At 35.1% G+C, this 71,843-nt stretch overlaps 8 protein-coding genes, 1 long non-coding RNA gene, 2 other non-coding genes and 2 pseudogenes across 11 annotated transcripts in view; 6 read left to right on the forward strand and 7 right to left on the reverse strand.

The window, feature by feature from the left end:
- The window catches only part of LOC108859073 (zinc finger protein WIP6), a 1,582-nt gene extending 67 nt beyond the window's left edge, over window positions 1–1,515 (forward strand). Inside the window, exons 1-2 of the mRNA XM_018632924.2 lie at window positions 1–333; window positions 816–1,515. The exon at window positions 1–333 is cut by the window's left edge and continues 67 nt beyond it. Of these exons, the coding sequence (XP_018488426.2) occupies window positions 1–333; window positions 816–1,391 (909 nt within the window). The 3' untranslated portion in view covers window positions 1,392–1,515. The remainder of the gene's footprint in view (window positions 334–815) is intronic.
- Window positions 1,516–6,696: 5,181 nt separating this feature from the next.
- On the reverse strand, window positions 6,697–8,024 carry LOC108814490 (AP2/ERF and B3 domain-containing transcription factor RAV1). Its single transcript, XM_018587080.2, has one exon. The coding sequence runs from the start codon at window positions 7,896–7,898 to the stop codon at window positions 6,861–6,863; it is 1,038 nt and encodes a 345-aa protein (XP_018442582.2). The 5' UTR covers window positions 7,899–8,024; the 3' UTR covers window positions 6,697–6,860.
- Window positions 8,025–10,215: 2,191 nt separating this feature from the next.
- Window positions 10,216–11,489, reverse strand: LOC130497848 (VQ motif-containing protein 9-like; annotated as a pseudogene).
- A 2,856-nt stretch (window positions 11,490–14,345) lies between these two features.
- Window positions 14,346–17,035, reverse strand: LOC130510899 (homeobox-DDT domain protein RLT1-like). The gene is made up of 4 exons (XM_057007615.1): window positions 16,742–17,035; window positions 16,648–16,677; window positions 16,344–16,570; window positions 14,346–16,168 (listed from the first exon to the last, which is right to left on the reverse strand). The coding sequence occupies exons 1-4, from the start codon at window positions 16,772–16,774 to the stop codon at window positions 16,150–16,152; spliced, it is 309 nt and encodes a 102-aa protein (XP_056863595.1). The 5' UTR covers window positions 16,775–17,035; the 3' UTR covers window positions 14,346–16,149.
- A 515-nt stretch (window positions 17,036–17,550) lies between these two features.
- Window positions 17,551–19,407, forward strand: LOC130495914 (uncharacterized). Its single transcript, XM_056987525.1, has one exon. The coding sequence runs from the start codon at window positions 17,551–17,553 to the stop codon at window positions 19,405–19,407; it is 1,857 nt and encodes a 618-aa protein (XP_056843505.1).
- Window positions 19,408–44,394: 24,987 nt separating this feature from the next.
- Window positions 44,395–45,693, forward strand: LOC108846211 (probable galacturonosyltransferase-like 3). Its single transcript, XM_018619467.2, has one exon. It carries the CDS (start codon window positions 44,565–44,567, stop codon window positions 45,600–45,602), a length of 1,038 nt encoding a protein of 345 aa, XP_018474969.1. The 5' UTR covers window positions 44,395–44,564; the 3' UTR covers window positions 45,603–45,693.
- Window positions 45,694–47,647: 1,954 nt separating this feature from the next.
- LOC108853492 (small polypeptide DEVIL 4) lies at window positions 47,648–48,295 on the forward strand. The gene has a single exon (XM_018626907.2). The coding sequence runs from the start codon at window positions 47,775–47,777 to the stop codon at window positions 47,916–47,918; it is 144 nt and encodes a 47-aa protein (XP_018482409.1). The 5' UTR covers window positions 47,648–47,774; the 3' UTR covers window positions 47,919–48,295.
- A 2,534-nt stretch (window positions 48,296–50,829) lies between these two features.
- Window positions 50,830–50,903, forward strand: TRNAI-AAU (transfer RNA isoleucine (anticodon AAU)). The gene has a single exon. It is a non-coding gene; the product is annotated as a tRNA-Ile (tRNA).
- A 98-nt stretch (window positions 50,904–51,001) lies between these two features.
- On the reverse strand, window positions 51,002–53,641 carry LOC108854838 (uncharacterized; annotated as a pseudogene).
- TRNAI-AAU (transfer RNA isoleucine (anticodon AAU)) lies at window positions 51,494–51,567 on the forward strand. Its single transcript has one exon. It is a non-coding gene; the product is annotated as a tRNA-Ile (tRNA).
- A 3,415-nt stretch (window positions 53,642–57,056) lies between the features above and the next one.
- On the reverse strand, window positions 57,057–59,366 carry LOC108856316 (uncharacterized). Its single transcript, XR_001950187.2, has 4 exons — window positions 58,730–59,366; window positions 57,856–58,187; window positions 57,714–57,758; window positions 57,057–57,592 (listed from the first exon to the last, which is right to left on the reverse strand). It is a non-coding gene; the product is annotated as an uncharacterized LOC108856316 (long non-coding RNA).
- A 6,404-nt stretch (window positions 59,367–65,770) lies between these two features.
- On the reverse strand, window positions 65,771–67,785 carry LOC108852649 (piriformospora indica-insensitive protein 2). The gene is made up of 2 exons (XM_057006868.1): window positions 67,455–67,785; window positions 65,771–66,992 (listed from the first exon to the last, which is right to left on the reverse strand). Exons 1-2 carry the CDS (start codon window positions 67,665–67,667, stop codon window positions 65,940–65,942), a joined length of 1,266 nt encoding a protein of 421 aa, XP_056862848.1. The 5' UTR covers window positions 67,668–67,785; the 3' UTR covers window positions 65,771–65,939.
- Window positions 67,786–68,112: 327 nt separating this feature from the next.
- The window catches only part of LOC108806851 (protein CROWDED NUCLEI 2), a 4,825-nt gene continuing 1,094 nt past the window's right edge, over window positions 68,113–71,843 (reverse strand). The window contains exons 3-8 of the mRNA XM_018579057.2: window positions 71,784–71,843; window positions 71,434–71,704; window positions 71,263–71,346; window positions 69,189–71,089; window positions 68,801–68,978; window positions 68,113–68,651 (exon numbers count right to left, since the gene is read on the reverse strand). The exon at window positions 71,784–71,843 is cut by the window's right edge and continues 194 nt beyond it. Of these exons, the coding sequence (XP_018434559.1) occupies window positions 68,376–68,651; window positions 68,801–68,978; window positions 69,189–71,089; window positions 71,263–71,346; window positions 71,434–71,704; window positions 71,784–71,843 (2,770 nt within the window). The 3' untranslated portion in view covers window positions 68,113–68,375. The remainder of the gene's footprint in view (window positions 68,652–68,800; window positions 68,979–69,188; window positions 71,090–71,262; window positions 71,347–71,433; window positions 71,705–71,783) is intronic.

Genomic DNA, 71,843 nt, shown 5'->3' on the forward strand with positions numbered 1-71,843 from the left:
TATTGCATCTCCGGCGACGAAGACTCCGTAGTCCTCCGCCTTGGACCTCCTGGTCAACAATACCCTAACCATCACAAACCCACCAGCACTAAACCTTCTTCGAATCATGAAAGCTATCATGATCTCCCTTTAACAAACCCTAATGAAGTCACCGTAGCTCTTCATATCGGACCTCCGGTTTCCGAAAAAGATACCAGCGGGGACACCCACGAGGGTTTGACGGCGAGGCAGGGACAGTATTGGATTCCTTCTCTTTCTCAGATCCTTGTTGGTCCCACTCAGTTCTCTTGTTCTGTCTGTAACAAAACTTTCAACCGCTTCAATAACATGCAGGTTTGAATATCATTATATACTATTCATACTACAAAACTTATGTAATTATCATTACGGGAAATTTTCTTGATCTGACTCCCATTTATATCCCTAGTTCCTTTTAGTTCCACGTTTATTACTATCTAAATAAATAATCTGTTATGTGTTGCTAGCTGATTTAAAATCGTTATAAAAAGCATTCTAAAAATAAATAAATTATCAACTTTTTTGTTGAACAACTTCGAATCTATACCTCTCTGCCTTTCAAGGATATCAGCTAGACAAAATTTTATCTCATATTATCTTCATAAATACTAGTTATGTTAAGTTGTTAACCATATATGTGTATATAATTATCATGTTTTCCTAGATATTTCTATAATCGTCAAGATGATTTATAATCGACGAAGTAAATGTTCATGATAGATGAACTTGACGTGAAACATGAAATAACCAAATTACTATTTTATTTAAGTTACATCTTTCGTTTTTTCTTTCTGAAGATGCATATGTGGGGTCATGGTTCGCAATACCGAAAGGGTCCAGAGTCTCTGAGAGGGACGAAATCATCATCTTCGATACTAAGGCTGCCATGCTACTGTTGCGCAGAAGGTTGTAAAAATAACATAGACCATCCAAGAGCAAAGCCTCTCAAAGACTTTAGAACGCTCCAAACGCATTACAAGCGAAAGCACGGAGCGAAACCTTTTCGCTGCCGCAAAAAGTGCGAGAAGACGTTTGCGGTGAGAGGCGATTGGAGAACGCACGAGAAGAACTGTGGGAAGGTGTGGTTTTGCGTTTGCGGATCGGATTTTAAGCATAAGAGGTCTCTCAAAGATCACGTTAGGGCTTTTGGCGATGGTCATGCGGCTCACACTGTAGGTGATCGTGTTGTATCACTTGGAGATGGAGAAGAAGAAGATGATGATGACGATTATATGGAGGACGAAGATGAACGAGGCGATGATGATGAAGAAGAAGAAAATGGTAATGGAGAAAGTGGTCGTGGAGAGAAGAACTGTGGGATTAGATATGAACAATTTCGCCGTTATGGTCAAATCTCTAATGATAATTACTAATTAAGTGGCCAATTTAATTATGATCGATGGGTTTTATGTAGGGCTTATTTTAAGTTAGGAGTGGTAGTATATTATATACCTCTTCATTACGTTAGCGAACTTAAAAGTACCTTTTTATTATGAGTTCCCGAAATATCTGTGGCGTTGGATTATAAGTGCTTCTAACCTTGTCAATGTTGTCATAGCTCCATCAGACAGTTAATCTGTCTTCTTAGCTCAGAAGTTTTCCTACGTACCTTAAAAAAGCAATGGGTTAGATACATTAATTAGTACTCGGGTTGATTCAACCTAGCAAGAAACTTATCTCTTGAAAACATTTGCGATAACATATATACATAAAGGTTTTTTTTTTCATTGCTATACAGTATAATGTGTACATGCTAAGCAATCTATGGACATAAAAGCTGGTATTTACGAGCAATCCCCAATACGCATATGTCCTTAGTGTTGTCCTAAGTTAGAATTCCGATTGTAGTAGTTAACGTTCGGTAAACGGATAGATCAAGCATATTCTTGGACTACAAAATGATGATTTATATAAATGACATCTACAACGTAAATTAAAATGAAAATATGCTGTAGTGAAAATAAAAGAGCGCACCTCTGTGATAAATAATGGAGGTAAGATATAATGGTAATTACATCGTCGAAAGTGGCAGTTCGAATTATCCAAACACAGAAACTGTCTGTTGTCACTTTATGTAGTGATGTCTAACGTTACACACATTTGTCTATGTTACATTTGGAGAGAGAAATTTCACGACTCTTAAGGTTACTTCAGTTTCTCTGTCACTCTCCCTCCCTCTATCATTTTCTTTATTTTATCTAATCATTTCTCTATAGCATCATGCTATATGTGATTTTTGTCAAAAGAAAATAAATACAAGTGATTATTTTTACAACACACTGTTATAACAGAAAAACTACGTAAGCTGGTTAAACTGTCAGACTACTTGTCATAAATAACTTGATTCGAATATAAATAAAATGTTGTGTAGAACTTTTGGTTTCAAACTTTGAGTAAACTGATCCTACAAGGTACGGAGTATTAAATGTTGTTTTGGAAATTATAAACTGATAGTAGATACTCCATCTATTTCATTTTAATTTTCGTTTTAGATTTATGCACACATATTAATAAAACATATAATTTTATATATTTTCAAGATAAAAACATAATTACCTATACACCTAACCATATTTTGACCAATAGAAAAATAGACAGAAAAATCTTATTAATAAATTTTGCATTGAAATTCGAAAACGATACTTATTTTGAAACAAAACTTTTTCTCTAGAACGACAACTAATCTGAAACGGAAGGAATACTATTTTTTAAAAAGAAATCTGATAAATATTCTCTCCGTTTCTTGGTCACTTTGATATTTTTTACAAAGATTAAAAAATTGTATAATAGACTAATATATATATATATTTATATATAATTAATTACATGAAAATGATTTAAATAAGAATCTATTTGATTTTAAAAAAATAAAAAATAGATTTAATGTACAAAATTACATTAGAAATATAAAATAAAATTAATGTTGAAATAAAATAAAAATTTTAAAATAATGTTTATTATAAAACAGAGGAAGTATTGAAAGAGTACATGATATTCCATCTAATATAATTCCATAGAAGTGTACAATAAATACAATTTATATTTTTTAAAAGTTAGTACATAGGAAAAAAGGAAAATACTAATATCTCGTCTATCAAAATATTATTTATTGGAAATATATTATTCATTTTGTTGTGGGGAACTAATTTTCTTGTGAAATAAATTGGTGTATCAGTATATAAGTTACGTTATAATTCTTCAAAATATTATTTTTATGAGTTTGAGGCTCTGAGCTCGAAATGGCCACGCCCCTAACAAGCCAAACTTTCCATACATGGAAGTTTTACATTAAGGTTGGCTCAAAAATCTAAACCCGAAAAACTCAAAACTAAAATTAATTAAATATCTGATTGGATTAAAATTTTGATATCTAAATAATTGTTCCAAATTCGGTTCGAACTAAAATATTTCAGTTATCCAAATCATTTTTATATACTTGAATATATTAGTTATTTTTAGATTTAATATCCAAAATATTTAAAATGTACAAGATATTTTAAAATTGTCTAAAATACTTTAAAATATATTAAAATAGTCAAAAATAAATATCTAAAATAGTTAAAAATACTAAAAATATTAAAAATACTTTAAATATCTATTGATTCTCGAACCAAATATTCAAGCCATACCAATTTTTATGTTAAGTTTAAGAATTTTGGCTTACATTATTTAAATTTATATTTTAAAAAATAATTTTTATCTTGAAATTTTGAGAATTTAAATGTTTTATGAACTTTAAAAATTTCAAATAATTTAAATGGATTATTCAACCTGGACCGAACCTGTAAAGATTTAAATTGAACCCGAAGCGAAATTCCTAAATATTTAAATGAGGCTAAAATCTTTGAAAATTTGAAACTCGAATATAACTAAAATGAATGGGTGCCCATCCTCTTTTACATGGTAACTAGATTATGACCCGCGCTTTGGAAGCGCGGAATATTTTACGATGAAATTTTTTATTAATAACTTAACAAATATTTTGGTAACTTTTAAAGAGCGTATTTAAAATATTTTTGCATTTAAATCAGTGTTTCTAAATTCAACCCGATTGTGATTATACCGGTTAATCTGGAGATCTGACAATTCAATTTAGGTTTTTAAAATATTCATATTAACAAAAATCACTAAAATTCGAGACTTACCGATTGAATTGATGGATGGCCAATATGTAATCTCGTTTGATTTAAATTGTAATAGTTTCATAATTTGTAATCTTATAATCCAAATTTTAAAGTTCATTATTTTGTAATTTATGAAATTATGATGTTTTTACAAAATTTTAAAGAGAAAATGATAGATATAAAATATTAAGATTAATTATTGTATTGTTTGGAAACATTGATAGTAGTATAAAATATATTGTTTGTAAACATTGATAGTAGTAAAAAATAAGTATATTGTTTGGAAACATGGATAGTAGTATAAAGAAAAGAACATTAGTGATTTAATGTAGGTTTAACTATAAAGAATAAATGTGTATTTAATTCAAAAACTTACAAAATAAATGTTAGGTCCAACATAATGTTTCTGTTTTAATAAGATAGATACCACGATAAAAATCTACAAAATATAATAGTCTTGGTCACATAACGAGAAGCGGCTCTATAATACCCATTTTAAGCTCAATATGAAACCTTCTAACTAAAAGCCCAACAATTAAGCGCATTATGCTATAAATTGTTATAGCAGTGTTAAAATAATGGATATATACATAGGCCCAATATGGTCTCATAGCTAAATGGACATTAGGTGTATGAGAAAGAGTTCTAAAATGCCAATAAAACATAGGCCCCTTAAGTAAATAAGATCCAAAGAGATCAACTGAGACGGTTAACAGTAACATTTTGAACTGTGCCACCGGGCTGAGCGGTCGCCTTCACATCCTGTGACGGCTCAACATGTTTTCCGGTGAGCTTTATCAGCTTCCCAAAAGTGAGGTCAGGACCGGCTGTGTGCGTGGCCATGTTACACGTTTTTGTGGTTCCAATAACTTTGATAGTCGGTTTTGCAAAACCTTTATGGATTTATTATTATTCAGTAATCGTATATAAAAAACAAATGAACACCATGACATGTAAGAGTTTAAATGGCTAACTAGTTGTGAAAGTTTGTCCCTCGACTATATGCACATGCTCATTGTTTCCCTGCAGATTGATTGAAAAATGAACACCATGACATGTAAGAGTTTAAATTGCTAACTAGTTGTGAAAGTTTGTCCCTCGACCATATATGCACATGCTCATCGTTTCCCTGCAAATTCATCAAAAAAAAGCAATCAAATGATAACTTTTTTTGGGTTTCCAATTTAAAATCAATTGATAATAGTGCTAATAACCATTAATTTCACACAATCCATCATACATCTATGAAATTGATCGGACAATTGTCTGAACCAGATTAATGAGTCAGGACGTTGGTCTAAATTTTTTTGCGCTGTCAACTTAAAATCAATTGACAATAAGTGAAATAACCAAAATCTCTTATATATTACTCAAATTTCATATATATTTTTAACGTAGGATCTTCTCTCTAACACCAAAGACAAATATACAATCAAGCTGGAATCATAGCCTTTTATATGTATTATGTATATTACTTTTCTTTTTCGGTAAAATATGTATATTACATTCGATTACTTTATCTTATATATGCCTCAAAGGACAAATTAGGGTGATCATTACCAAACGTTAATTGGCGAACATGTATATTCTACCATCTGACCGGTGAATCGTACAAAAATGAATATATATAGTTTGATATCAAACTATAAGAATGAATTAGTATTGCGTTTAAAAAAAAAGTGTTTCAGAAAAAGAAGAAGAATGAATTAGTATTAGATTATGTTGTTGCTTGGGACTTATCGTCTTGTAATTTTAACCTATTCCCCTGATGTATTATTACTCGAATTCAACTTTATATATATGTGGATGTGTTCTCGAATTGTGTGGGCATCAGTTAATTGTTTGATACAAAATTTATTCTATACTCGAATAATGTTGCCGTTCATGAACTGAAGAAAACCCATATAGATGAAACATTCCTAAGATCAAATACATATCTACGTACTAATACGCACATTCCATACCATTAACAAACAAACAAACTCAGTTCATTCCCTAAATCATTTTGTAAGAAACATTATTCAACAAAAATTGAAATGTGAGTCGTTTTGATCATTCAATTTTCGTTCAAAAATCATTTATAAATTGTTTATCTCTTTTGCTATGTGAATCGGAGTACGATATATCATAATTATATGTATTCAGAATCAGCACAGTGGTCATGTCGCAGCTATGAAAAAATAATTCGTTGGAAACTTATGTTCTAATAACGCTTCAAAACTTGGCTTATATCAATAAGACAGCATTTTCTAAATTACTACTCGACTCATTGCTAGAACATCGGTTATATTATTAGTCATGGAATCTTTCGTATGAACGTCACTAATTAACATAAGCAGTTGATACAAGACAACATTTTCTAATTTACTACTCGACTCATTGCTAGAACATCGGTTATATTATTAGTCATGGTATCTTTCGTATGAACGTCACCAATTAACATAAGCAGTAGTAGCTATTGCATACATATGTGTTCTACATACACATGAAATAGAAAGAAACGAAGCGAGATAAGGTAGTTAAAAACATTCTCATGTTAGTAAAACTCTCGAGAGATCTAAATAACCCTTTATTCTATATAATATAATATACAGTTCATCATTACAAGAAAAAGAACTCACGAACCTTTGGTAATAAGTAGAAACTGATGCAACTGAAAAAGAGATCGAAAGTGGAATTAAAGAAAAAAACTATTGAAACAAAATGAAAGAGGAGTTGTTACGAGGCGTGAAAGATGCGTTGTTTCTTGCTACACACCAACGATAACATCTCAGTATCGTTCACTCTCTTGTTCCCTACGACGTCGTTTCTTGAACTCTCCGGTGAAATATTGACTCCGAATAGTCTCAAAACCCGACCCGTTTCTACATCCGGTCCGGATCTCGACTTCCACCCAATATATAGCTGTTGATCTTGACCGTCGGATCTGCTGAAACTAACCACATCACCAGCACGTAGATTCTTCTCCTTAACGAACCGGCTCCAACCTTTGGTCAACACATAGCTTTGGCTACTGTTCCAATACGAGTAACGGAACCTCCACACTTTCCCCGTCACGTCCTCGAAGTTCAGCAGCACTCCTTTAACGGAAACGTTGCTCGGCGGTAACGGAAAGTGTTTCTCCGCGTGGTGTTTCGGTATAACAAGACGGTTTAGCTTCCCAACGTCGCTTGGCGTTACCGCTTTCTCAAAGAGAGCCTCCGCTGATCTGAACTCCGTCGTGGAAACACCGTCGCCGTTAACCGACGACGTCAACGTCCTACCCGTGTTTCCGTTACCGTTTCTTCGCCGTTTACTCTGCTCGAGCTCCTCGCTATACGTATGCTTCCTCAGCATATCGACGATCTCGGCTTTCGAATGAGAATTCAAGAATTCGACCTCTCCCTCGTCGAGCCTCGCCTCTTTGAAGTTCGTGACGGCGTCTCGTCCTCGGAACCGGTAAACCGCCACGTCGTAAGAACGCGCCGCCTCGTCTTCCTCGTTGAAAGTACCGAGCCACACGCGCTGGTGCTTCTCGTAAATCTGAGCTCCCCACCGTCCGTTAGGCTGAGGAACCACGCCTTTGTACTTGGACGACGGAAGCTTCCTCGACTCCGCCTCAGCTCCGTTCTCCGAATCTAGCACCACGCTAGATCCGCTTCCCATCCTGTGCAGATTCACCGACGACTTTACCGACGTCACCGCCGGAGTTATCGCCGGGGTTTCGCATATGGAACCTGTACTCGTTGTACTCTCGTCTACGCTACTCACTTCCATTGACTTCTTGAAATTTTTTGTTCTGTTTCTTGAAACTTTCTTATGGAAAAAATGGAGAGACAAGAAAATGTATTTTTGAGAGATAGTCTGATGTTGTGTTTGTAGTGTGTGTATGTATGTGTGTGTGCATATATAGAAAGAAGGAGAGAGAGTGAAGGGAGGGAAATAAGAAACAGCAAGTGTCACATATGATATTATTTTATTGTCACTTTTTATTTGGGTAACACATAAAAATAATATCTGTAGAATGCGTGTTTCAGGGGAGTAATTATAATATATGGGCAGGTGTATGGGAAGTAACATGGGTTGTGTGTATGGGTCAACTTAACACACAATGACCCCAAAGGCAGCTTCGTGGGAGCATATTGAAATAGCTAATACTACAAATATACTATGATGATTCGCATTTACTTTGGTTACTATATTAGGTCAATGCATGGCTCATTGCGCTGTTAAAATATTATACGTTGTTTTAGCTAGTTGAATGACAAAATAAATATTATGAGTATATGAACAAATTTAGAAATGAATATGTTGTGGGCTGTGTGCATGGGAAAGTGGGTCCGACGTGTGGACCAGGATTAGATAAAGGGTCCACGTGAAAAATTGACATCCTTTTACCAAAGTTCATCCCCCCTGAGTTTTGATGCTTCTTTATAAATAATAAAGATAATAATATAAAGAAAAAAACAATAACCAAAATAGTATTGGATTTGATTATCGTGTTGAGATTTTGTTGCTGCTAATGTAGTCTCTTTTTCAAAAATTTCATACTCCAAATCTGATCTTTATTCTTCAATCTTCAATGATGTTTTCTTTTATTATTACAAATAGTTGCCTAGTTAATGACATAAGTATGGCAAAGGTATATATATGTGCATCTTTATTCATGACTTGTGATCTATTTTACATTTGTAGACGTTTCATTCTTCTTCTTTCTTTCTTCGGTCTTATCCTACGTTTCTTTTTATAGAAAAACGTATATTGCTATCATGACGACCATCCGTGTATGCACTCAAAAATCCAAAATCAGAAAATATACTTTATTTTGTTCTCTATATTTTGTTTTTAGTTAACCAATCTCATTGATCAGAAAAAAAAACTAACCCATCTCATAACATTGTATGGAAGACGATTTTTATTGGAAATTATTATCGATAATATACGACCGACAACATCAGAAATATGCATATACTGGTAAAATCAAAAGCAATTACATTCCATGCTTTCATTGTGTTTTTACTCTTATCGAAAATAACTACTTTTGGTATAATACCATAATTCGTATGCATTATAATATGGTTTGCAAACAAAAACTAGTGATGTGGATAGCTTACAATCTTATCTGATCTATTTGTTGCTTTACCAAAGCATTATTCTAGCGTTAGTTAGGTTTCGTTTTTATGCAAAGAACCAATTAGAGCTCTGCGAAATATCGTGAGATCCACATTTGATTGGTTCTCCCTTCCTCCAATAAAAATATTGTTGACATTTTTGTATCTTTGATTTACATGTTTCTATTTGATTTGTATTTTTGTTATTATATTCAATTTGATCCACTAGGATGGGAGGTGGGCCAATGACAAATCACTATGAGGCATGGTCGTACGTGTTTTGTGTGGATGAATAAATATGGGCGCTTCTTGGCAGCAGCAGCACTACTTTTTTTTCCATTTTAATCCGTGTTTCCATTTTTTCTTTTCAACCTAGGGTTTTTACGGGACAATTATTTTTAGTGTTATTGAACAATCAAATTTTTTTCTCAAAATTATACTTGATGGTGCAATGTAGTATAGGACCGGTATACAAACGAGGTTTCATAATTCTGGTTATTGGTGTCACACTTGTGGTCAAACTTCAAATTCGTAGATCGTCTAGACGTTGTTAGTTTTAGATTCTTGTATTTTCGAAAACTTTATATATTTTGTTTGATATTCTGTTCAATAAGATAAGATTTAGTTATCATATAAAGTGAGATTTAAACTAATTAAGCTTTCTAGACTGTGTCATCTAAACGTTTTATTCGATTACTGTTTTTGGTTTAAAAACAGATGACAGATTATACTTTTGGCTGCACAGACCCATATACAAAAAATAAAATAAACATCACAACAACCTGATTTCCAAATTCGACCTAATATTTCTAGGCGTTTAAATTCGAATGGTCCTAAATGAGTATGCGGCCACAAAAGAAAGGAAAAATATGCGATGGTTGAATTTTCTGTAGAACTATGTGATTATTCTCTCACGTGGCTGTTGGCACCTCATCCTCACTTACCTTTCTTCTCTTATAGAATTTGTCTCTGTAATAGAGATCGGGCTCATAAGTGTTTCTTGTTATGATTCAAGTATTTGAGATCTAGTTTTGTTTAGAAAGTGATAGACCCTTCATTTTAGTTATGAAAACTGTAAAAACGTTATAATTATCGAATAAATGCACTTTCACCAGCACGATTTTCATAGTTATGTATACTATTCTTAGTTTATCATTTTATAATAAAGGTGGATTCCCTGCCTGTTTGCAATTTTTCGTTGGAATTTATATTTCATATATTTGAATATTAGGAGGGGGTTACTTGAGGTTTTTTCTTTTTGAAAATAGTGAAAGGACTTACTTGAAAAATAAACACAGTACTTAAAGGAAGTACAGTAATAGCATATGATTTATGATGCTAAAATAAACAGCAAAAATGAAACAACCAAACATAGGTATAAATGACATTATTTGTACGGACGATCTGTTATTGGTCCGAAGGTGGAACCCATATTTTCGCAACTTGGTCCTTTAGTTTCACTAGCTTGTCAATTTGTTAATATATTCTTGAGTAATTGCATCCTTTATACATGATCTAAAGATTATTTAGGTATATGGAAAATCACTGTGCAATTTTTCTAAACCCCTGAAATGTCCCTATTGCTATACGGTATAGCCTATACCTATTCCAAATCTTACGTTTCTCTTTAGTTAACCACACGACATATATTCTGACAACACGGCAATATCTCCGGTGACATGGGATGCACCACCGGCGGGTCACCACTGAAGGTAATGTGGATCGGTGATGGTGGAACATTTTCCTGCTGCTGCTGGTACCACCGAGGCGACACCAGAGGGGCCAGAGGAACATCGAGTTCTGAAAAAACCGCATGTAGGACGACACCAGAGATCCCGCCGCCGCGTGAACCGGAGGAATGGCGGGAGAGGAGAGAGCGGTGCTGTCGGTCTGGGAATGTATCCGCCGTTCCAGTTAGAGATGAGAGCGTCGTCTCCGCCACCGCCGTTTAGCAGACCGGGAGGAGGGCGGTTGATGACGTGAGCCAGGAGAGAAAGGCGGATCCTGTGGAGGTGCGAGCTCCGATGAACCTTGGAGTGGTGAACTGCTGCGACGGCGAAGCGGAAATCCGCTCGTGAGCGAGAGAGCCGGTGAGTTTCTGGATGACATTTTTGAAATCGTTCTTGTTGATGTTGTAAACAGGAGGAGGCTGGTGCTGGTGGAGATTCTCGTGGTTGATTTATTGCTGTGGTTGCGGCGGAAGAGGAAGAAAAAGGGGTTGGTGATCAGTTTCTTGGTTTACGGTAGCAGAGATGGAAGTTGAAAGAGTAAAGAAGATGAGGAGAATTAAGTAATTTTATCTATTCTTCTCTCTCTAACTACCTAAATATCTTTTGTTTTGTATGATTTGCTAATAAACTTTTCTTTTGTGTATTTCCACCCAATTTGCTCTATATTCTTTTGTCGTTTAAATAAATTTCTCATCAGTCCCTTCCTTTAGTTTTGTCAAGTTTTAAACAGACGGTATATCGATTAGTGGAAGAAACAAAATGCGAATTTGGGAAATATCTGATTCGCACAAGAGATGTACTTCAAAAACTCCAGCTGTTGTATATAATTAAGTAGCTTTATTGAACATGGATCTTCTGAACTTCATAGCTTTCACACTCAATATGCTGATTAGCTTTTTAAGATTTCGTATTTACTTAGGTTTGAAAACTTTATGTCGTAAAATCAGACACTCATTAACCAAAAATAAAATTGTTGTTTTGGTTTGTTTATAGTATAAGATACAAAATTCCATAGCAAATAGATGAAACTCTTAAAGCTAGAACGAAAGCAAAAAAAGTTTACTTTCATAAGTATATGTTAATATTTCATTGCAAATAATAATCTAAATTTCATTAACCGTAAAGCACACTGCAAATTAAAATATTAAAGCTAAATCCTAGTTGAAGGACTGGTAAACCTATGGCAGTGCAATTGTCAAATTAGTTCTGAACATTTTATCCGGATCCGAAGACCCGAACCGAAATCAACCTAAAAATACATGTTCGGGTTCGGATCCGGATCCATGCTAAAGTATTTACTTGGTCTTTTTCATGGATTTACGGGTTTCGGTTCGGGTCCGAGTCCTCTCCGAAACCCAATCGGGTACACGAAGTACCCAAAAATTATTGAATACATTAGGTATATTTAGGTAATTGGTTATATTTTTGGTATTTCAGATATTTTTTTAAGTTTTTGGTTTCATGTATAATTTTAGGTTTCAGGTAAATTTTAGATTTTCAGAAAATATAATTCGGTTATTCAAGTATAATTTTGGATATCTTTTGGGTTTTCGAGTCTGACTTTAAATAAATTTTTGGGTATATTTGTGGTTTTCGGGTCCAATTCAGGTATTTTGGGTCATTTTCGGGTCCTAGATACATACCTGAATCGACCGGACCCGAAATATACACAAAATAATGGGTATTTCGTGGGCATTAAAATTATAGATCTGAATCGACCCGAGCAGATAAAACTCATCCCCTAACCAACCTCGAAATTATAAATACCTATATAGGTCCAAATTTACAAGATTCAAAGCACCCGGAACAGATAAGATACGATCCGAACCAGACCCGAAGATCTGGATGTCCGGCCTAGGTCAAAAAACTTGCTAATCATCCCTCTTCCCAACGCCTTGCGAGTTCAATGGTATTTAGTACAACTAGATTTTGATCCGCACGGTCGCGCAGATATATGTTAATAAAATATATTGCTATTTTTTTAATGTCAATATTAGGGTTGGGCCAAAAACATGAATCCAAAAAAAACTGAACCGATCTTGTTCGTAAAAAGCAGTACCAAACCCGAACAGGAAATTGATTAAATATCCAAAAGAAACTAAAATTTTGGTATTTAGAGAACCGAAACCGAATCCGATCTGAACAGAAGTATTCCGAATACTCGAATATATCCGAAATAGATTTATACACTTATATAAATTAATTATTTTTAGATTTAATGTATATTAAAACATTTATAATATACATATGGTACTTTTAAGTTGGTTTAAATACTTGAAAATATATACAAATAGTCAAAAGTAAATATCTAAATAGTTAAAATATATTCAGAATACCAAAAATATTTAAAATAATTATTGATTCTAGATCCAAATATTTAAACCAAATCAATTTATATGTTAAGTTTAGGTATTCTGACATATGTTATTCAAATTTATATGTGATGTATTACTTTGTTTATAGATTTTGAAAAATTTAAAGTATATAATGAATTTTAAAATTTAAAAAATAATTTAAATAAGTTATTTGAACCCGAACAGAACCCGCAAAGATCTGAATCGAATCCAAACCAAAATTTATAAGTATCTGAATGGGGTTGAAATCGTTGATCTCGGAAATCTGTAAACCAAACAAACCTGAATCGAACCCGAATAGGTACCCAAACACCCACCCCTAGTCAATATTATATATTATATTTTTATCATCATATAATTAATCGTATTTTATACCTTCATATAAGTAATCATATAATTAATAGTTTTAATACGTACCATCATATAAATAATCACATATTATATTTTAAAAACTTAATGTGAAATATAAAAACCAAATTTAAGTTGGTATATAAATTTGGACTTTGTATAGTATTTTCTTATATCTACTGAAAACAATTTTTAATAATGGTTATTGGAAAATATTTTAGTAAAAATAAAATTTTGAATATATGTATATTTTTGAATCAATTTTTGATATAAATCAACTTGAAAATATTATTTGATTTGAAATATGTATACAAAGTTTAAATTTTATTTATGATTATTTCATACATAAAATATTTTTAGATAATTAGATTAGCTCATTTTCGCAAATTTCAAAACTAGTCCAAATAGATAGTTTTTTATAATATACTAGACTTTCATTTTTTTAATAGCATAAGTTTACTACTTTTTTAATATACTGCTATCAATATTTTCAAACAATATTATATTCTTTTTAATATTATTTTTTAAAATGCTATTTGTGTTTCCAAACAAACTTATTTTTTAAAATTGTTATCTATGTTTCCAAATAAACTTTTTAAAAAATTAATATCTATGTTTCTAAACAAACATAGATTATATTTTAGTTTTAATAACTAGATTCTGACCCGTCCTTAAAAGGACGGGTATATTTTTTTGCTTTAAATTTAGTTTTCATATTTATGTTTTCTTTGTGATTGTATTCGTATTTTTTTGTAATAATATTTGTGTGTAAATCTTAATCAATATATATTTAATTAAATAATGGCAATTTAAAAATTGATCTGGTATATATACGTTTGGTTAGGGATGGGTCGTGGGTCGAACCCGGCCCGCTGACCCGTCAACCCGCAGGTTTCAGTTTTGTTTTGGTCAAAAATTTGACCCGTACAACCCGCAAACAAATAATTTTGTACCCGTTCTACTTAATTTTGCGGTTATCCGCGGGTTATATTTTTTAAACCATAATTCTTTAATTTAGTTATGATAAAAATATATAAAATATATTTATAATAAACTTTTTATATATTATCAAAATTCATATACAGTTATATATTTTAATTTGAATCAAATAATATTTGAAACTTAAATAAAATATATGGTTTGAAAGTTGAGGTAGGATTATAATTTTAATTTGTTATTTTTCATTTTAGTCAAAACAAACCAATAATTTAAATATGTAATTTCAGTGCCAATCAAAAATATTTATCATAATTATCAAAATTATATTAAATTAAATTAATATTAAAATAATATGTTTACAAAAAACTTCATATATAAAAATTAAATTCTTCAAAATAGTAATTTAAACAAAAATTATTACTACCTTTTAAAGGACGGGTCAAAATCTTTAATTAGTCGATTATTATCAATTAATTATAATAGCATAATTAATCGATAATAATCGATTCAGACGTTCAAAAAAAAAAGACGGGTCAAAATCTATAAGATACCATGTAAAGTAAAGATACCAAAATCGTTTGAAAATTCTATAAGAAATTATAAAAGATATTAGTATACCAAGTATGATACCAATCTCGTTTGAAAACATTGGGTACCAAATTTAAAACTTTTATCTACGGTAATAATTATTGAATACACATCATATATATACGTTGATAATCTTTACATAAAATATATAGACGAACATTAACTATTTCTAATTTATTAAAAAGTAAAATATTTTAAGATACTTTATAGTTTGATATGGATACTTTAATATATTGTGTTTCTATTATATTAACTGTTAAAAGTAATTTCCACACAATATATTCGGATATGATTAGAATAGCATAGAATAAAAATTATGCAAACAGCTATAGAGCCAACAAATCAATAAGAAAATTAAGGGATAGTTCAAATATGATATTTCGTTATGGATTTGCGGTACATAAAAAGATAATTTTGTTGCTTTTTGAAATTTTTATTTTTCTGCAAACAGTTAGAAAACCAACAAATCAATACTAAAATTAAGAGTTAGTTCAAATATGAGAATCTTTTGTTGTAGATTTGCAACCAGAAACATAATTCTGTTGTTTTTTTTAAAAAACTATTATTTTACTTATTACGTCAATATATTTTCACCAAAAATAGACATATTTGTAATGCTGAAAAATGAAAGTGGAATTTTATTTAACTTGATGATAGAAATTCAGAAAACTAATTTTGCTGCTTGAGAAAAAAAAACTTTGTTGCTTGAGACCGTGTATGAACTTTTGTAGGTTACGCTGAAAATTACATCAGTTGCCATGGTTATTACGATTATTTATATATATTAAAAGCTTTATATAACTAAAGTTATGTCATGAGAGTTGTGAAGGTATGTAAAAAGAAAACTTACATATATGGTCTGGGGAAGATCAAAGGGGGCACAGTAAAAAACCATCAAGCATATCGTTGCTAGAGCCAAAACCAATCGTAGCTAAAGAGGTCTCGAACCCACTCTGTATCAAGTTTCATCTTTTAACCTAACCCACCATAAGCATTGAAAGCTCTTAATTGAAACTAAAAAAAAAGCTAATCTATCATGAGATCAATCAAAACCAGTTGTCAATAAAAAAGCTTTACTCTCAAAAACTCATCAAATATAACTGAGATATGCACACTGCGTTTGTATGAACACAGACAACCGTTTAGACACACCTTCCCCATCCTCTCCTCTCGTATTCATCCAATTCAGCTCGAGAGCTACCACTGCCACTCTCAAAGTTCCTAGCTCCTTGACTCCAAATAAGGGCTGCATCCTGAGCAGAATGTGAACCAGACCTATCATCAGCAACCGGTAACTCGTTAACCGATGACAACGCAGCAGAAGGAGCAGCCAGTTGGACTGGTTTCTTGGCCTGACCATCGTTCTTGCCTTTAACCTCCTGTGGAAAAACCACATCAGTGACTGACGTTCTTGAAAAACCACATCAGTGACTGACGATCTTCTCAGACAACTCACCCCTAGTCGCCTCCGAGGGATACTTTTCCTCTGTTTGAAACAGAAACAAAATCAAAATCATATTCTAACAACAAAGAAACAAACAAAACTAAACCTGCATAAACTTCCGTAGAGCTGTTGCCTGCATTGATCTACGCTTTAATAGCAATTTAATTGGTCAAATTGAAATATTTAGATACTGTTTTTGTTATAACAAAATCGCAGAAATGCCTCCAAAGAATCAGCAGGCGAGATTTTTTTTGTTAACTATAGATTTTTTGAGAGGTTTTGCGGAAAATAAAAAAATATTTAATCAAAAGCTTAGTCTAAAAATAATTCAGTGGCATAAAATAGTAATTACTATTGAAACAGAAGGGCACCTCAAAAAAGGGCCTTCTGTTTTAATAGTATAGATATAGATCTAAGAAAAAGAAACTGAAAAGAAATAGTTGGTTTTTTTGCTGGAGGAGTTATTATCAATGGTGGAGAGGGAGAGGGTTTAATGGGGCAGCTGCCCCCTATGAAATTCTGATTTTTTTATTTTTGTTGATTATCCAATTTTTTTTAGTTTCAATGTGTAAATTTTTTTCTACTGCCTCCTATGAATTGAAATTATAATTTTGTTTTGCCCCCTACAAAACTTTTGTCTCAGCTCCGCCACTGGTTAGTATCTAAGATATATATCAAATTTCTACCTCATGCTTATACGTTTCAAACCCAATTATTTATTCGGATTCCTACCTGTATCCAACTCAACGATTCCATTTCTTATGATGTCTTCGTTGTCTTTCTTTCTTTATAGTATTTCGCTGGTATTAAATATTTACGTAACTTTGGAAAGAAGACAAGAGTCCTGATTCTCATTCTAAAAACAATGCTCTTTCCCCAAAAAAAAAAGTCAAATTCTCTCTGGCTCTTTCCCCAATGCAGAACCCATGGAAAACGTTGAACACCGCTTCCGCCGCATCTCCTCCGCCGTTCTCTACCGGAGAACCGCTCCCCCCATCTCCAATCCCTCCTGACCCACCAGATCCATCATCCCCCCTAGCCCCTCAGCAATTTCCACCCTTGTCTGTCAACTCCAAAACTACTCCTTTGACTTCAGCAACTATGAAGAAAACTCAAAAGGGTCGCAGAAGCTCTGCTACTACAGGTGACCTGCAACACCAAACAACTGTCTCGGAAGGATCCACTTCAATGGTACCTGAAACAGAAAAAACTGGCGTCAATGACCTAAACAACACTGTTCTGATTTCTGGATCTGAGAACACTACAGTATCACAAGCTCTTCCTCTTACTCTTGGGGAAGGTAGCGATACTTACACTATCCTAAACCGAACCACTACCTCACCTCTCATCACAAACACAGCCTCAGGAAACTTCCCACCCACACTCCCAGCCCAAAATTTCCCGGTTTTACCGCCAAACCCTAACCAAACTAACCTACCCCCTACTGAAAACTCGTCAGTCAACCCGCAACCACCCATAGGTCCCCTGCTCCCCACTCCAGAAACCAGACCCCTTCCACCAAAGCCAACCTCAGCTCCAACTTTAGTAGAAAAAATCAGAGCCTCTGAGGATAAAACCCTTGAGAGGCTCGCGCCAGTCACTATCTCCCAATCAGGCAGGCCGAGGGTACTCATCCCTGATTCAGTCTTCCAAGAAGGAGCAGAACTACATAAAGATTTTATAGTTTGCTACTTTAATGGAAAGTCGCCACCTTTTTTGCAAATCCAGAGTGTCTTGAATCACATGTGGGGCAAAGGTAAACGACTTGAGATCCACAACAATCCGATTAACCACTCCTGTTTGGTTCGGATACAGAGTGAGTTCTTGAGATCAAAAATCCTGGATAAAAACATATGGTATGTTGGCGACTCTATGTTTCATACTGCTCAGTGGTCCTCAGAGCACTCCAAATCTACCCCTCCCCTTAAGGCGATCAAAATATGGGCTCACCTCACTGGGGTACCATTGGATCTAAGGCATAAAAAAGGCCTCAGTCTGGTGGCAGGATTGATAGGGCATCCAAAGGAAACCGATGACTTCACAAAAGACCTGATAAGCATAACTGTCTCCCATGTTAAAGTAGAAGTGGACTTGACACAGCCTCTCCCTGATGTGGTTGAGTTTGAGCGGCAAAGTGGAGAGGTGGTTGAAGTCCTAGTTCACTACCCTTGGTTGCCACCTACTTGCGCCCATTGTCAAGAGCTTGGGCATATCATGCGTAATTGCCTAACTGCTCCGCCTCAAAAAGATCCTCCCCCTCCTCCTAAAAAACCTGTCCCCCCTATGCCTCAAAAGCAAACTCAGAAAAATCCTGCCTCCTCCAGGAAGCCTGTTTATGTTAAGAAACCTTCCCAGCCTTCCTCATCTAACCACAACCCTCCCCCACCTTCTTCCTCTGACCCTCAATCTCCAGCAAAAAACCCTCTTTCAAACTCCTCTACCTTGCCAATCCTTGATCTCGTGATCGCGCCTTCGCTTCCTTTCCAGCCTCCTGCTCCTGACCCTAACCCCTTTTCCTCCCCTGTCCGTGTCCCTAAGCCGTCTTTAAAGCGATCCAGATCCTCCCCTACCCTCTCCCCTCCTTGCTCTGGCAGTTCAAATCCCTCCTCCAACCTTCAAATCTCTTTTTTTAACCCTTTTGTAAACTCTCCTCTTCCCCTTTTTCCTTCTGCTCCTCCTAACCCCTTAACCCTGCCCTTTGACCCCTCAACTGTTTCTGTTACCCGAGGCTCCTCTCATCCTGATGGGGGAGCTTCTATTCCCTCCAAATGAGTTCAAAACTCTTTTTTTGGAATGTCCGAGGACTAAATATGCCGGACAAGCATAGGCCTTTTGTTGATTGGTTAGCATGCCATAAGCCACTTTTTGGAGCAATCTTAGAATCCCATATAAAAGAACCCTTTTTGCCTCCCATTATGTCCAAACTCTGTCCCACTTGGAATTATGCTTCCAACCACAACTCTGATGAGGATGGAAGAATAATTCTGATTTGGAAGCACCCAGCCTCTGTCCAACTGATATCCCAAACCTCCCAAACCTTAACCGCCATCCTAACCCTTCCAAATCACCCACCCGCTTACTGCACGGCAGTGTACGCTTCTAATGAGATAGCTGATAGAATGGATCTCTGGGTTGAACTCATGCGCCTTCACAGTAACCTACAACTAGAAAACTCCCCTTGGTTGATTGGAGGAGATTTTAACCAGATCATCCATCCAGTAGAGCACTCTTCACCTTCAGTCTCTGCGCTTGATAATCAGATGTTCACCATGCGTGACTGCCTCACTCAGACTGGAACATTTGATCTCAGATTCAATGGGCCAAACCTTACTTGGACCAATAACCAACCTGAAAGTCCCATTGCCAAGAAACTAGACAGACTGTTGGTGAATGCCGTAACGATAGCTACTTTCCCCCATGCCTCAGTAACCTTCCTTCCTCAGCTTTTCTCAGACCACTGCCCCTGTCTGTTAGACCTCGCTGTAAGCCTACCCACTGCTGGTACCCACCCTTTCAAATTCCAAAACTACCTAACCAAACACCCTAGCTTTTCTAAGGTAGTTAATGATGCTTGGAGTAGCACCGGAAGCATGTGTTCAAATCTATCCCGGTTCTGTTGGAAACTAAAGACCCTTAAGGGAGAGCTAAAGAGACTAAATCGAGAGAACTTTTCAAAAATACAAGAGAGAGTGAGTGAGACTTACAGTTTGTTACAATGTGTGCAGGTACAAGCGCTTCAAAATCCTTCACCACAGCTATACCAAGAGGAGAGGGATCTGCACCAAAAATGGCTTTTTCTTAGAGAAATTGAAGAATGTTTCTTTAGACAAAAGTCACGGATAAATTGGCTAAGAGAAGGGGACTTAAACACCATCTACTTCCACCGAATCTGCCAAGTCAGAGCGAGTTACAATGCTATCAGATGCTTTCTCTCAGCTTCTGGTGTGTTGATCACAGACCCGATCCAAATGAGCTTAATGGCGATTGAACATTTCAGATCGATCCTTGGGCCTCGGTTTTATACTCCTCCCATCACAGTCTCGAGCGCTACTTGGTTCTCATCTCTTATTCCCTTTCGTTGCACTCATCAGCAAGTCACTGCAATGCTTCAACTTCCTACACCTGAAGAAATAAAAAGACTTTTCTTCAAATTAAACCCAAACAAGGCCCCAGGGCCGGATGGTCTTTCTTCAGGTTTTTTCAAGGCGGCATGGGACATTGTTGGTTCTGAGGCGGTGGTTTCAATCCAAAACTTCTTTCACACAGCTTTTCTACCGACCTCAGCTAATGCAACTATTCTATCTCTCATTCCTAAGCATCCAGGGGCAACAAAGATCTCAGACTTTAGACCTATTTCCTGCTTAAACACTGTCTACAAAGTTATCTCACGCTTAATGGTTGCTAGACTCAAGCCTATTCTGCAACAGCTTATCCTACCATGTCAAACTGCTTTTGTCAAGGACAGATTGCTTGTGGAAAATACAGTCCTAGCTAGTGAGCTAATTCATGGTTACCACAAGAACAAAGGGCCAAAGAGAGTTACCATCAAAGTTGACATCGCCAAGGCATTTGACACCCTGTCATGGGAGTTCCTCCTATCCTGTCTTCAAGGGTTGAATGTCCCTCCACGCTTCATTGCTCAGCTCAAAGCCTGTATCTGCACAACAAGTTTTATGCTCGGTTACAATGGCACTGTCAACGGTTACTTCAAGGGAAAGAGAGGACTAAGGCAAGGGGATCCCCTTTCCCCTTACCTTTTTGTCATCGCAATGAACTGTCTATCTTATATGCTTAAGGAAGCAGCGGCACAAGGGAAAATAAGATACCATAAGAACTGTGAATCAATGAAGCTAACGCACCTGTCTTTCGCAGATGATTTGCTGATCTTTATAGATGGTTCTATTGAATCGCTTCAGAGTGTTATGCAGGTTCTTCATGAGTTTGAAAAGCGCTCGGGGCTAGCCGTGAGTTTTCAGAAAACGAGCTTCTTTGCCTCAGGCCTCTCCTCTGCTGAAATTGAGACGATCCAAGCCTCGACAGGAATGACTTGTGGTGTACTACCGGTGCGCTATCTAGGAGTTCCCATGACCTCCAAGAAACTAAACCTCTCCAACTGTGAACCACTTCTTCATCAAATCAAGACTCGCCTCTCCTCTTGGTCCGTCAAAAGTCTCTCCTTCTCAGGCAGACTACTCCTCATCAAGACTGTGATCGCAGGTATAACCACCTTCTGGTGCTCCGCTTTCATACTCCCTAAAGCCTGTATTGCTCGCATCAATTCTCTGTGTAGTGTCTTCCTGTGGAAAGGGAATATAGAAAGTCACAATACAGCAAGAGTGTCATGGGATAAAGTTGTGCTTACAAAGGAGCAGGGAGGCCTTGGGATTAAGAACCTTCATGTCTGGAATAAAGCTTGTTGTATCAAACTCATCTGGTTGCTGTTCTTCAGAGCGGGTTCCATATGGGTGGCGTGGTTCACAGATGTTGTTCTCAAAGGATCGATTCATAACTACTGGACTACAAAACCGAATCAATCCTTTTCCTGGCTCGCTAACAAACTGCTGAAGCTAAAAGATGTTGTTTACCCCCTCATCAAGCAGCGACTGGAGAATGGCCTCACAGCTAGATTTTGGTTTGACAGTTGGACGCCGTTCGGAAACTTGTCGGAGTTCCTTGACTTCTCCTCTACCAGGCTTGGCATCCCGCTAAATGCCACGGTAGCTTCCTTATGTCGGAATGGAAATTGGAGACTCCCCTCTGCAAGAACAGAAAGACAGCTTCAGTTACTCACCTACCTTACCACCGTCGAACTTACAGATGCTCCGGATTTCTATGAATGGGAGGTTGATGGTAAGGTGTTAACTACTTATAGCACTGGAACAACTTACACATACTTATGTGGAGAGGTAGATGAAGTTGATTGGGCGCCTGTAGCTTGGACACCGAATGGAATCCCTAGACACAATTTCAACGCTTGGCTAATCATATTGGATAGATCGCCGACGCGGGACCGTATGATCTCTTGGGGACTTCAAGTTTCTCCGCTGTGCCTACTCTGTAACGCAGCACCAGAAACCAGAAACCATCTCTACCACTCTTGCCAGTTTAGCTTCGCCCTTTGGTCTCTCTGTGCCTCCCGCTGTCGTCTCACGCCTTCGCCGGACTGGAATCAAACTCTCGCTCAGATGAAAGGACTGTCAAAGCATAAATCGCAGAAATCAAAAAGGTTGCTTACTCTTCTTGCATGGCAATCATCTCTTTACTGGATTTGGAATGAGAGAAACAGCAGATTACACTCCAACACCTTCAGATCAGTGGACACCATCTTCTCAGTCATCGATCATCAACTCCGAAATAAGCTGCAGAGCTTTAGAGAATCAAACCCTCGTCTCTCATCCGCTGCGATGCAACAATGGCACCGTTGAAACTACTCCGCTCTTCCCCTCGTAACCATCGAACTTCCTCTCCACTTGGGCTACTCAAATCTTGGGCTTATGGGTTCTTACTAATGGTTCTTTTAGATTGCTTAATGGGCTGCTCCCAAAACACTTAGGCTTTGGCCTGTAAACATTTTCTGTTCTTTTAATATTAAATGAATGCCAAGTTACAAAAAAAAAAAAAAAAAAAAAAGACAAGAGTCCTGTTTAGATGGAGCCTCGAGAAAAACATGTTCTTATTATTTTGACTATTGCGTAATGATTATAGAGTTAGACAAAAAAAAAGGCTAGCTTTGAATATGGCCAAAATTGAGAACATCACCTAGCACAATATAGTATTTTCGTGATTATTCAGAGGAAGCAAATTATCTCTAAGGACATTTAATAGGATTTTTTTTTTTTTTTTTTTTGTAACTTCATTTAATAGGATTTCAATACTAATTTTTTATATAATATATTTTACAAAGAAAAAAAACTGAAATTCAATAGTCATAATGTAATTAAAAAATATAGGGAAAGCGGATCGAATGTTATAAAAAATTAAATATAGTACTACTAAGTGACAATGTAACAGATAAACGTTGAGAATTGGATGGAATTCGTCTAATCTAGTAATCTTTTATTATTCCACTAACTAATTTTCGATGATGTCGTGTGGTTATCGGAATATCGGGTAACAAAAATATGAATTTTTATATATACGCAAACGCAATCCTCATCACGATTTCCACATCACAATCTTACGATGGTAGTCAACTAAGTGTGTAACTTTTCGTTGGTGATGTGTCATAGGAACATTCTTTTAGTTAAACAAAGTAAATCGTCGGATCATTAAAACGTTATATCATCTGTAAAGTAGATAATTTCTTAAAGTGCGTATTTATGTACTTATGAATACTTTTAAACTAGTTTATAGTAATCACGATTATTGTTAGGGGATAATGCGGTAATGTTAAATTATACTCCCTCCGTTCTATAATATAAGATGTTTTAAAAAAATTTTGATGTTTCAAATTATAAGATGTTTTGATATTTCTAAAATACTTTAACTTTATTGAAAATTGGTTAATCAATAGTAGTTTACTATACTATTTATGATTGGATAGTTTCTATTTAATTTAAGTTATTTAATGATATTATCTTTTAAAAAGTAAGTTTCTTAATTCTTGTGCATTCAATCAAAACATTTTATACCGTGGAACAGAGGAAGTAGTTTATCTTTGGTGCCACAGAGAACGCTTTCGGTTAGTGATTAACTGATACAATAACTATAACTTTAGTTAGAATGACTTAAAATATCTTAGGCTGCGCCATCTCAGTCCACATCTACTAACGACATGCCACGTAATAAACATTCACATAAATATATATATCCCCTTATTATTAATCAAGAAGCAAAAAAAAAAGAATAACCTTTAAAGTGTAAACTATTTACAATGTTGCAATTATGTATACGTGTCGGTTTCACAAGCTTTCTCAGCCTTCATATAGAATTATCCTTAATATACTAGATTTATTACATACATTGCCATTAGTATTGCAAATATTTACTGCATGGTCTTTTATTACATTTTCATTATAGTTTGTATTTCCGTGCGTATTAAATATAGGCCACCGCAGATTATTCAAGCTAAATTTGAAAATAAATATGTAAGTGAAACCGTTCCCTCGCTGATTCAAATATATTTAGTGTGTTTTGTATATGTAATACATCAAATGCATTTTTAAAGTTATACATCAAATTCATATTATAGTTCAAATTCATGCATGAGTTTGCTAATATCACTCGGCCCTAATCTTGAAAATATGATTAAGAAACATGTCAGATTCCGATTACAGACTGTTTTGATTGTATTTTTCTATTTTTTTAAAATAAAAAATATATATGATAGTTATTCTAATAGATACATGAAATAGTAATAATTTAAAAATATGCTATTCAGGTTAACCTCACGCATAAATATTGATTGACTGTTTGCGCAAGAAAACTCAAAATCTTTCCATAATAACCATTAATATATGATTATTGGTATATTACTCTGCCCTAATTTGGCCTGCCATTATTATCGATTGATTCGTTATGAATGTTTTTATTTAAGAAACATATTTTTCTTCCCTAATCCACATTATTTGGTTGCATCAGACGTGGATTATCAATCACGCAGAATTTATGTATAAGTTTAGTCAGAAGAATAATCCTTCTTGTAGGTATGATTGGCGCTGATTGATATTAATTTGATAAACCATTTTTGTCGAGAGACGAGATTTGCGGGTAATTTATTTCATTTACTATATCAATCAAAAGATATGATACACGAGATTTGCGAATTATAATTTGTTTACTATCACAATTTATTGCATTTACTATGTTGAGATTATATAAAACCATGCATCTCGGAGTTTTAGTGTTTCTTTTTTTTTTTACAAAAGGGCAGGAGTTTTAGTTATTTTATCTTTTTTTGAACTAACCATTTATAAATTTAAATTGGGTCATGGCTTAAACATACCAAACCCATACGTTATTGATTTTTTTTATAATCAATGAATATTAAAATTACGGGAATATTATTGATCTGCTACAATGCAAAATTGCGATCCTGTGAAACAATACTTAATATCACTAAAGGAAAAAATGTGTTAATTCCCTTAGACGGATTTTTGCCGAGTGTATATATACATTCAGCGATGACATATCTTTTTCTGAAATCTAAAACATTCAATATGTTTGAATAAAAAATACATGACAATATTTATGTTCATAATCCATGTTATTTTTTGTATTCAGACTTGAATATTAAATCACACAAAACTTGATTCACAAGTTTAGTCTTTAAAACATTTAATAATTAGTCCAAGATTGACGCTAATTGATAAAACACTATTCACACAAAGCCATTTTGTATTTAAAAGAAAAAGAAAATATGGCATAAACTGATTTAGTGGTCAATCACATTATAAACTGATTTCGTATTCCCTTAAATTGCGTATGAAAATTTATTGTTTACGCAACTGGTTTACTATATATATATACATTTGTGGGAGGAGATCCATATATCACTTAAATTTCATCGTTTTCATATACTTTAATTTTCAAAATGACCATATTTTATTTCGTTTCTTAAAAAAATGTATTATTTTTTATGAAAAAGTGACTAAATGTTTCTGAAAAAAAAACGACTATTTTTTTTTCAAAAAATTGTTCAACTTTTTAATCAGTATACCGGCTTCATATATTTAAGTGATAGACCCATTTTAAATTTTTTGATAGATTCGTTTATACTTAAATGAACTCAAACCCATACTAATATGATTTTATAAAACTTTGTCTTGGTGTTAAAAAAAAATACAATTTTGTCTACAAAAGATAGGATCATATATTTTTCTAATTTGTAATGCATGTTTTTGTGATGTCCAGTTCATTTTTACCTTACTTTACATCTGCATACTATATATATATATTGATAAATATGTTATTTTAATAGTGTTACATTAAATTCATCCGTATCTACTTATAGATTTTATTGTATATAAACTAAAATATGTTGTACTTTTGTTAAAAAATGTATTTTTATTGTTTATTCGAAAAAAATATGATGTACTTTTAAAAATTAAGTTTTTTCTCTCATTCCGCGCAAGACGCGGATCATATCCTAGTTTCATTATTATTTTCCAAAGCGGTTGGTCCAATCCAGGTACTGTTTGGCCGACACCATTACAATTATGAACTGAGTAGAAATAATATATTACTTTTAGTTAGAGAGGTGATGTTTGTCCAAAAAAGAAAAAAAAAGTTAGAGAGGTGATGTACTGATAGTGTAGACGGAAAATGTTTTGTGTGAATATTGTTTGTGATTGACTGCGATCTACCGACCTAGGGTTCTAGAAAATTAACTAGGACAACCTTTACCACGAACTTTCGATCACAGTTCAATACTTCCATGACTTAGAATTTAACCAAAGAAAACATGACTTCGAATTTTCATAAACGTTAGATACTTTCCATAAATCTAGATTTATGGCATTAATTAATAGGAAATAAAATTATTAAACTAGTTCCATATTGCTGAAAAACAATTGCGGACAGATAAGGATCCGTGACAAAAACGAATCTCTCGTTCTTGTAAGGGTCGATCTCGTCACATGAACGGATTTAATTATTCTAGTAAAGTATCTGTGCAAATTGATAAGTATATTATATATGTGTGTCATCGTCCTTCCGTGACGTTGGAGATAACTCGATAAGTTCTTGGTTAGAGAATGCATTAAGTTATTTTATTTTATTCAAGTCAGATAGCTTTATTCAAGTCAGACAGCGACGATGATTACTGTCTACAAAATAATCCACGATACATCAAAGGGAAATAGTTTATAGATGAAAGTGTGTCATTCCCATCTCACACTACGGGTCTGAATGGTCTATAAACTATGGGTCTGAATGGTAACAAGCGAAGTAACTAAAAAACAAGTGCAGTTCGAATCAAATAGTAACAAAATGCATAGATTAGATTTTTGTTAGTGTTGACGGTGGTGCAGTGAGGGACGATTGGTTACTATTTAAAGACGTAAAATTTTTGTTTGTTGCGGAATTTAAAAAGAATACAACATTCTAACCACTCATGTCTTATAGATTTGGACGTTTACTTGGTCTGTGGATCATATTCTATTTGACGGATGGTGTTTGTAGGATTTGAAAATTTTTTCTACTGATCTTATAATTACTATAGTATGTTTTTTCGTGTATTAGACTTACTCGTACGATATCATACACAAATCACTTTTCGATAGATAATCTATCTTTTTACTACTCCAGTTCAAATACATTTAACTCTAGAATTCTAACGGAAAGTACCGGAAAATATAATCATGTTTTGTAACATAGGTAGTTAAATCAATTTTTTAGTCTTTTTCACATATTCCAGAAATCGGGATGTTATAATTTATCTTCACTCATAGAGTGCAATGTTTACGTTACACACCTCGACATGTTTCAAGGCGCTTTTCTAATCAGAACCGAGAAGGCTAACCAACTCTAATACCAATCGAATACCCTGACCGTCCACGGTAACACTCTCACTTTGTGGTATTCCCCCTCCCCCCCCCCCCCCCCCTTGCTTGTGGCTTTCCATGCAGCTCACTCAACATGTAGGCCCTGTCCCATCTGATGATCGATGCATTCTTTTTTTTGTTTATTGACTTTCCAATAACCACATAACTTTTTCCATGCTTTGGTCACATTCGCACGATATCGCGAATCACTTTACGGTAGGTCACTTATTCTTTCGCTCAGTTCAAACATGTTTAATTTTAAAGTCTTAAACATATGTATACCCATAAAATAATGTATTTTGTTAAACAGATATATGCCGAAAAATAATATATTTCGGTGATATAATTAGTCAAATAATTTTTTTAATCTTTTTATATATACCAAAAATTAGAAGTTATAGAATAATTATCAGTTTGATCTCAGATTTAAGTTAAACTGAACCAAAACAAAAAAAAAATTATAGAGAGAAAAATATATATGCACCAAGAGATTTCCTTATATAATATAAACATAACTCTGAGAACGACCACATACTACATTTGAATAAAGAACTAAGACAAATGAACCCAGAAATTTATATTTGGAATTCAGCGGCACCACAAATATTTATCTCGGTTTTTAACATCAAGGGTACAGGTAGCATTTGCAACGCATTATTATTATTAGGTTCATCCCAAAAATTCACCGCACATATTATCAACAATCAAATTGCCAACTAAATTATTAATAAAATATATATTTAAAGAAAAAATAGTTGAAAAAAATGACGCTAATTCTAGAAATGTTAATACCACTAACAAAATTATAAATTCCTAAATTATAAATCCTAAACCCTAATTCTAAACCCAAACCCTATACACTAAATTTTAACGCCAAATTTTAGATCATAAACCCAAACCCTAGATCATAAACTCAAACCTTAAACCATAAACTAAAATCTTATACTCTAAACCCAAACTGTAAACCTTAAACCCAAACCTTATATCTTAAACCTAGATCGTAGACCCCAAACTCAAACCATAAACTCTATATCCAAACCTAAAGCTTTTGGATTTAAGGTTTGTGTTTAAGATTTACGGTATGAGTTTATGGTTTAGAATTTGAGTTTATAATATTAGGTTTGGTTTAGGATTTACGGTTTGGGTTTAGGAGATATGATTTAGGTTTAGAGTATAGAGTTTTGTTTTAGAATTTACGATTTGAGTTTATGGTATATAATTTGTATTTAGAATTTAGAGTATATGATTTAGTTTTAGAGTTTAGATTTAGGATTTATGATTTACAATTTAAGATTTAGAATTTTGTTAATAGCGTCAGTGTCATTAATTTAGCCTCATTTTTTCAACTGTTTTAGATTTTTTTTTTTTTTAAAATAATAGTATTTTTTATTAATAATTAAAGTAACATTTTGATTGGTTATAAAAGGTTTGGTGAATTTAAATGTTCAGAAGATTAATCTAAGTTTTGTTATATTATTAGTTGAAATTTGTTTGTTGGTAAAGAAAAAAAGATATTTATAAATATTAAAGATTTTTGATAGTTGAAAAGGAGGACTACTGTGATAAGAGTGGGGGCAGCCGGTGTACTGTAATTTGATTATTTTTATAAGTAATCAAATAAATTATTCAGAGTTCAAAAATATACTACTATATATAAAGGAGAAATCGAATTTTATCATAAGATAACAAAAGAGATTTTGTTGGAGCAATAGGAACTTTATGCCACGTAGATGTCACGCGTATTATGCGTTTTGATTCGTTAAGTTGTATTTTATGTTCACACGTAAACCACACCAGTTGGAGCCGAACAGGATCGTTTATTTAGAAAGCGCTGGCGTTCGCGATTAGCAAATTAATAACACAATGCATATGAATATTTTTTCAAAAATAGGGCCTATGAATTCCATTTATGGTTTTCATTGTGATAAACAAAAAATAAGTGAAATGTTTGGATACGAAACTCATAACATGCATTGATAAAAAAAAAACTCATAACATGCAATTCCCTCTCTCCTCCAGCCCCGGTAGCTGAAATAGTTTTTGATTTTTAGAGATTCAGAACGATTTAAATCGATTTGTATAATTGTTTTGAAACGTTTTCAACCGTTACCAACGGCAAAAACTACATTTGCGTGTGGTGACGGAAAAACCAGTCAGATCCTAAATTGTTTTTACTCTTTTGTAAAAGGTCAAACTGTAATTTTTTAAAAAAGTTTCAAACTCATCTTTAGTTTCAGTTTAGAAATAGATCGTGTTTAACTTTTCTGCTGTGGTTATCCATAAACGTGTGTGTGTCTTATTGTTATTCGACTGAACTTGTAATCTGAAATTGAATCGAATAGTACTCCAACAATTATACTCATCACCAGTACGTTCTGTAATACATAATCCGAGTTTTGAATTATTTGCAAATCAAATAAATGACGGGCTCTTTTCAAAAAAATAAAAAATAAATGACGGGCTCGCAATTAAAATCATGCATATGAAGTAAAGCAATCTAATAGTAAAATGATTTTTAGCAACTAATAATTATATTAAATTCACGAGCTAATTTCTTTATCATGTTAACTTGAGATTGCTTTTGTTGACTATGTTTATAAAATATATATACATATATATATATATATACATATGTGTGGGATCCATGTTATTCCAGTGTGCGGATAACTTTCCCATTGATTGAGAATGAAGGTATTCTAGGCAGTCTAAACCGGCTTAACCGGGGTTTATATTTTTGTATTTTCAAATACACAATAATAAAATAAGAAAAACACACAAAAAATATAAATTCCTCTTAAAATCTCAATATGTTTTGATTATATTTTTCTTCATTTTTACGATTGTAAATTTGTATAGTTATATCTAATTTTCTAAAATATACAACATATTCCATATGAGAAAAAAAAATTGTAGATGCAACTGAATTACAGTAACTTAAAATTAAATGATGTGAAATTGTTGATTCTATTGATTTTATAAATTGTTTACCATTTGTTATGAATAGAATGGAATGATTTTTCCACCAATTCAAAAAATAATTAGATAAAATACAAAAAAACTATTTCATAACAGATTTGGTCATAAGTGAATGGAATAAATTCTATTTTTTTTTCAGTATTCCATTCATATCATTCAATTATTTTTGTTTCATTAATTCTATTTTAATTTACCAACTACAGCCATAAAATAAGGGATTAGATTATCAGTAACCTACACTCATATATAATCTGTGGGAAAATGGCATATATTGGTGTATGAACTTCATATCTAGCATAAATCTTTTATCTCTTCTATTGTCAATCACTTCGTCAAATAAGTTCCGACAGCATTTATATTTATACATAATTTACTGATGCTCCAAAAATAAATTTCAGAACTAAATCAAATCCAGTATATTTATTAAAACACCTCGATTAAGTTGGGTTTTCTTTTCCTTCCATTCCCTGCATCCGAAAAGCCAAATTTTCATGAGTTATTTTTGGGTTCACCCCTAGAGTGAACATAGAGGTTCACCCAACCAATAAAAATCACTCATTTCACAATTGATATCTTTTAAATAAAGAAACAAAATATTGTCAAGTTATTTTATGTTTTAAAATAAATAAAATAAAAACAAATATAAATAATAGTAGTTACAAAAAGTAATTTAAAAAAATATATTTTAATATTTTCAAAGAATAAAATAAACCCTAAACCCTAAATCATAAACTCTAAACCCTTGGATATACCCTAAACCCTTGGGTATACCTTAAACCCTTGGGTATACCCTAAACCCTTGGGTATATGCTAAACTCTTGGATAATCTTAAACTCTAAATCCTAAACTCTAGTATATGCAAAAAAAATTATATATTTTAACACCGTCATCGAAATATTAAACCCTAAATCCTAAACTCTAAATCCTAAACATTTGGGTAAATCCTAAACTTTTTTTTAGGATTAAGGATTTGGTATTTTTAAGATTTAATGTTTAATGTTTTTAATTTAAATTTTAGAGTTTAGACTTAGTGTTTTGATGACAGATTTAAAATATTTTTAATTTTTTTGCATATATTACTATTTTATTTATTTTTAACATTTTTATTTTAAAAACATAATATAACTTGATAATATTTTGTTTCTTTATTTAAAAGATATCAATTGTGAAATGAGTGATTCCTATTGGTTGGGTGAACCTCTAGGTTCACTCTAGGGGTGAACCCAAGAATAAGTTAATTTTCATGGATCTTACAAGAAGTCAAACAAAATATGGTTTGTTTCATTCGTTGACGCAAAAGTACGAATGTTTATTTATATTCACCAGCTATATAACATGTATGCATTTTCCAAATCCTATGACACATATTGCATATATCTGTATACGTATATATATTAAGGGACCGACAATTTCGAAACACCATATGATGTTACACATTCCACCGATGACTTTGACGGAGTCCAACATTACAATTGCCCTTAAAATGACAATTACGGCTTAAAATATAGTTACTGGCTAATTAGGTGCATATACTTGTTAATTTTAATATAGGTTTCGTGTTTGTTTCCGAATTACCATAAGTCCCTTACTTCTTCTGAAAATGCATCTGGGGTTTCGAGTATAGTATTTTTTTTTTGCAACCTTTCATTTTATTATCTTAAACCTCGAACATACGAAAGCCGGAGGGAATTATCCATTCTCTTTGATTACAACAATGAAATTTAAAAACAACAGAATTTAAAACAGTTAGATTCTCCGAAGAAATTGACAGCGAATATAGTATCTTTTAAATAAATAAAAACAAGTATCGTTCGTGAGTGAAAGAAAATTAACTAACTTACATATTGTCTTTACAAAACAAATGTAAACTAAGCAAATGATTCACTTTATTTATTGGAAGTGGTCGTGAGCAAAGTTTATAAATAACCTATTTTCTTGCCTCGAGCGAAATAACCTTATTCCCGAATAGTCAAAACTTAAATGAGCTCGAAGACTTCAAAAGCAAAGTCGCGTTTTTGTATTTAAATGTCCATGAAAAATAACGATAGCTAAAGAAGAATAGTTTGATACTACAATAAAAAAATAGCCAACAATTGACCAACAAATCCAAAACAACGAAGAGTCAATAACTAAAAGAAGGTTCGATATAGTAGAACTTCAAAATATTTTCTGCGACCGTCAAGAGTTTACAAATAAAAACCCGTACATATAAGTCTAGGGCTGGGCATTTTATCCGTTAAATTTGATTCGATTCGTTATCCGTTGCTATTCGATTCGAAAATTCCGAATATCCGTAAGCTTTCGAAGCAAAGCAAATACTAAAATTCAATATCCGTCAAAATCGAAGCAAATCACAAATATTAAAATTTTGGGAAGCGAATATCCGATCCGATCCGTCAATATATAAATACATGTATATTTTGATTATATTTAAAGTTTTAAATGTATAAAATTATATAATTATTATTCTAATATATTATTTGATAGATTCTATTCATATTATTACTTATATAAAAGTATTACATAAAAGGAAGAGAAAATATTTACGATAATTATAATTTTTTTTTAAGTTTTGTGTTATTATAATTTTAACTAAGTTTAAAAATTTACAAAATATGAAGATTCATTGCTTTTTTTAATTTTTATCTTTTATATCATGCAAAAAATATATTTTACAAAACAAATTTGTATCAAATTTTTAAGATTATTTGTATTAATCAAAACAAATGAGAGATCCGTAAGTATCCGCGAATATCCGCAAATATCTATTTATTTTCCGGATATCCGTTTTTCCGAATATCCGTATTTTTCCGAAGCAAAGCAAATCGAAAAATCAGATATCCGTAACATTCGAAGCAAATCACAAATACCTTCAAAAACCCGAATATCCGATCCGTGCCCAGGCCTACATATAACTACCGTTTATGCTTCTCTCATAATCAAGTTATATAAATATTCATAGGTACAATACATGTTACTCTAAAAAGTATGTATAATCAAAGATCAATGTAACATTTCGAATTGTGATATATGTAAAAGAATAAGAAAATTGATCTGATTACTAATGTCATTAAAATACGTTTACCTTTTCTGGCACACGTCTATTTTAAATTCAGAAATTAAACGTATTTGAAGTGGAACAATAGAAAGATGAGTGATCTATCAGAAAGTGATTTACGATAGCATACAAATAAGATCAAAGCACGGAGAAATGTCATGTGGTGATTGTAAGGTCATTAAACAATGATTTCTAATCTTGGAAAAATTAACTGACCGACCGTCGGATGGGAAATGACCGAAGGGCCGAGTGAACGTGCATAAGTGGTCCATTAATCTTGGCGGTTGGCGCTACAAGTAGTATCAGACTGGTTAGTCATCTCGGTTCTAACCCGAGAGGCGTCTTGATTTGCGTGGGATGCAACGAAGATGTTGGGTTCTTTGAAAGAAAGTAAATTGTAACTTCCAGAATTGTAATATATGGAAAGACTTAACAGAATTGATATGGCTAACTATGTTTCCAAAATGCGTTAACTTTTCCGGTACACATTTGTTTCAAATTCTAGAGTTAAGTGTATTTGAGTTAGAGTAATGAAAGAATATTTGACCTATCGTAAAGTGATTCACAATAACATGCGAGTGAAACCGAAGCACGTGAAAAGTCATATAATGATTGCAAAAAAGTAAATATTGGTTTGAGTTTTTGAAAAAATTAATGGATTGACAGTCGAATAAAATAGGACTCACAGAACATTAATCGTGGATGGATCAGAACGGATGTGGATGGTCCATTAATCGTGGACGATCAGAACATTACAATTAGACTTCGATACAAGATAACTGATTAACAACAACATCATAGCTAGATTTGAAACTCTGCTTATAAGTCTACGTTTACCTTTAATTATATTATTTGGCACCAAATATCAATCTGATTATGTTAAGGTAGATGGGCTTCACACTTAAAACCAATTGGTGATTAGTGGAGTGGCTCATCTAACTTATATATTACTAAAGAACCCTTCCAATACCCGATGTGAGACAACTATGTGTCTAATACGCCCCCTCGAGATGATGGCTCTCTGAGCGTCAATCTCGGAATGTTCGGATAAGGATTGATGGACTGACTTTGGGCTGGATCGATGTGGATCGGGTTGGACTGTATGGATCGAGCTCTGATACCATGTTAGATTCAGGTTTATTATGGGCTTCTAACTTAAAACCAATTGGCCCTAACCCTTTATATATTACTTAATTATTTCTCCAACTACTAATGTGAGACTTTATTCATCAACACTCCCCCTCATGCACATGCGTGGACAACTGTGGAAATACCATCCACGGAGTGATCCAACATCAGGTGGCTCTTTTTAATTTAACTTTGATCCACAAAGATCGACCGCTCTTAAAACCATGAATAATCTAAATGCTAGTATGATTTATTTGTGATTTTAGTTTGTTTGTAACCACAACTTAGAAACAAACAAGAGATGGGTCATTGGTCGTTAAAAGAAAGTACCCACTTGCTCTTCTTTATAATTCTCAAAAAAAAAACACAAATCTCCATAAAAGTCTTCTCTCCTTCTAAGTCCATCAAAGTCTATCTGCCAGCCTTGCATATATAATTTTCTTGACTTTTTGACGCTTCTATCAATTATCAATGATAATTCAGTCGTATACAAATATATATATATATATAATGTTTAAGTGCATGTGTACCCTGAGTACTTTACATTCAAATACGTGTATATGGAAAATTCTGATAGTTTGTTTTGATTTAAAACGTCTTTAAAGGAAAGTTGTGGATGAATTATCTTCAGACTAGAAGGTTAACATCAAACATATTATATCAAAATATATTATGTTATCCATTCCAGATTTAAACTTAATAACTTACAGGTTTGATCTAGAAGACACAAATGTTAAAAACCGATTGTAGATCAAAACATTTTCTAACGATTGAAAACCATTACACTAAGCTTAACCAAAATTTCGCATGGAGGAGTTGACAAATTAATTCCATGCTTCCGTGCACAAATAATTAAAATGTTGTTAGTTAGAGAGATGATAACATTTCTACATGTACTGGAATATAATATGGATGAATTGAATTAATGGATATTGTAGACCGATATTTTTTGAAATCTTATTGTTTGTCAGAGAACCCCAGCATATCAAAAATAATTATAGTAAATTATCATCTTTTGATGTAGTGACTATAAAATGAACATGTACGATATTTATAGCGCACCCTAGATTTTGTTCATATAAGTGTTTTTCAAAACCCCTAATACACGCAAGAATGAGTTGTACCAGCTTTACGTACACTGGAACTTCACGGTGAAAGTTCAAAAAAGAAAGAAAAAAAACTTCACGGTCGACCTAAAATAATTTCTCATTGTCTTAGACTCTTAATTAATTCCGCAAGTCTCTATGCTATCTGCCTACTTGTACGCTTCATTTTGTCTTTTAAGCTCCGTCAATGTTTTGGTTTTCTTTAGTTTCTTCGTGCAAGTGCATGACTATAATAATCATCATATGGAAATGTTTTCCTTGTAACATTCTACAAATATTCAGTTACTTAAGCGGGATTATATTCTCAACATAATTGTCTTCTTATCCTATCCTACGTACAGCTGAAGGTCAGTATTAAAGACTGCGTAAAATACAATGTAGATGAAGCTAAAAGAATGCAACGTAGATCAAAGTTCTAATAATGTTTATTTACTTTAGGTCATCCTCCAGCCAGACTATAAAAAAATACAAAAATCGATATTTTCACACTAAATATAATGTAATATTTATTACGCCAAATTTGGTGTAATACTGATTATTACATCAAATCTCACTACTAATTTATACTAAATATTTAAAATATATATTTTATTATATTTCATTTAATAATATAGTTTAGTTACTATAATTATACATAAATATATTGTATTATTTGTATTTTTAGTTTATCTTCACATTATTAATTATTCTTTTCACGATAAATCACTATATGACTATTATCATTTGTCATTTATAAATAATAAAATGTAATTAATAATCTAAATGTGATAAAATAATTATTTATCAATCAAAAATAATAAAAAAAAAAATAAAAATTTAAACTAAAACATTAAGTAATTGGTGTAAAATTTGATGTTATGATTAGAAACAACAAAAGTATTATGACACCAAAATTTAAATTTGTAATTTCAACACCAAATTTGATAAATATAGTTGGAGATGTTTTTAATACGGTAGAATGTTATAAATATTTATTCATTACGTAGGTTCAGTTTTTTTTTCAAAGTTCGTCTCCTATCCATCATAAATTGTAAATATTGGGCCATTATAACTGGGTTTCACAGATATAACAATATCGGGCCTTAATATATGTTACAGACCAGATAACACATAACTTGTGAGGGAAATCATTCACTACACTACGAATCTACCACACAGCGTACTTTTTTTTTTTTTGAAACTAAAAAATTATCACACACAGCGTACTTTCTCAGTTGTTGTGTCATATCATATCACAGCGTACTAACTAGGAAAACATTGGATTTCGTTTGCCATTCGTAAAGAAATGAATAAATCTTGCTGACCAGTCGTTATGTTTAATTCCAAAGGTTTTCGGTTAAACCCTAAATAACAATTTACTGAAAATATAGCTTATAATCAAGGTTACAGCCTATGAAAGATGCAAATTCATCATATTAAAAGCTTTTACTTCGTCATATCTTTATAACTGTTATATTCCTTTCTAAATTATCCTATATGAATTGCTTGTGTTCCTCAAAATATTCACTACTTGGACCATTTGTTAAGTTCATGTTGGTAAGCTTTTTTTTTAGCAACAAAAAAAAAAAAAGCTTACCAATAACGAGTAAGGCAAATGAAAGTTATTAAATTCTGAATATGGTGTAGAGCTAATGAGACAGAAAGTTGATAGGGCATCCACTTTTGTATGTCCCTAGTTTTTATATGAAATAAGGAGTAGAGGTTTGTTTGTGTTTTTATGTGTCGGTGGGATCTGACTTTGCTACAGCGTTTGCTTGAGGGAATTTGAAAATTTCTATATACAATAATGACAGTGTATGGCTGACTGGGTAAGAAAACGATTCATATAATTAGCGGGACAGACCATGCTGCCCATATATTATTTTATATATAAATGGTTAGTTTGGTAGATAAATGATAATCCAAAACCATCGATGACATCTCAAATTGAGAAAAATGTAAATATATATATATGAAAACTTGGAAGAGTGAGAAAAAGGAATCCGTGAAGAATAATATTCCGTTTACAAAGCAAAAACATCCAAACATTTGTGATGCAAGTTGTAACTTTCATCTTTATTTTGCATCATATTCATCATGGACCTATGTATTCTTGTGTTTTCTCCAAAATAAATAAATAAATAAGGATATTTGCTACTTTGTTTTTTGGTTGACTCTTGAATATTATTAGGAAGATAATTATCTTCTATTGAAAGTTATCTTATTGTTGTATTTATCTACTTGTACATTATTGTTTAGATAACGATAAGGTTCAATATCTTGCGTATCAAGATATCTCATTGTTGTATATAAACAAAGCTTTTGCTCGTATCAATGCAAGTCACAAGTTTACAAGTCTTTTGTTTCTCAAGTTTACATGGTATCAGAGCAGATTCAATCCTGAAACCAAATTTTTCTTTCGATCTCTAGCACATCAAGTGATGGCTGGCGATGATGATTCGTCTGTTACTAAAAGCAGTAAGGCTCCGGTGGAGCAGATTTCTGGAAGTTCGAAAACAACATCTCCGTACTCGTTGTTTGCTTCGGATAATCCTGGAGCACTTATCACCTCCGTGATGTTCACTGGTGATAACTACAACGAATGGTCCACGGAGCTTGTCAACGCTCTAAGAGCAAAACGAAAATTGGGTTTCATTGATGGTTCTATAGAAAAGCCATTTATTGCTGATCCAAATTTCGAATTGTGGGCGTCTGTCAACTCTATGATCGTAGGATGGATACGATCGTCTATTGAGGCACGAGTTAGATCTACGGTTACCTTTATCTCCGATTCCAACAAGTTTTGGGACAATCTGAAGAAAAGGTTTTCTGTCGGGAATAAAGTTCAAGTTCACTTTCTGAAAGAGCAACTTGCAAGATGTCGTCAAGATGGTCAGTCAGTCATGGATTACTATGGACGCCTCGCCAAGTTATGGGAAGAATTGGATACGTATAAACCTCTTCCTCCCTGCAGTTGCAGTGCAGCTGCAATCTATGAAAAAGAGAGAGATGAAGAGAAAGTTCATCAGTTTCTAATGGGTCTAGATGAGACTCGCTTTGGAGGAGTTTGTCAAGGGATCATTGCTAGTGATTCTTCTGTTGATCTAGGCGAAGCTTATGCCAAAGTAATTCGAGAAGAACAACGTCTCCTTTCTACAAAAGACAGATAGACACAACAGAGTGCAGTAGGCTTTGCTACTAAGAAGGAATCTTCTGAGTCAACAAATAGTTCTGGTTCCTTGAGGCGAAATCAGTGCACACACTGTGGTCGAAAAGGTCACGAAAAGTCCAACTGTTGGCAATTAGTTGGATTTCCAGATTGGTGGGAGGAACGGTCTCCATCAAGAGACAATAGTGGAGCTCGAGGACGTGGTCGTGGTCGCGGTGGTTCTTCGTCTGATCAGTACAGGAACAATGGTGCTCGCAACGCTCATGCTACCTCGTCTAATGCTTCATCGTTTCCACCTTTCACCGACGAACAGTTGAAAACTCTCACTCAGTTGCTCAATGAAAAGTCCAAACCGTCTGATCGGTTGAATGGTAAGAAACGTTTTGGTGATCTGATTCTAGATACTGGAGCCTCTCATCACATGACTGGAGAGATCACGTTTCTAGACAATGCTACACCCATCCCACCTTGTCCAGTCGGTTTCGCAGATGGAAATCGAACGTTTGCCACTCACTTTGGCAGCTTTCGGATTTCCAGTAACATCATTCTGTCGAATGTGTTATTTGTGCCTAATCTCAACTGTTCCTTGATATCAGTCTCCAAGTTACTCAAGCAAGAGAAGTGTTTTGCGGTTCTAACTGATACTTTGTTGATTTTACAGGATCGTTTCACGAGGACGCTGATTGGAGCAGGTGAAGAACGGGATGGGGTTTATTTCTTCAAGGATGTTATGGCTGCGAGAGTTCACGTTGCCGGTTCAAATGTTAGATCAGTTGGTCGGTCGCTGTGGCATCAAAGGCTGGGACATCCTGCGTTTTCGGTGTTATCTTCTTTACCTTTGTCGTTTGGTGTTAATGAATCGTCTTCCTTAAACCCTTGTGATACTTGTTTTCGAGCCAAACAGACTCGTGAGATTTTTTATGAAAGTTCAAATAAAACCACTGAATGTTTTCAACTTATTCACTGTGATGTATGGGGTCCGTATCGTACCCGTTCTTCTTCTGGTGCATCTTATTTTCTTACCATAGTCGACGACTTCTCTCGTTCAGTTTGGACTTACCTGCTGCTTGAAAAGTCTGAGGTTAAGAATGTTCTGCAAAATTTATGTAACATGACCGAGAGACAGTTCTCTAAATAAGTCAAAACAGTGCGCAGTGACAATGGCACCGAATTCATGTGTTTGGCTCGGTTCTTTCGTGAAAATGGCATTTTACATCAGACATCCTGTGTAGCTACTCCTCAACAGAATGAGCGTGTTGAGAGGAAGCACAGACACATTCTCAATGTGTCTCGAGCCTTGTTATTCCAAGCGAGTTTGCATATAAAGTTTTGGGGAGAGGCTATATTATCTGCAGTATATCTTATTAACAGAACTCCCTCGGCTATTCTTAAACACAAGTCTCCATTTGAGGTTTTACATGAGTCGCAACCGTCCTATGATCAGCTTAAAGTATTCGGCTGTCTGTGTTTTGTCCATCATCGAGCTAGAGACAAAGACAAGTTCAGCTATAGAAGTCGTCGTTGCATCTTTGTGGGCTATCCTTACAATCAGAAAGGATGGAAGGTCTATGATCTTGATAAGAAAGAGTTTCTAATCTCTCGTGACGTTATCTTTCATGAGGATAAATTCCCGTTTGCCACAGAGGTCATTACTTCGAGTAAACCAAGCAAGATTCTTCCTGTGGTGTCTCTATCATCCGATGATGACTGGTTAGTTCAAGAGCTACCAACTCAAGTCGAAAGGGGGAGTAATAATGATTCTGCAGTGACTTCGTCCTCTCTTGCAGATCCTGTCTCACCTTCTACAAGTCATCCTGTTGAAACTCAAACAGAGTACTCTGTTTCGTCAGTACCACAGTCGGGTCCTCACGACCAGTCTCCTGCTGCAAGTACTGATGTAGCACCTGTTTCAGCGTCTATGGAGGAGTCTGTGTACGTACCTGAGAAAGAATCACTGGGTCGTGGTCTTCGAAACAGAGCTCCACCTGCTAAGTTTCAAGATTATGTGTCTCACAACGTTCAGTGCATTGAAGACACTGAAGAAACCCATCTCGTTCCCATCTGCTCTTCATCTTCGTCTTCTGAAATAATCCAAGGTAAAATTCAATACCCTATGTGCAATTATGTCTATGCAATTTTCAGAGTCGCATAGTGCTTATTTGGCTGCTATCACGATGTCGTCTGAACCCAAAAGTTACTCTGAGGCAGTCAAACTTAAGATCTGGCGTGATTCTATGAAAGAAGAAATTGTTGCTCAAGAAGAGGCTGGGACTTGGGATATTGCGTCGCTTCCACCAGGCAAGACAGCTATTCCCTGCATGTGGATTTATCGCGACAAGTTTAATCCTGATGGAACCATTCATCGGCATAAATCTCGACTGCTGGCCTGTGGAAACAGTCAAAAGGAAGGTGATGATTTTAAGGAAACATTTGCACCTGTAGTGAAAATGAATACAGTGCGGTATCTTCTTCGTCTAGCTACTGCGAAAGAGTGGGAGGTCCATCAAATGGACGTCCACAACGCCTTTCTTCATGGTGATCTCCAAGAAGAGGTGTACATGCGTCTTCCTCCAGGGTTTACTCACTCTGACCCTACTAAAGTCTGTCGTTTGAACAAGTCAATTTACGGTCTGCGTCAAGCTCCGCGGTGTTGGTTTGCTAAGCTTTCCTCAACTCTACTCGACTTTGGTTTTGTTCAGTCTTATTATGACTATTCTCTCTTTTCTTACACGAAAGGAGTTGATGAAGTTCGTGTACTAGTCTATGTTGACGACCTCATTATTGCAACCAATTCTATGGCACTAATGTCTCAGTTTAAAACTTATCTCAGTCAGTGCTTCAAAATGAAGGATTTGGGCAAGCTTCGTTACTTCCTTGGGATTGAAGTAGCAAGATCGGCTGAAGGAATGGTGCTTTCACAACGGAAGTATACGTTGGATCTCATTGCTGATGTCGGGTTAACCAATGCGCGTCCAGTTGCTACGCCAGTAGAGCAGAATCATCATTTAGCAGCGGACAAAAGTACTCTGTTATCTGATCCTAAGCGGTATCGAAGACTTGTTGGCAGACTGGTTTATCTTGCCAATACTCGGCCTGAGTTTTGTTACGCGATTCATCTGTTTATCGCAGTTTATGAAGGCTCCTCGAGAAGATCATTGGCATGCTGCTATTCGTGTTGTGAAGTTCTTGAAAGGGTGTTCAGGTCAAGGCATTCTTCTCTCTTCCTGTCCTAATCTGGATGTGTCTCTGTATGTGGATGCAAATTGGAGTAACTGTGCTACTTCTCGTCGTTCGTGGAGTGCACATGTCGTGTTCGTTGGTGGCTCCCCTGTCTGTTGGAAAACAAAGAAGCAAAAGACTGTGTCTCTTTTTTCCGCTGAAGCCGAATATAGAGCTATGTGCTCTGCAACAAAAGAGATTAAGTGGGTTATCAACATTTCGAAGGATCTTGGAGTTCCAATTACCAAACCTGTGCTTTTCTACTGTGATAATAAGACGGCTATGCATATTGCAGCGAACCCGGTGTTTCATGAACGAACAAAACATCTAGAGCATGATTGTCATAGTGTTCGCGATGCTGTCCTGGCTAGTCTCATTACTACTTCGTATGTCTCGTTCAAGGATCAAATTGCTGATGTTCTTACCAAAGCCCTTGGTCGCCCGCAGCTCGAGTATCTTTCTTCCAAGTTGGGAGTCAAGGACCTTCACTCTCCAACTTGAAGGGGAGTATTAGGAAGATAATAATCTTCTATTGAAAGTTATCTTATTGTTGTATTTATCTACTTGTACATTATTGTTTAGATAACGATAAGGTTCAATATCTTGCGTATCAAGATATCTCATTGTTGTATATAAACAGAGCTTTTGCTCGTATCAATGCAAGTCACAAGTTTACAAGTCTTTTGTTTCTCAAGTTTACAAATATCTAGGAAATGCTTTTAATAAACTTTGGTAGAAAAATTTCATTACATATCCAAAATGCCACTTTTGTTTTCTAGATTCATAGCAACGTCAAAAGACAATTTCATTGACCATGAAAATAAGATGCGATAAGGGTTATAGATTCTTGATTAACAAAATAAACATATTAGAAATGCGGTTATTCTTTGATAAACGTATTTCACGTTGATTTATTAAATAACGATTGATCTTAGGCTCTTCGCCACGTAAATGGCCGTACAGCCTGAGTTTGTCATATTGTTTTTTTTGTTGACAAAAAAAAAACTAGATTTTGTTTAGTATGTTTTGCATTGGTTTGATTCATAGGTGTTCGACAAGGTGCTCAAACCACGTTAGTTTGTGAATACGTGAATAATCTCTAGATTCTCTACCCAATGGTGGTTATTCGACTCTTTGTGAATACACATCCATCTACGTAATTCAGACACAGACTATAATATCCGAAAATGACGCTACCATTGTGAAATATCCAAATTGGACTTGCCATCATTTATGGCAAAGTAAGCAGTTGAAACAAATGCACTAATGAGACATCTGAGTTATAACTTATAAAGGCCTATGTATAAGTATGTCTCTACTCTTTCAAAAGGCGCTTGTTATATTAACCAAGAAAAGATACATTAAAAGCACAGCTTGAACTCTTTGCTTTTGGCTTTTGTTGGTCACCGACGCAAGTAAACTCCCAAATCAAGCGTTAATACCCCAGTAGCTGTCGTTGGTGCGTACTTACACTCGCTCGTGAATCACGCTTATACAGTAATACCATTTTCATTTAATTACGTTTATGCTTAATTAACGCGTCTGATCTTTGCCAGGCTGACTCTCTAGACAATATATCTGCTCCATCATTATTATAAATATCCCAGACTAAACTTTATATATCAATAAAATATTTTATAACACAAGTGACGACAAATCAACGATTAACACTTACCGTTAACGAAATTTCACAGCAAATGTCGAAACTACCCCTAATCCGCCATTAACAATTTAACAAAGACACAAAAAGCCGCTTCTCCCTTTCACACTCTTGTCTTTCACTAAGACACTCAGTTCAAAAACTCAAAAATATGTCGGCACTGTGTTTACGTTTATGTCTGTTTCTCTTGTTACCAATCGCGATTAGCAGCGTCACCGCCACCGACACTGATCTCCCGGCGTTTAGAGAAGCTCCGGCGTTTCGAAACGGCAGAGAATGCTTCAAAACGGCATGGTCACCGGAGGACCGCACACACAACCCTTCCATCATCCACATCGCGATGACTCTCGACGCTATCTACCTCCGCGGCTCGGTCGCCGGAGTCTTATCCGTTCTCCAGCACGCCTCATGTCCCGAAAACGTCGTTTTCCACTTCATCGCGACTCACCGCCGCAGCGCCGATCTCCGCCGCACAATCTCCTCCACGTTCCCTTACCTAACCTTCCAGATTTACCATTTCGACCCTAACCTCGTCCTCAGCAAGATCTCCTCCTCCATCCGCCGCGCCTTGGACCAGCCCCTAAACTACGCCCGGATCTACCTCGCCGATCTCCTCTCCACCGCCGTGCGCCGCGTGATCTACTTCGACTCCGACCTCGTCGTGGTCGACGACGTGGCGAAGCTCTGGGGGATCGATCTCGGCCGCCACGTCGTCGGAGCTCCGGAGTACTGCCACGCGAACTTCACGCACTACTTCACCTCGAGGTTCTGGTCGAGCCAGGGGTACAGGTCGGCGCTGAGAGGGAGGAAGCCGTGCTACTTCAACACGGGCGTGATGGTGATCGATCTAGGGAGGTGGAGAGAAGGGAGGTACACGGTGAAGCTCGAGACGTGGATGAGAATCCAGAAACGGCACCGTATCTACGAGCTGGGGTCTTTGCCGCCGTTTCTGCTGGTTTTCGCGGGAGATGTCGAGCGGGTGGAGCACAGGTGGAACCAGCATGGGCTCGGGGGTGATAACTTGGAAGGGCTTTGTCGGAATCTGCATCCTGGCCCGGTGAGTTTGTTGCATTGGAGCGGGAAAGGGAAGCCGTGGCTAAGGCTTGACTCCAGGAGGCCTTGTCCGTTGGATTCGCTTTGGGCTCCTTACGATTTGTTTCGTTATTCACCGTTGATCTCTGATAGCTGATTAAATTTAATCATCGGAGGGTGGAGAGAGTTTGTAACATAGAATGTTTTGAAGCTATATGCATTTGGGCCGATGATAGGCTTTTGAAATATTTGGCTAGGTTTTAGATTTAAGTCACAAAGGAAGGCTAAAGGAGCTTGGGGCAGAAAAGCCCATGCTTTTAGTGCCGAGAAAGCCGACAAATCTACAATTTCTTTAGACGCAGAGTTCTTGGGCCTGCGTTTAATATATACTTTGATTCTTTGAAACATTATACTATCTCTGAAATATCAAATTTTGTAGTTTTTTCTTATGTCCTTGATTGATTCGATCGGCTCTGGAAAAAATGAACTTAATGATATAGAGTGAATTGGTTAGCGTGTTTGATTAATTGAGTTCAGAATGTCTTCGGACAATGCGAGATGATAGTTCGAAATTTTTTAATGCATATTAAAAGTATAAGTTGTCCTTGTTTAGCTGACTATTATACTCGGAAGGTACCGGCCATGAAATCATTTTGTTATATAGTAATATCATAATTCGTGCGCCAACCGAAGAGTACTAATTAGTTAGAGATTATTATAGTAATCATCACCTAATGCATTCTTTGATTAATGAACAATGATACATTTTCAGTGAACGAATCTCGACATGCAGGCCACGTCATGGACACTTCATTAGGGTCAAACACTTTACATATGAAATGGATTAACTATTATGAAGTAATAATTCATTACGTTTGTACAAGTTCACCAAAAGTGAAATGCAAAACCTATACTTCATTAGAGCTTGATGAATTCTAGAATGAAGACTAATTAAGGTAATATACAAGTGTTGTTAGTTAAGAAAATGTAGTATATGAGTCAAATAAGTACGTGCACACTGCACTATTGAAAAGAAATATGTATGCTTGATATTTAGCAATCAGATAATTAAATCATATGTTTACTAACTGTTTTGGCAGTTTAATGCACACTATATTATGAGAAAAGTAGCCCAATTCTAGAATGAAAATAAAAGAGCATGTTTTCCATAGAATTTGAATGTGCGTGGAAGGTCTAATAGATTGGTATAATAGATTGGTATACTGACGTGGATCCAACACGCATAAAACAAGAAAATATATAATAAATAATTATAAAATTTGAGAAACCGAACTTTTCATATCATCCACAAAATTTGACTGTGGTCACAACTAATTAATATATTATCTTTCACGCACTGATATTTTCGATATTATTTTGATGACATATACAATATATCGGAAATATATAACTATATCTTGAATTCTTGATATATATATCAAATGGCAAAACTTTTTAGTGATTTCATTTTAAAAATTTTTGGGTAATTTCGAGAAGTCTACTTTTATAATCTATTGCATGACTTTTTTTATCCGTCATGCACATATATAACACTCCTTGCATGATAATAAGATCGATCTGATTTGATTTTTGAAACTCATCTCGTAGTGTCTACTATATGTTTGAAAACACATTCAAATAATTTTACCGGCCGAGTAAACCTAGCTGTATTAATTAGAAGCTTGTAGTTTTGTTATGAGAAGGGATACCTTAGCTCTTCCGTCTGCCGATATATATAGCCAATTATAAAAGTCAGCTAAAAGCATTTGTTACAATATTTTTCTTACGATGAAGTAAACAATATCAATCAACTAACCTATGAAGAATATTCTTATCTTTCTTATTACAAAAAAGTCGTAATATTTGAATTTCGGGCTAACATAAGATATTACGATCGTCTAGAAGCAATACTTAACCAAATAACAGTAATAATCTAGAAGCAATATAACTTCTTATACGGGTGAAAGGAGACAAACCATCTTTGTCTGTTTGAAAAACCCACAAAGTAATCAACCTATAACAAAATAAAATCAGCCACGTGTCATGCATGTGTGCCTTTATACATACCAACAAGAGAGACAAATAGGGCATATATGTTTTGGGGTTTTTGTGAAATTGTGACCATATAAACCATTCAAATTCAATGATAATAAATTGCAGAAACACAAGTGGGTAGTGAAAGAGGTGTGTAGGGTCACCTTTCAACCTTTCTCTTCTTCTATAAAAAGTCCGTTTTTCTTTTGCATCCTCATCATTTATATTCATTCTCAAACCCTAAAAAAAATAAAATTTGTTTTCGTTTAAGCCAGTCTTTGTATCAATATCGAAGATGAAGTTGGGATCAAGTCAAAGCATGGGAGGTTCAAAGAGAAGGGTGTCGAGTAGGGGACTTGGAGCTGTTCTTAAAGAACAAAGAGCTAAGCTTTACATCATTCGAAGATGTGTTGTCATGCTTCTTTGTTGGAACGATTGATTCTCCGCAGATTCATTATCTCACTCATTTCAATCACGATCGGAATGTATAAAAGGGTTTTGCTGGTTGGAGAGAGACCCCTCGTTTCGAATCTGCCGAAAACCTCGGCTGACAAGGCCCGCTCGGATCCGAGGTTGATGCTATATTTTGTGGAAGAGTCGATTAAATGATTAGCTTGTTTTGGTTTAGGTCTCTCAATAGGTTAGCAGATTCTTGTTGTTTGGAGCAAATGTTGAAATTTAAATTACTTAGTTGAAGTGAAGGGCAATATTGTAAATATCTGCGACATATAATAGAGAGAGTTGACAAAGTTTTGTAAGAGCTTTTGGCTTTGTTCTATGACATTCTAAATATAAATGATTTACGGCTATGTAAAACTGTAGTTTTCGAATATCTATATAGTTGTTATTATATCTTATTGGTTTAACTAAGGTTTTGAAACCCCCAAGTTCAGTGATGATACTTTCTTTGCAAACCACACAATATTGTATATATGCTTTCGATCATGCAGTTTGGTCATATGTTTCCTGGGATGAATTATGATAATCAAGGATATCATATAAAGATTCTATTCTCTTATAAACAAGTTCTTTACAACCAAATACTTGATTTTAGTCAACTCAACAACTCTCTTCCTATGGTCTATGATTCAAAGTGGGCAATGATAATAATTTTTTAAAAATAGTGAAAATCACAAATGAAGTTTCTTTAGTTAATTGTTGATTGTTGCTGCCCCACGCATGGGGGTGGGTTAAACTAATCTAATTAATTCCGACACACCCGAAACACTACTAATTTTAGTTCTTGGGGTGAACTACCACCATTTTTCTCAAAGGAAAACTACCACCTTGTGCTGATTTGTATCTGCTAAATTATTGATAGTTACTCTCAAAATACATTTATAATGAGACGGAACGAGATTACACGACTATATATATATATATATATCCCAAGGGACACAATATTCATTAGTTTGTTTGGGGCCCTCTTATTGCAACCTGACATTATCAATATGTCATTAGGTGCTAAAATAGTTATGGTGGAAGACCTGTCACGTCTAATCGTATTCTATTAGAAAAAAAAATCGATGTGTTATGCAATCAGCGGTTTAATGATCACGTAAACAAGAAGAAAGACATAAATGTTAATTTAGTAAGAAACAAAAACCCTCGGACTAATCTGATCAATAACTACAGAAGCTGAGGCGCACCTAATTTCATTTAGGATCTTGATATAGAAACTACGTCAAGAGTAACACTACCTATCTCGTTTAAATTATCACCGATTTAAACAAATATTCTTAAGTTATCATAACAGAGGTAATTAAACTAGGTCACCGTAATATCCCTAACATCATAGAAGAAAAGACTGAGTGATAATATTCCATTTTTCTGATTAAACTCGAGAAACGTTTAAATCCTTTACAAATGTGCTAAAGGATCCAACTATCTAAAGAAGAAGTACGTTGACTAGTCAAATGAAGACATGGGTAAGGCAGGCCACGTGCGGCGGTCCTACCATCGTCGCCGTCGTGACCATCGCCAGTACCGCTCTCTCTTCTCTATTGTCTCTTTCACTTCTTCTCGGGCTGCGAACTTTTTTGGTATACCCTAATAAATAAAGTTGTAATAATTGAGCCACTCGCCTTTCAACCTAATAGTTTCCCTTTGTACTTGTTTATCTACTGGAACTAATTTGATTTTGTACTTCTCACTCAGAATTTATTCTTTTAGCTTGTAACCTATTAAGCTAAACGTTCCTTTCCTAATTGTTGTTGTAGATTTGTTTTAGGATAGATAAACAAAAACTAACACACGTGAAAGAAAAAAACACAACAGAATACAATTCTTGTTTCATTTGTTCATTAACTAAATCTCTGATGTATTTGAGATAGGACGAGACAGATAGAAACAAAAACAACGTTAGGAATAAAGCCAAGTAAACGACAAAATATAGTAGTAATATATTTTACTGTTAAGTGTTATTGACAATATGCTATTTATTACTAATAGTGTGTAATACTGATAACCATACTTGATTTTATATCCAGAATAATAAACAAGATTTTAAATATTTACCAAATGATAACAGGCATTTCCATGAAGCTAAAATTTGGGGCCGAAATAAAGACGAGGCAGAACTTTTATATTTACATTTCACAAAAAGGAAAACTTTTTTATTTACTTCTAATTCTCCAGTCATGGAAACCGATGATTACTCGATGCGATTAATTGTCACATAATTATTCGAGAATAATTCAATTCTCTTATATACACTATTAGTTTAATATATAGTGCCTGCAGCCGCGATCCCAGTTTGGATTTAGACAAATTCGGTGTACCAAGACATGAAAAAGAGGTGGTCTGATGTCTCAAATTACAAATCCACCAGATTTTTTATTTATAATGCGTTTGTCTTGTCTTTGGACTCTTCGTTATGTTTGAGTAGCTTGTATGACTTTTTGTTGTTGACATTATCTCTATGCAGAGAAACTATTCAAACACTATTTGTCCGGCCAGCCCGATTAATAATTTAGTGTAATTTAGTTGTTTATTTTTGCTTTTGTCCAAGAAATCTAGAACATTTTGGGCTTCTTTCCAAGTGCCTTCCCATTTTGTGTTCTTCTTTCTTATAACATTGCATATGCACATCTTATCTCAAAGTATGTATATTTATATATTATATGATCATATCTTGTCCATGTAACAAGGAGAGAGCTAGAAAGTGCTTAGACAAGTCTTTAAGTCTACATGCTGGCATATTGCCCTTACTTTACTTCGTAAAATTTGTATTGGTTATTAAATACTTCACTACAGGCTACAGAAATTGTGTGCTTTCGTGCTATAAGGGCTGTCTGAGTCTTCTCAAATTATAGAGCTACTAATTTTACAAGACAATACAGTATCAAAACGGCCCATTAGCTCAGTTGGTTAGAGCGTCGTGCTAATAACGCGAAGGTCGCAGGTTCGAAACCTGCATGGGCCAATTCATTTGCTTTTTTTTTTTTAACTTCTGTTGATTTAATTTCATCATCGGCCCAACAAGACTCATTTTTTATCAAACATATTAATTCATGCGCCAAATTTTCATATCCATTATAGTAAATACAAAACGAAAAGAAGAGGCGATATATATTAGAAACAAAAGATTTAAGAAAGATAGATGATGGTTTGATGATGAGCTCCTCTCCTGGTTTCAACTTTCAAGTGCATGGCTTCACTCCAAGAGGAAGCAAATCCTTTTGAGGCTCTGACATTACAATCTCAAATGGTTGACACAGATTTGGATTCCTCCAAGCTTTAAATCTCCTCCCCATCTTCTCATAGAACTTCCTAGAGAATCTAAGCTCATCTCTTCAGTTGTTTCCATTGATGTATAGTGAACCAATACAAGGAAAAGCTTCAAGCTCCGATGGAACAAAACCGGTTAGATTGTTGTCGTTCAAACTAAGAAACCTTAACCTTTTCAATTTGGTTAGACCAATGGGAATCTCACCTCTTAAACCCATTTTGGATGGACACATCCAAAATGACCAAAATTATGATCTTCTCCCACTTTATAATTACCATCAAAACGGCCCATTAGCTCAGTTGGTTAGAGCGTCGTGCTAATAACGCGAAGGTCGCAGGTTCGAAACCTGCATGGGCCAACTCATTTGCTTTTTTTTTTAACTTCTGTTGATTTAACCTCATCATCGGCCCAACAAAACTCGTTTTTTATCAAACATATTAATTCATGTGCCAAATTTTCATATCCATTATAGTAAATACAAAACGAAAAGAAGAGGCGATATATATAATTAGAAACAAAAGATTTAAGAAAGATAGATGATGGCTTGATGATGAGCTCCTCTCCTGGTTTCAACTTTCAAGTGCATGGCTTCACTCCAAGAGGAAGCAAATCCTTTTGAGGCTCTGACATTACAATCTCAAATGGTTGACACAGATTTGGATTCCTCCAAGCTTTAAATCTCCTCCCCATCTTCTCATAGAACTTCCTAGAGAATCTAAGCTCACCTCTTCAGTTGTTTCCATTGATGTATAGTGAACCAATACAAGGAAAAGCTTCAAGCTCCGATGGAACAAAACCGGTTAGATTGTTGTCGTTCAAACCAAGAAACCTTAACCTTTTCAATTTGGTTAGACCAATGGGAATCTCACCTCTTAAACCCATTTTGGACACATCCAAAATGACCAAAATTGTCATCTTCTCCCACTTTATAATTCCCATCATTTCCTCGCCCATTGGATTGTCAGATAACACCAACTCCGTTAAAGATTGCATCTTCTCAATGTTGTTGGATAGCCCACCAGAGAATCTGTTCTTCCTCAGATCCAATAGTGTCAGATTCTTCAAAAACCCAAGTTCTTGAGGTAGTTTCCCTTCCAAGGTTATTACTTAGGTCAAGTTTGAGCAATGATGTCAAGTCTCCAAAAGATAAAGGCTCAAATCCAAGATCAAAAGCTTTTCTAGCCACTACGAACATTGGTATCTTTGTTCCATCCTTACTCGGATAAAAGACCTATAATAAAAACATAGTAATCAAGATATGGATACAAAAACAAGTAAATCATTATACACTTTACCTGAGTGACTTGGAATGCTGTTCTATTGAATCCAGGTACATCGATTTCACGGAAGACAGTAACTAGTGGAGAAGTCACATTTGTAGATCACACCAGGAGTAAGGAAGGTTGTGTCTTTGCGCCGAGCAAAAACGCCACCTACTGAACCAAATATCTACAGGTAACGTGTGAAGCAAGGATCCGTAATTTAAGTCTCTAATCTGTAGCTAACGACAAGCTGGTTTCCGTTAACTACACAAGCTCATCTTTCTCGGTGTTCGGGTATGACATCGGTCCAAGTGTTGGGTTCCTTCAGATCAACACGAACTAACTTGGTACTTGGGAGCATCTTACTTTGTTTGTAAAGAAAGTAAACAATGTCTCGACGTTTGCTATAGCAATGTACTGTGCCTCAAATGTGTCGATGAGCTTAACAAATGGAAGCTTCCAGAGATTTGCTTCCTCCATATTCTTCTTCTAGACCTTTAGGAAGTGATGAGAGATCACAGTGATAGACTTTGTTTACTGGGTCACACCCTTCTTCAGTGGTCATATGTTTAGGTACTGCATTAAAGAAAAAAACATAATGGTCACACACCCAAAATTTTTAAGTGAGGCATCAGCAAGAGAGATGAGAAATTGGCTGGCCTTTTACCTTTCCACCATCAGTGACATTAGAACCAAACATGTGTTTGGGATTTGTCTTGGTCTCTCCAACATAAAATATCTTCAGATTGATCCAGGAAATGGTAGTACAACTCATGGTAAAGGTTAGAATAGTCTCTGTGCTAGCATCTATCTTCTGTCCCTCTCTAGTCTCTACAGAAACAAACCGCAATAAGAAACAGTCATAAAACTTTGATTAAAAAAAAAAAAAAAAAAAAAAGAAACAGTCATAAAACTAAAAACTTTTCATACCATTTCCTCAACATAGATTTTTTTTTTTGGGGGGGGGATCAAAACTCACTGTGGAGCTGGGTAACGACTGTAGAAAACCCTGGACCATCATGTGTCCATGTAATTCCACTAAACTTAACCTGAAATCAACAGACGCGTGTCGAAGTGGAAGTTCAACTGAAGAGAAGTAGAATTCTCAACTTGAAGAAACCTTACCCAAGATAAAGTATCAGGCTCCACTGTGTTATCTTCAGTCTTCATCACTTTAATAGTTACCCAATCACACTACCACTTGAGCAAAGCCATAAGCCATACCATCCTCACTGACAGCTAAAGAGTTTAAAGAAACTGTTCCTCATCACTAAGACTATTGGGGTGAAAGCAAAACCTCTGCTTCAGAATCCAAATCATCCTGAAAACCCCAACTCTATAATCAAAATCTTAATTCAGAAGAGATGTTTCTCGTTACCTGGTGATATAAAGCACACTCTGAGCTTGAAGACCCGTGTTGTGGAAGCCATCTTGTTGAACAGATCAACCTCCTTACCCGGGAACGGAAAAACCCACTAACCAACATGCTCCATACATTAACAGACACAGAGACTCTACTACATATCATCAACCCAACCACTTGAAACCCTTCCACAACGCATCCTCTTCTACAGAACACTCCAAGAACCTGCCCATACCTCTCACCGTTGGTTGGGATAAAACTCTTCTCCAATCATCATCTTCAAAAGTCAAAACTATCTATCTTTTAACTCTAACCAAATCCTTTCTGTTACACAAGTGGCTCAACGCAGTGTCGAAGCTAAAGAAGTTCTGAACACGGATCCCTTGGAGAACTTCAAGAGCTGGATTTAACGGTTAGGAGTTTGATTATTCTTCTTTTCTTTTTTTTTTTCTGTTTTTTATTGTAGAATAAATAACAATTTAATTTTTTTCTTTCTTTAAAGATTTAAACGATTTACCTACATTTTCTAACAGATTTGGTCTCTTTTATCATAAATCTATTATATTAAAATAAAAGTCATGACTTCTAATTTATGTGTTATTTTTTAAAAAATGGACTATTTACTAGACTTGATCATACTACATTTTTAATCATATTATTAATCTTTGAACTACTTTAATCATAACTAGATTAGGACCCGCCTTAAAGGGTGGAAATTTATTTGTCAAATTTCAATTAATAATATATGGTATATATAATATGTGTATATAATATTATATATATTTTGTGTAACATTTATATATATACATATTAGACATATATATAATATTTATTAAATATATATAGAATTTAATAGTGTTATAATTTGTGTTGTACTTTTTATTAGTTTGTATTTAATCTTCTTTCATTTTTAGTATAATAATTTGCCTTGTCACACTTTTTACCTTTTAACTTATACACATAGTTATGCCTTTTTTCAAAAAAAAAACTTATACACATAGTCTCGTAAAATGTAATATATAAAAAAACATATTTAAAAAATCTACTGACCATATGCCACCATTATTTGCTTGTTTGAACAAAAAAATCATGTTCTTGCATAACTGTGTATGTTGTGATATGATGTAGGTGAAGAGTAAATATATGGAAGTAAAGTTAGTGATACGAACATGAGCCTATGTTGGTCTATGCCACAATTATTTGGTTTTAGGAAGATCAATGAGCATAAGCATACACGGTCTTTGTATGCTTACGTTGTAAATGAGTCGGATATTTTTTCTCTTATGTCTGGAATAATATGAAACTCGTTGATTTAAGAGTGGTTCAGTTTTACCTTGTCACACTTTTTACCTTTTAATTTATACACATAGTTATGCCTTTTTCAAAAAAAAAACTTATACACATAGTCTCGTAAAATGTAATATATAAAAAAACATATTTAAAAAATCTACTGACCATATGCCACCATTATTTGGTTGTTTGAACAAAAAATTCATGTTCTTGCATAACTGTGTATATTGTGATATGATGTAGGTGAAGAGTAAATATATGGAAGTAAAGTTAGTGATACGAACATGAGCCTATGTTGGTCTATGCCACAATTATTTGGTTTTAGGAAGATCAATGAGCATAAGCATACACGGTCTTTGTATGCTTACGTTGTAAATGAGTCGGATATTTTTTCTCTTATGTCTGGAATGATATGGAACTCGTTGATTTAAGAGTGGTTCAGTTTTATTTGATCTAATTATATTAAGAGATTAACCAAAAATATTATAAAAGTGTTACTGGTTAGGTTTAACTAATTTATGTTGGTTAAGATTTAGTTTAATTTAAGTTGGTAAGTTGCATTGTATAGGAGGTATGATATATTCTAGCAACAACTATGAAAGAGTCCAAAATTTAAATGAGAACTTCAAATAGTAGATAATCCATAAATTAATAGATTAGATATCTTTTAAAAAGATCTTAACAAGATCCTAATTTTCAAAATTATATGTAAATATTTTAACTAATTCCGTAATTAGTTTTGAAATATTATTATACATTAATATATTCAGTTGTTTTTATAAAATGAAAAATAAAATATTATATCTTATTTTTATCTATTATATAGTCACAATCAATCATGTTAATTTTTTTATCATATTGAACTTAATATGATAAAATTATATTAAACTGATAAAATTTTAAATTTTATTTTCATAAATAGAAAATATTTATGTTTAAAATATAATATGACAGAGCGGCTTAACATTAGTAGACTATATACTACATGTATAAAAATTAACATATCTTTCAGTTTTGTAGATATAATAATATATTGTGTAAAATGAATAAACATAGAAAATACTGCTAAAAAGAAATCTGGTTTTGAAAAACGGGTAAAAAATTAATATCAATTAAATAAAAAATAATTGTCAAATATATTTTTCATGCACATATTAATATGTTTAATAATTAAATGCAAATACAATAAGATAAATATATAATAAGAAGCAAAAAATACGTACGAGGGTTTAAATAGTTGATTATTTACAACATGCAAACTATACATTATTGTATTTGAAATAGCTTTATAAATATTTAAATATATGATTAAAATTACAAGTGTATACTACTAATGATCTAAATAAATATATATACATATAAAAATGAAAATAAAACCCGCACGGTTGTGCGGGTCGAGATCTAGTGTTATACTAAATAATATGCAAAATAAACCTTTTAATTAAGCAAAACATTAGGTACATTCTTCATGCCATTTTTTTCTGTTTTTAATTTATTTATTAAATATATGTGTAAACAAAAGATATCGTAACAATGGATTTAAATTATCTGTTGCTCATATTCTACATTTCATTTTTATTCAATTTTCACATAAATTAATGTGACTCACAGTATCTCATATTTTCTTTTTTTTTTGTTTTTATTCAATTTTCTTCTGTAAATAATTTTTTTACTTTTAGAAATTTATGAAATCTGAACAAACAAATTATCATAAATTAAGTTGTGAGCATTTCACAAAGGGAACTTGATGTTGATGTTAAAATAATTTTTTCTATTGAAATCTTAACATAGTTTTATCATATGTATTTCCATATCATACATTTATTTTTACTTATAGAAAATGCCACTAAAAAATATAAGATTAGTAATTAACAAAATGGACCATCAATGCTATTTGAACTTAGCTGCCTTGAAAATTCTGGTTATTGGAAGTTTATCAGTAAATAAAATATCTTTTTAATTAAAACAAATACATTTGTTTTATTTACATAATAATCATCAAAATACAATAAAAATTTAATTGTAACTAAGGACATTATTAGTGCGTTGAGAAATTAGGAGTTTTCCGGGAAATGTTTCGACTTTGATAAGCGAGAGAAAGGTTGCGACTTTGATAAGAGAAAATCGCCGGAAAGTGAAGAGAAGAGAACGGCTAAAGGAATTTTGACCTAACGAAATTATTTCACGACACTAGACGAGACGAGACGACACAAGAACTACTTTCCTCTAGTTTCCCCAAACAAAGGGATTTACCGCTCCGCAGCTCCGCTCCATGGCTTCGTCCATCTTGCTCCACTTGTTCTCCTCTTCTTCTTCCTCCTCCTCAGCATCCTCCTCCCTCTCCTTCCTCCACATCTCATACTCTTCCTTCATCTTCTCAATCCTCTCCCTCACATCTTCTGCCCCAACTCTCTCCAAAACCCCTCTCAAGAAGGATCTGGTTGTCTTCCCAACCTTCACAAACCAACCTTCACAACAAGAGAAACAGAGAGAATGAAAAAAAAATTAGAAAAAAACAGAGGATGGAAAAAAAACTAGAAAGAAACTGGAGAAAAGCCCCAAGAAGAAGCCCCAAGGTTCTGAAAATACCTCTCAGGAAGGAACCGGTTGCCTTCCCAACCTTCACAAACCAACCTTCACAACAAGAGAAACAGAGAGAATGAAAAAAATTAGAAAAGAAACAGAGAATGAAAAAAAACTAGAAAGAAACAGGAGAAGAAGCCCCACAAACCTTTTCATCTCTTGACAATCGCCGTTAACACCTCCTTTACAACTGGAAACAACATTTTCAGACCAAGTTTCACCAAACCTCCTCCTGCCATTGTTTTCTCCTCCTTTTGTTTTTTTTTCTCTGCTTTCTGCTTTGATTTGCTTTTTTCTTGTTGGTTAAAAGGTGTATAAATACAAAGAAGAATGCAAGCAGCGCTCCTTGCTCTCGAAGCAAAAACCCTCAACCTCCTTTATTGTCTGTTTTGTCTTCACTTGTAGACATGTACTGTACCACTCACTGTGACAAGAACTTGTTTGTGTACTTTGTTATGTCCAGGGAGCAGCTAACATAACCTTTTAAAAAAAAATTATAATAGCTAACATTAATAGTTAAACATACACAGAAAGAAAAAAAATAAATAGAATTATTGCATTCTATTTTGATACTACGAGCTTAGACAAAACAAGAATCTTCTCATCCTTCTCCTAAATTTTTAGTTTTTCTTGGGCAACCAAGTGACAGTAAACTATTACAAAACTATTGTGTAATATCTAAAAGAAAGACATGTTAGATCAAGATCATAATATCAATCAACATCACTTCTTCCCAAAGATTCCATCATAAAGCCGTTGATTTACAAAAAAAAAAAACAGAAGACACCATCTTCATCTTCTTCTATGTACAGATTGTTGTCAAAGAAATAATAAAGATGGAGAAATTTCTATGTTTAAAAACCTCTGAAACAAGCTTCCCATTTCTTTAAGCTTAATCAGGGTTACAGAGAAAACCGGTAACAAAACCGAAATCAACATCAAACCAAAACAAAAAAAAAGGATTTGCAAATTGTTTTTTTTTTTCCTTTCACCAAAAAAGTTTCAACTTTGGCAAAATTTACCATCCATCTGATTCTGAACGGCTTTAACAGCAGCCACTCTTGCAGCCGTTGCAGCTTCATTAGCTGCCAGCCACTGCTCGACTCACTTGTTCATCTACTCGTCTCCGGTTCACTGCCTTCTTAGCCGTTTCTCTCGCAGCCTGAACCGCTCTGCGCTCGGCTCGCTCGTCGGATGAAGAGGATTTACAAGACACCCTGAATCCCACTCACCAGATCATTTAGCATCACTGGTTCTAAACGAGAGTAAGCACCATAACCCCTTGCTTACGTCCGTCCTTCGTGCCACGCTCCTTCGTAACAGTGACCATTAGCAAAACGATCGCACCGTCGAGGATGATCGGAGCAGCGATGACTGTGGCCTCGTCAGCCAGCTTCGCCTGTCCTTCCATCTCTTCCAAAACTCCGAAACAAAATTTAAATAAGAGAAAACATTAAAACACGAAAGCGCCTCCGGTCACAACCGCTGTTCACCAATATCTCCGGCAATACACTAACCGCTGAGTCGCCGTCGTAACAAGCATCACGAACGAGAGAGATAGAAGATCCGCACCGTATAAATTTAACAGGTTTGGTCTTATTTTAAAGGAGAGAGATGTGAGGTTAGATTTATTTTAAAAAATGTCATATTTTCATTATAAAAAAATGCATATACTTTATCTGCATAGATGTCACATTCTCATTCCCTTGTCTAGCATCCACATTAGTCCGTAAACAGATGTATGTCCCAACGAATTTCAAAAAAAAAAATTCAAATGCTATGTATTATGTGTATTTCATGGGTTGATGTTGCTTATGCAGACGATCGAAGAGAATGGATCAGCCTGTATGTCCGAGAGAATTCATTTCAAAAGGTTATTGTTTGCATGTTTGACCCTAGATTTATATTGGACTTTTGGTCCGTATTGTCATTGTTTGGTTACATATTTGACACGTTTATGATTACAATTTCTAACATGTATTCCAAAAGAATTGGAATATTAAATTATCTAAATATGTGACCAAATTCTTCTTGCTAGTATAGTAAATTGGCATTTAAAAATAATTTAATCCACGATTTAGGCTACTTATACTCTTCATAAACTTCATTGATGGATGAAAAATCTTCAAAAATATTTATGGTCTATTAGGATTTGAAATCTAGATGAGCAAGACTCAACTTATCGAAGAATTCGTAGAAATATTCTCCCAAGTGTCATTTGTCATCACAATCATCTAACCAGTAACCACTGGTTGCACGTACATGAGTGCTTTGACATGAGAGGGGTAGCATCGCTCACGTCCACGACCACATAGCTGTTATGAGCGCAATTATCTATTTTATAAGAGTTGGTTGCATGGACGGTTCAACCACGAGTCTCCACAACTTAAATACATCATGATCAAAAAATAAAAGTTGTAAATACATATATAAGCATTGATCATATATTCTCATAAGAGACATTTTTCCTTGAGGCTAATGATAGTGTCTCTAAGGCTTGATTCCGGGAGGAGTGAACTCAACTCCCAAGCTCTCCACTTTCTCCACATTCACTTTGTAAATATATTCCTTTATCTCAACTTCTTCTATCCTACAACAATGTCAAATGGTGTAGTGTTTTTTTTTTTTGGTAAACTTCGTATGATGATGATTAATTAGTATATAAAAAGGATAGATAACTCACGTATCAGCAATGCACAAATCTGGATATAATTTACGCATAGTCTCTTTAATGTCATATATCGTCATACTTGTGACTAACTAAGGAGTTGGAAGATCATGTGGTTAGACAAACCTTGTCTCCTAAATCAGTGCTGTTTAGCTGAAGTATCTCGATGCTAGAATTTTCCATCAATGTAGCACATAAAGTCTGTCATCACAAGATAAAAGAAGAAAACTATATCACGGAACGAAATGTACACCTAAAAAGAGTAAGGTCTGTGTGATTTTTGATGCTAGTATTTACACCAACCTTAACTCCTTCATCACCGATAGGGTTTCCAGAGAGGTTAAGAACCTTCAACATAATATTTGATTGAAGAACACCATCAAAGGCTTTAACTCCTGCAGCTGTAATTCCATTTGCAGAAAAACTGACGTCCTCTAAAGTCTGAAACCACCAACCATCATATGGGAGTATGGTACTCATTCATTCAACAACATAAGATGATCAAGACGCTAAGAGCATCATTATTGCAAAAGCCCACTTGGGTTTCTAAATTTTTTTTTTTTCATTTTTTTTTGTCCGAATTTAAAAAAAAAAATTTAAAAACGTACCAACCGCGGGCCGCCATGTGTCGTGGGGCCCGCAAACAGCAAGAGAAACCAATCCTTCTTTCGGGACTTTGGCGTTGAGTTTGTTGATGTTGTGTGGGACCCACATGTACTTTTTCTCTTCAGAACTTCCAAGAGAAACTGCGTTATTAATGCTCTAATGAAGTTGGCAGATAACAAGAGGCTTTAACCTGATTGTACCCAAGGCTTTCAGCTAGAAAGAATAATCCTTCATCTCCAAAGTTGCATCCTGCAACATAAATAATACTCAAAAGGTGAGGTTCCATCTAGTATCATCAACTTCAACCCATATCTCATATAAAACAAACAAGTCAATGCAGACAGACCTGACATGTCAACAGTTCTGAAGGCTCTGAGTTCTTTAGCGAACTCATTAAGCCTCTGCTTGGCCTCCCTATCAACCTTTGCAGCAAACCCTTGTAACAGATTGGTACCAGCACCGATAGACCATTTCACTCCCTGCGTAGAAGAAGACTTGCCTTCTCCTCCAGCAGGAGAAGAAGTCTTTGGAGAAGACTTTGGGGACATGAACTTCTCAACCACTTTCCACAAAATTGTCAGCTGAATAACACAAATTAGTAGATGGAAGAAATGAACATAAAAATGAAAACATTTCTATGCATTACCGAAAGTGACGACAACGAATGAGCCAACGGATGAGCCAACGGGCAAGACGGAAGAAGCAATCTGCTGCACTTTGGCATTAGGAAACCCACTAGCTGCTTGTGACTCCTTGTAAACCCTTAAGACCTCATTTGTTATTGTGGAAGTTGCATTGCTATCTTTCTCAACGCTTTCTTCTTTGGGGTTCTTTTCTGAGAACTTCCTACAGTTGTTGGAGCTAAGCTTTTGGGCCCTGAAGCTGCCATTCTCCCTTACTTCTTCCTTGAAAAATCTTTGGTAAAATAAACCAAGAAAAAAACTGAATCAGTAATAAAATAAACAATGTGGATAAAACCATGTGAACCGAATCTTGATTATTAACCTGCAGCACTTGCATACCACTTTTCCTCCACCGTTCATCTTTCTTTTAGATGAAGAGAAGAAGAGAAGTTCATTAATAAGTCTTGTAATGCTGGTCAAATACGTATATATATACTCCCTCTGTTTCATTATAAATGTCGTTTTAGACTTGTGAACACGGATTAAGAAAACATTTAATTTTGCATATTTTCAATATAAAAACATCATTACCGATACAATTCAACCAATAGAAAAATAGAATGGAGAATAAAGTTAATAAATTTTGCATTGAAACTCTAAAACGATACTTATTTTGCAACGAAAAAAATTCTCTAAAACGACATTTAATATGAAACGGAAGGAGTATATATTAGGGGATAAAGCGAGTGGTCGTGCATCTTTTTTTTTTTTTTGTCGGCTCCCAACTTCTTAGATCAAGTGGTAGTCGGTCTTGAGGCGTTCCTAAGAGACGCTCTGTCCGGCTGGGTCTGATCTATATGGGAAAAAAGAACACCGCTGTTTCTCGCCTCCTTGGCGAGAGAGTCTGCACGCACATTCCTAGTCCTGGGTATATGGGCGATGCTGAAATCCTGGAAACCGGCGCGTAGAAGACGGAAGGAGGCTAACTCGGAGGCAAAGGCCGGCCAATCAGTCGGGTTGGCAATCATATCCACCAGGTCGGAGCAGTCCGTCTCCATATGGATCACAGTACATTGTACTTCTCGGAGACAAAATAAGGCCCATATGAGTCCTTCCATCTCTGCATGGAGAGCTGATAAGCTCTTCCGGCATCCTTGTAAACCAAATCTTTCGACTCCCATTTGATCCTTATAGAACCACCCTAGCCCACTAACCGTGCCATTATCAACCCATGAGGCATCAATTTGACAGGTCGGGCATTGAGGGTTCACAGGGAGAGTCGAAACTCGCGACGGTGCTGGTTGTAGCTCATCCTCCTCTCCATCCTCCGGTAAATTTGCCTTTCTCCAGCATTCTGCTTCTATAGAAGCTAGCTGCAAGGTGTCACCTGGTGAGATTTCCTTTCCATTGAAAACTTTCTCGTTGCGTGCCTTCCAAATGTACCATAAGATCCATGGGAAGGTCTCAATAAGTGGTTCCATATAGGCCACGTTTCTCTTCCTCCTAAACAGGAGGTTCATGTTTTGATAAACAGAAGTACTCGGGAAGTAACCCGGAAGGGACGGATAGTCCGATAGAGCCCACACCTGAAGTGCCGGGGGGCATTCAAAAAGCAAGTGATTAATAGTTTCCTCAGAGTCACCGCATCTAGGACAGCTCCTATCAGTGCTCAGTGCATCTTTTGGACTGTTTTAACGTGTGGATGTAATGAATTCTACATTGCTTTCGACCGTTTCATAAACTTTTTTTTTCATAATTTAAAATGCTAAGAAGTTGATTAAATTTTTTAATTCATTTTATAAATGACAGGAGTTTGAATCAGAATTGGTTACTTATTTGACACGTTTAACATTACAAAATTTTTAATATGTTTGGCAAAATAATAAAAATATTAAATTATCTATTTTTTTGTCAACATTAAATTATCTAAATATGTGACCAAGCTTCTTACTAGTATAGTAAATTGGCATTTAAAAATAATTTAATCCACAATTAGGCTACTTATTCTTTATAAATTTCATAGTTGGATGAAACATCTTCAACAGTATTTAAGGTCTATTTTTTTTTTTTGAAACTGGCTTTCATATTTAAAAATGCATGAGAATTAAAATGTTTATAGCCTAAGCTTAGTTAGGAGCAAATGCCCAATTAAACCCATTTCGAAAGTTGTAAGAACCCAATTAAACCCCAAAAGCCCAAGTTGGTAGATCCCTTCAGTTTAAGCCCAACACAGTTATGGTAAGAGAAGAGGAGGGGAACCGCCGGTTGTATCAAGAATGTCGAAACCAGGCTTGCATCATGCCAGAAGAGACAATCGCGTTTGACTGGCGAAGAGATCCAATCTTGTTTCGAATCTGGCGGTCAATCACCTTGAAGATGGTATCAACGGACCGAAAAGTAGCTGCATGCAGTCTCGCGTTTTGCTCATTCCAAATCCAGTATTGCGTTGATTGCCAAGCAAGCACAACAAGCGATTTGGAAGCACGAGGCAGAGTTAAGGAGATCATCTGATTCATGGAGCCAGACCAGTCACGACAGGGAGATATGCCACATCTCAATGCTACTCGGTTCCAGAGTTCAAAGGAGAAGAGTTCGCTATAGGATTTAAAATCTAGATGAGCAAGACTCAAACTTATTGAAGAGTTCGCTAAATGTCATTTGACGTCACTGTCTACAATTGGCTGCATGTACCATGAGTGCAACATCTCTCACGTCCACAACTTAAATACATCCAATAACTTAAAAAAAAAATACATCCAATAATTACTAATATAGAAGTTGTACTACATATATTAACGTGATCATATTCTCATAAGAGACACTTTTCTTCGAGGCTAAATTAATCAGAGCCGTGCCTTACATGTTAGCAAAGAGGTATTGGCCACAGGCCCCGCAAAACATATGAAAATTTAGGGGCCCTTTAATTTTCAGTTTTGGTATTACATATCAATATTAGTGAGTGTTTATGTAATGATAAAGTTACATTTTTTTTTATTTTTGACTATATAAATGAAAATCTAAAATTTGAAACTTAAAAGAAAGTCTAGAATCTCAACTAAAAAGAAAATCCAGTTGTGTGGATGTATTTCCACATACATAAGTAAAAAAAATCTCTTACAAATAAACTCTTTCCAAAATAATTTTATATTTTCTCTGTGTGTCTCTTCTTTTTCGTTTGCTATATATCTTCTTCCCTATCATAAATATTTTTTTCCGTTATTCTACAGTGATATTTCTTTTTTCTAATAAGTCTTTCCATTCTTTATTTTTTCTGATTTACAAGCTATTTCATATATTTTTTCTTAAATAAATTGAAAGGCCTCAATTTTTAGATTTGCCTTAAGCCCCTACATACCTAGGCACGGCACTGAGGCTAATGATAGTATCTCTAAGGTTATTGTTTGCATGTTTGACCCTAGATTTATATTGGATTAGAACGTTTTTGGTCCGTATTGTCATTGTTTGGTTTACAAGAACTTAGGTTCCCTGCTTTTTTATACGACCAGGTTTATGAACCATTTAACTTGGATATTAATTATTGTAGTCTTGTAGAGCATTTATTTTTCAAAGAGACTAAACTCTATTACTTGGCATTAAGCCACATGACTTGTCCCCTGCTCAACACTCTTTGGTGATATGGGTTGCGGCGTCCTTGGCCTTTTAAAAGCCCATTTTTATTCCCTCCTCTCTCACCTTACGAATTTGAACTATACACATACGCAATTGAGTTCTGTTAGGTTTTTTTTTGTAAAATGCCTTTTATAAACTGGACGGAATTATTGATTTTCAATTTGTGAACATATATCTGATCTACTGGTTTTCGAATTTTAGTGGACTACGATGCCAGTGTGTAGTGCTATAATTCCCTCTAAACTCTTCTGCTCTACTGGTTTTCGAATTTTCACTTAAGCCACCACTATAGGTCTGATTTGATGGACATATGTGCTATGAATAAACTTTTAAGTTGAAGAAATGTCAACATGAAATCGATGTACTGCAAAAAAAAAAATGTACAAACAAATAACTAAATCAATTAGCATTCAAACCCATCTGAAAAGGTTAATATAAGTCAAACTTTTATGTTAAGAGTAGTCGCGTTTCGAAGCCTGTGTGGGCCAACTCATTTGCTTTCTTTTTTTCTACTTTTGTTAATTTAAACCTCATCATCGGCCCAACAAGACTCGTTTTTTAAACGTCAACATATTCATTCACGGGCCAAATTTTCATATCCGCAATAGCAAATACAAAACGAAAAGAAGAGAAGAGACGATACATATTAGAAACAAAAGATTTAAGAAAGGTAGATGATGGCTTGATGATGAGCTCCTCCTGGTTTCAAGTGCATGGCTTCACTCCAAGAGGAAGCAAATGCTTTTGAGGCTCTGACATTACAATCTTAAATGGTTGACACAAATTTGGATTCCTCCAAGCTTTAAATCTCCTTCCCATCTTCTCATAGAACTTCCTAGAGAATCTAAGCTCACCTCTTAGATTGTTTCCATTGATGTACAATGAACCAATACAAGGCAAAGCTTCAAGTTCGGATGGAACAAAACCGGCTAGATTGTTGTCGTTCAAACCAAGAAACCGTAACTTTTTCAATTTGGTTAGACCAATGGGAATCTCACCTCTCAAACCCATTTTGGACACATCCAAAATGACCAAACTTGTCATCTTCTCCCACTTAATAATTCCCATCATTTCCTCGCCCATTGGATTGTCTGATAACACCAACTCCGTTAAAGATTGCATCCTTTCAATGTTGTTGGATAGCCCACCGGAGAATCTGTTCTTTCGCAGATCCAATAGTGTCAGATTCTTCAAAAACCCAAGTTCTTGAGGTAGTTTCCCTTCCAAGAGGTTGTTACTTAGGTCAAGTTTGAGCAATGAAGTCAAGTCTCCAAAAGACGAAGGCAACGTCCCTGTGAAAGAGTTGCGGCTCAAATCCAAGATCAAAAGCTTCTTTAAGTCTTGGAAGCAGTTTGGGAGCATTCCCTTGAACGTGTTCCCCGCGACGACCATGCGCTTTAGACTCTTTAAGCTGCAGATACTCGCTGGTAGTTCTCCACTGAACCCATTTTCAAGAACCACTAAAGACTTCAGGTTTGTGAGGTTGCCGAGTGTTTCAGGAAGGTTCCCGACCAGACCGGGATTGGATCTAAACTCGAGCGAGTCTAAGTTAGTTGCAAAGTTGATCCAGTCTTCTTTAGTTATCACAACGGGAGAGATAAAACAGTTGAAGAAGGAGAGAGATCGCAAGTGCTTGAGCTCAAATAACTCTGGCCTTATCTCAAGACTTGAGGAGCAAGGAAGCGAGTTTTCATGAATAAGACCTAAACTCAAATCCGTGACATACCACAAGTCGTTGTACATATCACACGAAACACCCTGAAAACCAAAAGGAAAAAAAAATATTTTATTCTTCGAATTTGGATTATTGTGAAGAAAAGCTGAAAAATAGAGGAATGATTGGTGGGGCCAATGCCCATATAATTGAAAAACATTTTAAGAAACGATAACAAACATGTTATATGAAAATAGGATTCACTTTGCTGCTTTGAAGCTTTAAACTTCACTATCCGATTATAGAAAATTTTCAATGGGGACAACAAAGCATTTTTTGAAGAATTATTGAGACAGCTAGAAAACAAAAATCTTAACACATCATTTCAAAAGCTTTTCTGAATTTGAGTTTGATTCAACAAAATATCTGAAGCTAAAAAGTTTTGTACATCATAAGCTCAAGCTCTTTAGTATCTTCATGTTCTCTGACAAGACTAAAGATTTGAGGGTACATAACATGGCTGCACAAAAATGGTTTTAATGAAACAGAGTTTTGTAAAGAAAAACCTGAATTGGAGTCCAACCACAAGGATCAGGATAGAGATCAGAGCCATTCCAAGAATCGCCTACAAACCCTTGAATCGCAGAGTACAAAGCTTCTCGTTCTCTTTTGTCCATTGGACCTTCTTCAGAATAGGTTACTTCAGGCGAAGATTCATCTCCGGTACACCTAACAAGTAGAGATAGTAAGAGAAGAGAGTAAAATATTTGCCACATCATTGCTCTCTCTCTCTCTCTCTCTCTCTCTCTCTCTCTCTCTCTCTCTCTAAGAGCACAAGAACAGAGAATAACAGGTGAAAACAAAGCGTGTGATCTGTTTTGTCTTTTTTTTCAATTTTGAGATTATTGGGTGGGTGCTTGTTATTATTTATTGAGAAGAGAGCGAGAGGTCGTTGGGAATCAAATTTAGCTTTTTTCTCATTACAATTCAAATGGTGAAAAAAGCAAAAGAGAAAAAAAAATTCTATAGACATTTTTGGTTACATATTCCACTTTTGTTACGTAAAGTAAAAGCTTTCATTTGTTCCCATAACAATTACAAATATAGAATCCACCAATACATTTATCATATGTACAATGTTGTGTATATGTAGTTGAGCATGCAGTGAAGCACACATATCAAAGCGTAATGGCATTTAATTGATGTCTCTAGTGTTGACAAAGATTTTTCTTTAATGTTTCTGCTTTTTTTTTCTGAAAATCATCCTTTGACATTTATTTGTGTAATCAATAATATCCTTCTGGAACCTGGTGCTTATAGGTTCTGTCAATTCGGAAGTACATATCATTAAACACATGCCTCTAGCTTCTAATTCCCTAACTTCATCCTCCATCAAAAGGGGTGTCTTTGGATACAAGAAGACATAAATGGTTCTACATAATAGTAAATGTGAAAGTAACATCTCTTTGATCATCCACGTTAGATGGTTATGTGGTGAGAAAAGTCCACAGCTTCTTTCTTATGGATCCTTCACCAGGTTTTGGTGATCCATCATCATCACCATCGTCATCGTCATCCTCGTAATCTTCTTCATCATTTCCATCCTCATGTTCTTCATTCTTATTTTCATCAACTCTTCTCTGCGTCTGATCATCTTCAACAGCGGAGCTCATCGCGATGTTAGCTGCTACTTCGGCATTTGCAACCGAAACACCCACATTGGTATTAGCAGCGGCAATAGCTGTAGTTGTAGTTGTTTCCACCTGCCATGGAACCAATCACCTTATTAGTATGTATGGTTGTTTTGTCTTGTCATGAACTTTATTTATGAGCAAGGTTTTATTCAGTCAACAGTTGTAGAACTTTAAAACATGAGAATCCACAACGAAGAGAGAGAGGAAGTTTTTCTTACCGTTACAACTCTCTCAACCCTAACTTCCGAACTTCCTAATCTTCTAGCTGGAAGAGGTTCCACGACAGATTCGCTAGTTTCTTCGACATTGTCCTTTGATGGCGCAGAGGGAGCAATGTCTGCATCATCTTCACCACCAGCTGCATTATTTTCAACATTTGCTGGAGCTTGGTCTACGCTGTACATCCATAAGATTTTAGGACATCAGTGAGAAGAATTAGGACACAACAATGATAGGGAATGTAAGACTATTACACATAAAATTACAAAAGTGAAACTAAACTAACACAGGAGCCCCTTAAACTCTAACACAACATATTCTAAACAAAATCACGTGAAGCCATATTAAGGCTTTGTAAACACACAGTCGCAAGATTAAGAAACTTACGTTTTGTTCCGCCTCAGATTGTAGCGTTTTTGGCCAGGGGTCTGCGGCAAGACAGCAACAGCAGTCTGTTGTCTCTTACGACGTCCACCACCAGTAGCAGTATCCTCAGCATGCTGTCTTTTCCTTCCACCTCTGCCTGCTGTTGTCTTCTCGCTAGTACCAGAAACGTGACCACTCACTTCACCTTTTGATGATTCCTCAGGGCTGGCATGCTTGGCGGAACTAGTAGGATTCACAAAAGGCTTGGGTTTTCTAGGTCTGCCACGTCCACGTCCACTCCTGGCACTTTGGAGCTCAGAAAACTGAGAACATTCAGATGTTTCTTGTACTCGACTGTCTGTATATTCCTCATCCTCGTCCGGGAATGAGCTAACTGGCAGTGGTCTTTCACCTTTTGTTTCCTTATTAACGGCCAGTGAGGAGAATGGACGCTGCTCCGGCTTGCATGTGTCCACATCATGCTCAGCTCTTTTACTTGGTGAGAAAAGTATTGAAGTGCACTTCTGCAGTATCGACATGTTGGGCCTTCTAGATCCACCACTTCCTGATGCATCTCTGTCTAGAGATTTCTTGATATTACAGGAGTCAGACGCATCAGAACTTTCTGGAAGGTCACTCAAAACTCCGTTAGGTGGCAGAATAGCTTCTTCTTCGTTATATGGTAGTTGGAGATCAGAGAGTACAAACTCATTCGCCAGTTGCCCACAACTCTCACAATCCTTGAGCTTTTGAACAAATGCTAGAAACCGACCCCGTTCACGGGCAAACTCTTCTCTACGTTTCTTGAGGTTGATGCTGAGTGTACTAAGTTCACTGATGTCATTATGCATCTCTGCTTGCTGCTCTTTGAGTTTCTCCTTGTGTTTGGCAATTTCTTCACTTTCCTTTTGGAGAGCACCCCTTTTCGACACCATTTCTTCCATCTCTCTATTCAAAGCCTGCTTACGGTGATTGATATCACTAAGCTCTTTCCTTCTTTTATCCTCAAACTGAGACAGTCTGTCTTGTAGAGCTTTCTCGTCTTCTTCTTTTCTTTTCTGTTGTTCAATTTCAAGATTCCTTCTCATCGTTTCCAGATCGTCAAGCGCCTTAGAATGCTCAAGTTTGGCTTTCTCATGTAATGCTGAACGTTCGTGTTCCATATTGGCCTCAAATGATTCCCTCTGCAGTCTAATATCATCCAGTTCCTGCTTTACCTGAACCCTCAAAGCACTCTCTTCTTTCTTCAGTCTTTCTCCTTCCAGCATTTGAAACCTCTCAAACTTTGCTTTTTCTTCAGAGATTGTCATTCGCTCTTTATTATATTCGGCCTGCTTCTCATCCAATATTTCCCACTCCTTTTCAAATCTCTCCTTCTCTTGCTTCAGATTTTCAACTTCCTTGGAAAGAAACTCCTCGTGGAGTCTTGATTTCTCTATCTGGGACTTGAGTTCAGATTGCAGTCTCTGGTGCTCTTCCCTCTCTTTCTTCTTGATTTCAAGACTTTTGAGTTCTTCTCGAATCGCATCCTCCTTCTTCATCATCTCAGACCGGATGTTTTCAATCTCTTGTTGTAAATCCACAAGGCTCTCCTTATCAGAAATTAATTGTTGCTTTTCCAAGCTTAACCTTTTCTCCTCAGCTTGTAGGCTTTTTTCCTTTTCTCTAATAGCTTTAAACTTTGCTTCAAGGTCCATCTCCTTTTCAGTCACTCGCTCAAACTTCTTATTCAGAGCTTGGTTTCTTTTCTGCAACTTCTCCTCGCCATGATCAATTTCAACTCTCTGTCGTTCAACCTCTTCCGCCTTTCTTTGGAGTTCCTTGTCCAGAGATTTTCTTCTCTCGTCACATTCTTGTTCAAATTCCAGCATCTTATCAGCTAATTCTGCCTTCTGATCATCAATAAGCTTCTGAATTTCTGTCTGTTTAAGAGATAAAAGGTAAAGCTTTAATTACCAAAAACATAATCTAAGGTGCAGCACGACAGAACGTACAGTAATAGGAGTTAGTGAGATTCCATTGTTTAACCGTAGAGCAAAAATTTTCTGCTATAGGAAAAAAACTGTTGTTGCACAAAAGTGTCCTTAAACCTTACCCCTTCTCTAGCAATAAGCTTCTCTTCAAGTGCTCGCAACTCCTTCTCCTTTGCCATTAGCATGCTCTGGAGTGTGCCAGATTCCTGGGTAAATCCATCACAACAAAATCACATGAGAAAAAACAAGGGTCTAAAGATGCAATGTTCAAGGGTAAATCCATCACAACTCACTTTCTCTTTTGCCGTCAATTCTTTCAATCGCTTACTCAAATCCTCTTCAGTTTCCTTACACTTTGACATTGACAAAGCAATCTTTCTCTCGCGTTCTTCAAGTTCCTTTGCTTTCAACATCAAGTTCTTTTCTTTTTCATTAACCTTCTCCTCTCTTTGATTCAGGCTTCTCTTCTGTTCAGGCATTGATTCTTCCTTTTCTTGAAGCTTTTTCTCCCATTCATGAAGGTACTCTCTTTGCTTGTGGAAAGTCTCTTCATATGATTCTCGCCTGCGTTGCAATAACATACAAGTTAGACTAACAAAAAGATTTCAATTTTTAAAGTCGTATAACGAATATCTATGTTTACTCTTTAGCAAATGAAAGCCGCTCTTGTTGCAGGACCCTCTCACGAGTCTCCACTTCCTTC

Source organism: Raphanus sativus, chromosome 1 (assembly GCF_000801105.2).
Source record: "Raphanus sativus cultivar WK10039 chromosome 1, ASM80110v3, whole genome shotgun sequence".
Classification (NCBI taxonomy): Eukaryota; Viridiplantae; Streptophyta; class Magnoliopsida; order Brassicales; family Brassicaceae; genus Raphanus; species Raphanus sativus.

Coding starts and splice junctions, on each gene's coding strand:
- LOC108814490 (XM_018587080.2), bottom strand. CDS start 7,898: ATGGAAGTGAGTAGCGTAGACGAGAGTACAACGAGTACAGGTTCCATA.
- LOC130510899 (XM_057007615.1), bottom strand. CDS start 16,774: ATGCAGGCAACAGCTCTACGGAAGTTTATGCAG. Junction 16,678..16,741: donor CTCTACGGAAGTTTATGCAG/GTTTAGTTTTGT, acceptor TGTTTCAAACAG/AGGAAAAGTATCCCTCGGAG. Junction 16,571..16,647: donor TCCCTCGGAGGCGACTAGGG/GTGAGTTGTCTG, acceptor GTTTTTCCACAG/GAGGTTAAAGGCAAGAACGA.
- LOC130495914 (XM_056987525.1), top strand. CDS start 17,551: ATGCAGAACCCATGGAAAACGTTGAACACCGCTTCCGCCGCATCTCCT.
- LOC108846211 (XM_018619467.2), top strand. CDS start 44,565: ATGTCGGCACTGTGTTTACGTTTATGTCTGTTTCTCTTGTTACCAATC.
- LOC108853492 (XM_018626907.2), top strand. CDS start 47,775: ATGAAGTTGGGATCAAGTCAAAGCATGGGAGGTTCAAAGAGAAGGGTG.
- LOC108852649 (XM_057006868.1), bottom strand. CDS start 67,667: ATGATGTGGCAAATATTTTACTCTCTTCTCTTACTATCTCTACTTGTT. Junction 66,993..67,454: donor GTGGTTGGACTCCAATTCAG/GTTTTTCTTTAC, acceptor TTTGGTTTTCAG/GGTGTTTCGTGTGATATGTA.